This window comes from Arachis ipaensis, chromosome B2 (assembly GCF_059453495.1).
Source record: "Arachis ipaensis isolate K30076 ecotype BB chromosome B2, ASM5945349v1, whole genome shotgun sequence".
Taxonomy (NCBI): Eukaryota; Viridiplantae; Streptophyta; class Magnoliopsida; order Fabales; family Fabaceae; genus Arachis; species Arachis ipaensis.
Window position 1 is genome coordinate 71111615 of NC_142437.1, and position 72089 is coordinate 71183703.

The 72089-nt window shown below is 34.1% G+C and overlaps 4 protein-coding genes across 5 annotated transcripts; 1 reads left to right on the plus strand and 3 right to left on the minus strand.

Moving 5' to 3' along the window:
• Positions 1 to 11316: 11316 nt before the first annotated feature.
• CTF18 (P-loop containing nucleoside triphosphate hydrolases superfamily protein) lies at positions 11317 to 32805 on the minus strand. Its single transcript, XM_016327866.3, has 23 exons — positions 32121 to 32805; positions 30700 to 30761; positions 30412 to 30549; positions 29988 to 30260; positions 29339 to 29425; positions 28739 to 28840; positions 28556 to 28621; positions 27211 to 27288; positions 27048 to 27109; positions 24320 to 24364; positions 20381 to 20454; positions 18627 to 18694; positions 17680 to 17748; positions 17488 to 17579; positions 17317 to 17398; positions 17149 to 17227; positions 16986 to 17073; positions 16745 to 16898; positions 14590 to 14778; positions 14454 to 14513; positions 13896 to 14176; positions 12653 to 12758; positions 11317 to 11572 (listed from the first exon to the last, which is right to left on the minus strand). Exons 1-23 carry the CDS (start codon positions 32638 to 32640, stop codon positions 11519 to 11521), a joined length of 2829 nt encoding a protein of 942 aa, XP_016183352.1. The 5' UTR covers positions 32641 to 32805; the 3' UTR covers positions 11317 to 11518.
• Positions 32806 to 36681: 3876 nt separating this feature from the next.
• On the minus strand, positions 36682 to 37947 carry LOC148574330 (uncharacterized). The gene is made up of 3 exons (XM_088505885.1): positions 37942 to 37947; positions 37072 to 37876; positions 36682 to 36920 (listed from the first exon to the last, which is right to left on the minus strand). Exons 1-3 carry the CDS (start codon positions 37945 to 37947, stop codon positions 36682 to 36684), a joined length of 1050 nt encoding a protein of 349 aa, XP_088362011.1.
• A 7480-nt stretch (positions 37948 to 45427) lies between these two features.
• On the plus strand, positions 45428 to 48812 carry LOC107625266 (uncharacterized). 2 transcript variants are annotated; one of them, XM_088506356.1, is made up of 10 exons: positions 45428 to 45617; positions 45730 to 45758; positions 45855 to 45942; positions 46033 to 46143; positions 46316 to 46556; positions 46693 to 46992; positions 47109 to 47137; positions 47649 to 47732; positions 47855 to 47908; positions 48486 to 48812. In XM_088506356.1, exons 1-5 carry the CDS (start codon positions 45564 to 45566, stop codon positions 46553 to 46555), a joined length of 522 nt encoding a protein of 173 aa, XP_088362482.1. In that variant the 5' UTR covers positions 45428 to 45563; the 3' UTR covers position 46556; positions 46693 to 46992; positions 47109 to 47137; positions 47649 to 47732; positions 47855 to 47908; positions 48486 to 48812. The 2 variants fall into 2 exon arrangements, with proteins under 2 accessions (XP_088362482.1, XP_088362483.1); XM_088506357.1 differs by having other exon boundaries at positions 46063 to 46143.
• Positions 48813 to 62561: 13749 nt separating this feature from the next.
• LOC107625265 (uricase-2 isozyme 2) lies at positions 62562 to 68337 on the minus strand. Its single transcript, XM_016327860.3, has 8 exons — positions 67891 to 68337; positions 67121 to 67213; positions 66398 to 66473; positions 65941 to 66050; positions 64820 to 64911; positions 64322 to 64495; positions 64062 to 64152; positions 62562 to 62859 (listed from the first exon to the last, which is right to left on the minus strand). Exons 1-8 carry the CDS (start codon positions 68092 to 68094, stop codon positions 62776 to 62778), a joined length of 924 nt encoding a protein of 307 aa, XP_016183346.1. The 5' UTR covers positions 68095 to 68337; the 3' UTR covers positions 62562 to 62775.
• Positions 68338 to 72089: the final 3752 nt, after the last annotated feature.

Here is a 72089-nt window from a genome sequence, read left to right on the forward strand (position 1 = left end):
TTTATGCTAGAAAGACCATTAATTATTGAAATTAAAACAAAAGCAAGAACATTAAATCATGGGCTGCCTCCCATGGAGCACTCTTTTATTGTCACTAGCTTGACATTGGCTCCTCGTTAGGGTGGATGATGACTGTGGTGCCTTAGCTTGTCCCCTCTCACTGTGAGCTTTCTTCCTGTGCCTTGATGAACAATCTCTATATACTCCAACGAGAGTATCTTATTGACAGTGTAGAAATCACCAGTTTGTGGATTTGTCTCCAACTGCTGGTAGATCAGTTTCACTTTGTCTCCTTCTGAGAATCCCTCAGTTGGTATTTTCTTGTTTTTTCACCCTTTTGGAACCTTTTTCTTGCTCTTCTTTTCTTTCTTTAGTGACCCTTCCTTCTTTGCAGCAGTTTTTTTGTCTGGAATTTTCTTCTCAATGATTGATTCTATGGTCTTTTGCTTCAAAGGTGGTCTGATGAGTGCCTCCTTGGGCTTTTCCTTCCAATTCAAGTCTTCCTCTTCAACTCTCATGCAGCTTTTCTCTTCAGTAGTATGCTGGATTTCCTTAAAGACATTTAGAGTGATCTTCTCATCATGTGCTCTCAGAGTCATTTCTCCCTTTTCCACATCAATGATGGCTCTTGCTGTGGCTAGGAAAGGTCTTTCCAATATGATGGAATCGCTTTCCTCTTCATCCAGATCTAAGATCACAAAATCTGCTGGAAATATGAATTTATCCACCTTGATTAAGAGGTTCTCAACCACTCCATTAGGGATCACCATTGATCTGTCAGCAAGTTGCAAGGTCATCCTTATAGGTTTTACTTCTTCTATGAACAACTTCCTCATCATAGATAAGGGCATCAGATTGATACTTGATCCTAACTCACACAATGCCTTATCAATTACTATATTTCCAATAGTGCTAGGCAGAAAGAAACTCCCAGGATCTTTGAGTTTTGGTGGGAGGCCTTTTTGAATCACTGCACTACATTCTTGTGTCAAGATCACAGTTTCCTTCTCATTCCAACTTCTTTTTTTGTTGATGAGCTCCTTGAGGAATTTATCATATAGAGGCATTTGCACCAATACTTCAGCAAGATGGATATTGATTTCCAGCTTCTTAAAAACTTCCAGAAATTTGGGAAACTGTTGATCCTTGAGCTCTCTTTGCAATCTTTGAGGGTACGGCAAAGGAGGGATGTAGTGTTTAACTTCCTTTCTCTGTTCTTGTGGAGGCTCTATCATGACTTGTTTTCCCTTCTTTGAAGTTTGTGATTCTTCATCCTTCTTTCTGAGCTCTTTCTGGTCCTTTTCTTTGATTGTCACTTCTTCCTTGTTGTTGGCCTTATCATCCTCTGCTGACTTTTTGTTAGCTTCTTTGTTATTCTCCAATGTCTTTCCACTCCTAAGTTGAATTGCTTTACATTCTTCCTTGGGGTTGGGAATAATGCCACTTGGCAAGGCAGTGGTTGGTCTTTCAGCTACTGTTTGCTTGGACAGCTGTCCAATTTGTCTTTCCAGATTCCTCAGTGAAGCTTCATGGTTCTTGTTGGCCAATTCTTGATGCTTGATCATTTTCTCCATCATCATCTCCAGGGTAGAGATTCTTTGAGATTCTTGGGGTGGTTGTGGCTGAGTGTGGGATGTAGATGCGGGATGAAAGTTATTTTGGTTAGTTGATGGGTTATTGGGTGGATAGAAGTTGGGTTGGGGTTGATTGTTTTGTGGTTTTCTGGGTAGATTTTGGTTAGTGTTTTGATGGTTTTGGTGGTTTGTGTTGCAGAAACTATTTTGGTTGGAGTTCCTTTGCCAAGGTTGCTAGTTCTGGTTCTCTCCCCATTTCAGATTGGGGTGGTTTCTCCAAGATGAGTTGTAAGTGTCTCCATGGAAATCATTTGGTCCAGAACCTTGATTGTGCATTTACTGCACTTGTTCAGGCTGCTATTCTTCATAACTTTCCTCCTGCTGTCCCTACACCCCTGGTGGTTGGTTAGTTGTGCTCACTGCTGCAAGTTATAATCCATCCATCCTCTTTGTCATCATCTCAATTTACTGTTGAAGCTGCTGGTGCATGAGTTTATTCTGAGCTAATATTGTATCAACTCCTTCAAGTTTAAATACACCTTTCTTTGGAGCTGCTTGCCTTTCAGAAGAGTAGAAATACTCATTTTTGGCCACCATGTCTATAAGATCATGTGCCTCTTGAGCAGTCTTCATCATTTGTAAGGATCCTCCTAAAGAATAATCTAAAGCTTTTCTTGAAGGCAAGGACAAGCCTTCATAGAAATTCTATAGCTCCACCCATTCACTGAACATTTCTTCTGGACACCTTCTGATCAAGGCTTTATACCTCTCCCGTGCTTCATACAATGATTCTCCTTCTAACTGTCTGAAGGTTTGCACATCAGTTTTCAGCTTGATGACTCATTGAGGTGGATAGAATTTGGCTAGAAATTTGCTAACCAAATCATCCCAATTGGTGATGCTTTCTTTAGGGAAGGTTTCTAACCAATGTGTGGCTTTATCTCTAAGTGAAAATGGGAATAACAAGAGTTTGTAGATGTCAGGATGGACTCCATTGGTTTTGACAGTGTCACAAATTCTCAAAAACACAGAGAGGTGTTGGTTTAGGTCTTTAGCAGCACTTCCTCCATATTGACAATTATTTTGAACCAGGGTAATCAGTTGAGGCTTGAGTTCGAAGTTATTGGCATGGACATTGGGGGTTAGGATACTGCTCCCACAATTCCTTGGGTTGGGAATAGGGTAAAAGGCTAAAACTCTTCTCTGAGGCTGGCCATTGTTGTTAGCCACATCCTCAGGTGGATTTGGGATGTTACCCTCCATCTCTTGATCCTCTTCTTCTGATTCTTCTTCTCCTATAACTCCCTTTCCTCTTGCTTCTCTTCTCAATCTCAAGAATGTCCTCTCTGGCTCAGAATCAAAAGAGGTGGATGCACCTCTTCTTCCTCCTGGCATACAACACAAACAAAACCAGAAAACTAAAATAAAACACTCTACTGCTAGAGTGTTGTTAAGGTTAGTTGAAACAAAATCTCAAACAGTAAAAATTCTTAACAAAAACAAAGAAAAAGTGCTTAATCTAGATTATCACCTACTTAACCATTGTCAATCTAAATCAATCCCCGGCAACGGCGCCAAAAACTCGATGAGGGAAAAACGATTCGACACAAACTCACCGGTAAGTGTACCGGGTCACATCAAGTAGTAATAACTCACAGGAGTGAGGTCAATCCCACAGGGATTGATGGATTGAGCAACTTTAGTATGGTGATGAATTTAGTTAAGTGAATATTTGATGATTTTGGTGAGATTTGATTTACAGAAACTAAATTGAAAGTAAACTAAAATGCAGAATAAAAATTGGCAGAATCTTAGAGTGCAGAAGAAACAGAAACTTAAAGTGCAAGAAATTAAAAGAGCTGAAACTTAAATTGCAAGAAAAGTAAATAGCTGAAACTTAAAGTGCAAGAAATATAAATTGCTGAATCTAAACTGCTGGAAAACTTAAATTGCATGAATGATAATGGGATTTGGGTGTTGGGAATCAAAACAGAACTGGAAAAGTAAATTGCAACGAATTAGAAAATTCTCAGATGAAGAAATGTAGAAAATAGATCAATTAGGATTTTAGTACCAAAACAGAAATGAAAACAGAAGAATCAAAGCAGAATGAAAACTTATATCTATTCTGAAATCTTAAAAGAGAATGAAAAATTACAGAAGAATAACAAAACAGAAAGAAAACTAAGATCTCAATTGCTCTCTTAATAAAATAGAAAACAAGAAATTGCAAGTGAAATAAAAGTGGAAGGAAAGCTAAGATCAGATCTCCAATTCTTTAAAATACAAAAGGAAAAGTAAAAGATGACTTCAATATGAATAAATGCAGCAGAATTCTTTAATTCAAGTTCTCAGATCCAAAACAGAAAGTAAAACGTTGCAGAAGAGAAAAAACGAAAAAAGAAAGGAAAATTCAGATCTGATCTCAATTCTAAAATTTTTAAAAAAATGAAAATTAAAAGAGAGCTCCCCTATGAAATCAAATTCCTATCTATTTATACACTTTCCAATTCTGGCTTCCCGTGCTTGAAGTGGGCTTTTTGGCCTTGTATGAAGTGGATCAAAATTGCAGCTTCCAGGGGAACGTTGCGTTCTCATAGTGAGCGCAGTGTTCACTTTTCCACGCGTATACGTCCCTGACGCGTGCGCGTCCTTTTGCACTTTTTGCTCATCCACGCGTACGCGTACGCGTCACCATCAATCTCTAGCTCCAAACACGCCCGCACGTCCCTATCTCGCGTACACATCATTGGTAGCGTTCTCTTAATGAGCGCTACGTTGGCTTAGTGAGCGCTGCCCATGCGTGCGCATCCTCTACGCGTGCGCGTGGGTAGCAAAATCTCAATTCAGGCTTCAGCGCCAACCTCGCGTGCGCGTGCTTTGTCCCATGTGACCCTTCGACGCGTGCGCGTCGTTTGGAAAATTTTGCCTCCAAATTTGAACATGCCCGAAAACGCTGGCTTGCTGAACGTAGCGCTCTCTTTTGAAACGAGCGCCAAACACTTCCACGCGTATGCATCATGCACACATACGCGTGGGTCTTCGAAAATTGCCCCTGACGTGTAAGCGTGCCATGCGCGTGCGCGTCGCTTACTGAGCGTGGCGTTCTTTGTTTGAACGCTACGTTATTCTGCAGTGCTTCTCCATTTCTTCATTTTCTCACCTAAAATCAACCAAACAAGCAATCAAAGTCTCACTAAAATCATAAGAATTTGCATCATTCATAATAATCACTTAATTCTTGCATAAATCTCATGATTTTGTATAAAATAAATGATGTTTGATTGAATCAAATAATCATAAAATTCCACTCCAACCACTTACTTATTGTGCAAGAAAGTTCATAAAACCTAATGAAACAAATGAAAAATTCTTGTGAAACTAGCATAAGATGACTTGTCATCAGAGGAATATACCTCAATGTTGCTTTCAATGTTATCGGGAGAAGGCTCTTCTAACTCAAGGGGTTCACTTGTAGGTGTAAATTCATAACTAGGATGGCTTGATTATTGATCATCATCACCAAGGGAACTTACTTCTTGATCTATCCCGTCCAATTCTTCATAAGGAACATGCCTTGGAGGTTGTGCACTAGCCTCCTCAACAATGATTTCAAGCTTCTTGGAGGAATACTCTATAACTCTAGATCCCCATGGAGGTTCAGCATCTCCTAAGTCTTCAACCCCTTCTTCCCCTTCAACAATTACGGCTTCCTCCAATTGTTCCAATTCAAAGTCACATTCCTCACTTTCCACTGGAATTCCTAATTTCTCCTTCATGCTATGTTCCTCATTTGATTCTCCACATGCAGCCATAGGGGTACTTTGAGTGTTGAAGCGCAGTGAAGCTAAATTATCTACTACCTCGGTCAAGGTAGCTATGAACTCCAGTGTCGTCCCTAGCATTTCTCTTTGCCCTTGAAAAATAAGATCAAGAGTGTCATCCATTGGAGGTTGGGGTGGATGGAAGGGTTCATCGGTTGGGAGAAGGGGTTCATAATAGGAGGGTGGTTCATCACGATAAGGATGTGGCGGTTCAACACTCTCCATCTTTTCCACTTGTTGCACAACACACTATAATCCCTTGTTCTCAAGTTGAGATTCCAAGATCTCTTTCATGCTCCGCTCTTTGGTTGACTTTCCACATTCATCCGTGAAAATGCTTTGTTTGTTGCATGAGTCCCATGAGTCGATAGTGGCTCTCGTTTTGGCAATGTTAGCCATGAGAGTTTTATGTGCTTTTTGGCCTTCCTCTCGCTCCATTTGATGAATGGTTGCTTGAAGTCGATCCATTGCTTCCTTATAATGATCCCGTGGCTCTTGTTCTGCTTGGCTAACATAATTAGGATCATATTGCTCTTGGATTGATGGATATGGACATTCCCCTATGGAGGGTTGTGGTGGAAAGAAAAATTCATCTTGTGGTTGAAATTTTGCATACATTAGAGGTGGTGTATATTGAGGTGGTGGTTCTTGGGAGTAATTGTGTTGGAATGTGGGTGGTTCTATGTATGATTCATATGGCTCGTAAGATGGGTTTTATGGTGGATAAGGGTTAGGATCATATGAAGGTGTTTGGCAGTATGGGGCTTGTGAGTATGGTGGTTCAAAGCTATGTTGAAGAGGGGGTTCATAGGCATACAGTGGTGGTTGTTGGTAGTCACAAGGAAGTCCACCATATCCATTGTCTTGGTATGCATCATGGAATGGCCCTTACTCGTAGTACATTGGAGAGGGTTGTTGCCATGGAGGTTGTCCATAAGCTTGAGGCTCCTCCCACCTTTGATTGTCCCAACCTTGATACATGTTCTCATTGTAGCTTCCATTCCCTACAATAAAATTTGAACCAAACTCATAGTCAAAGGGGTGAGAATTCATAATGAAAGGAGAAAATAAAAACAAGAACTAATAAGAAATGAGTAAACAAAGTCTAAAACTAGCACAAACTAACAAAAAAGCAAAAGGCAAACATATTCACAATATTTACAATAACCAATAAAAAGGCACACATTTGCAATTCCCCGGCAATAGCGCCAAAATTTTGACGGAGGAAAATTGTCGGTAAAGATTTTCACAAAGATATCACGTTGCAAGTATAGTTCTAAACCAGCAAATTATCCTCGGTCAATGTTTAAATTGTTTGTCACTTAAGCAAAGCCAATAAAATTAACTGAAGTATTTAAACCTCGGGTCGTCTCTCAAATAATTACAGGGAAGTGTAGTTTATTATCGGTTATGGGAAAGTCTATTTTTGGGGTTTTTGAAATAAGGAACAAGAAAATATAGATTGCGAGAAAAATAAACTAATAACTAAGAAAGCTCCTAGCAAGGATTGAGACTTAGAAGTCCTATCCTCATTATCATCGTCAATTGTGATAGTAAATGTGAATTGCCTTCACTTAGTTAACCTCTAACCAATGGAGGAAGGTCAAGTGCATACAATCAACTTGAGTTCACAAGTCCTAGTCAACTCATAGTGAGAGACTAGCTTTGGTGAAGTTCAAGCTAATCGGCAATCTTCAATTACCATTCAACAAAAGACTTTTGATAACTCAAGAGTCTCTAAATAATCAATCCAAGTCAAGAACATAAAAATCTAAATTAAAATCCACCCAAGCATTTTATCAAACACTTGGAAGGCACAAAATAAAAGCATAGAGAATTAATAAGAGATAATAAAATCTAAGATACCCAATTGCAAGACAACAATAACCAATAATTAAAGAAAGAACAATAATATAAAAATATGAATTGCATTAATCTAAATCAAAGGGAGCAAGAGTGCATCAACAATGAAGTAAACAAACGGAAGCAATAACAAAGAAACTAAAAGAAGTAAGATGCTAGAACAAACAAGAGTAAAGGAAAACTAAATTAAAGCAATGTGAAAATCTAAATCTAAGAAGAAATAAGACTAAAAACCCTAAAACATAGAGAGAGGAGAGATCATCTCTCTCTCTCTAGAAATCTACCTCTAAAACCTAAAGTGTGAATGAATGAATAGTGATTAATTCCCCCTTCCAGCTTCACTCTACAGCCTCCAATCTGTATTTTCGGGCCTGAAACTAGGTCAAAAGTAGCCCAGAAATTGCCCTCAGCGAACACGCTTTACTGAGGCACGTGACGCTCGTCACGCGTACGCGTTGCTGAACGAATTCCTGGTCACGTGTTCGCGTCGCTACCAGCTTCTGAAATTCTCAATTTCTTGTGTTCCTTCCACTTTTGCATGCTTCCTGTCCATCCTTTAAGCCATTCCTGCCCTATAAACCCTGAAAACACTTAACAAACATATTACGACATCGATTGGTAATAAGAGATGATTAAAAATTAGCAATTTTAAAGCCAAAGAAACATGTTTTCAATCATAGCACGAAATTAGGAAGGAAACTTAAACATGCAATTTACATGAATAAGTGTGAGAATAGTTGACAAAATCCAATCAATTCAGTACAAAATAAACTATAAAATAGTGGCTCATCACTCAACTCATTAACAATTGAGCCTATTTCTTAAGTTCAAGCTCGGCTCACCGAAAGCTCACGAGCTGACTCAAATAATAGGAATATAATCTATAATTCTATATCAATAAATTATAACTTATATATTTTAAAAAATATTTAAAAATATCAATTTTATATATTATTTATCTATCAATAAATTATAATTTTTTTATTTTTGTCCTACATTAAATATATATATATATATATAATAGCTCACGAGGTAATGAGCTGAGCTTATCCAAGTTCAACCTCGACTCATTTAATTTATGAGCTTAATTCCAGGCTCAAAATTAGCTCACCAGCTCACAGGTTTAGCTTATCGAGCTATTAACGAGTCGAGTTCGAGCTGACTTGACTTACTTCCGTCCCTATTACGAGGTCATCAATGAAAGTTAACTACCAATGATGACTTGTTTGACTGATATTTATTGATACTTCGCCGTCGGTAAAACTGTCAGTCAGTAAAATGAATTTATCTAGTAGTGTTATATCTCGAAGGCTTCACTAAACAAGTAAAAGATTAATTTTCCTTTCAATAATTGAAGAATCTATCAACCATTTATGGATTGTGTAGATGTTTAGTAGAAACAAAAAAGTAAAATGTATATTACTTGATTGATCAGTTTATTCGTTTGATATTAACTCTTTTAGTTTTTTATAGCTTTTATAGAATAATCGTTTTTATCAATGAACATAATGAAGACAAAGTTAAAAAATAAGATAGAAGACAACTTTCTCATGAATAGTTTAGTTTATTGAAAAAAAAATTTGTTGAAAGGTTTAATTTTGATTTAATTATTAAAAATTTTAAATCACTCAAAATTCGAAAAGTACTATTCTAAAGTATTTTATAATCTTTATCTGTATAAACATTAATTTTATTATCATCTTATTGGCGATTCTTAAAAATAATTATATTTATAAATTTTATTTTAATATAGATACCGTTATGTAACTTTTATGTTAAAATTTATGTGTCCTCCAATAATTTCCCTTCAAGTTCTGCCACTGCATACACTTTTCTATCCTTGGTACATTTGTGAGTTTATAGATGATAAAGTTGATGTTGAAATTAAACCCCATTTAGAATTAAATTATTCTTTTGCAGAATATAAGTTATTTTTTAGAAATCTTGTGTAGTTTCATAAATCAAGAACGGATAGACAAATCACCAAAACCAATTTTGGAAGAGCCATCTATTGCTGCTTCTGTCACCCCGGAGTTGTTACTTGTTGAAATTGGAATTTAGTGATTGTTCAAATCGGAAATGTTAATGTCTCGAAGAGTAAGTCAAATTTCAAAGGGAGAGAAGAAAAGCAAAACATATAAAGGAGCAAAATTTAACTATACCAAAATACTAATTTAGATGTGTACATTCACGCACACAAAGTTGAGTAATAAAGTAATACTTGAAATTGGTCGTTGTGCATTAAAATAATAGGGAACCACATCAAAAATTGACAAAAATGACCAATCACATCAATTATATTTCTGAAATCCACAAAAGTACACCATATTAGTTTATAATAATGTGATAAATCACTTGAAGAAAAAAAGTTAAGAAACTAATAATATGATACATTTTTGCCTATCTCAAGGACAACAGATAAAATTGAGTAGTATAAGCTACCAATACAAAGAACTACTTTAGGACTGGACTTACACACAAAGTTATACGATTGACTAAAACCAAAACCGTGTTAGAATTGTATTGCTTCTTCATGTGCCATTGATAGATCTGCTAAAAAGGTGTGTGCTATAGAGTAAAGCCAGATTACCATGAATGGAATGAAGATTAAATTTCGTCATAATTTGAATGCTTTAATACAATTTCTTTTGTTTCACTTTTTTTCCGATACAAAAATTGTATTGCTTGCATTTATAAATCTTTTTGTTTGCATAACATAATTACATTGCCTTCATAAGTTAATTGAAAGCAATTAAGGACTGATAATAAATAACTAACTGGAAATAGTATTAAATTAAGACATCAAAAAATATAATCAAGAGGGATTTCCAAAATTTTCTTACATCAATTTAAACCGGCAAAATCCTTCCTCAAATTACTATGAAATTTATATATGTTTTGTTAAAGCATCTAAAAAAATAGTTTATTTTAAAAGAAAAATTTAATTCCATAAAGTTTTACATTAGCTTTTTTAATTACTCTATCCAAATTTTCTTGCAAGGGAGTTACGTTTGATAATGCCAATCATGTACCGGAAGAAGTAGACTATTCACTAACTATCGCTTCTCTCTCAAACTTAAAAATACTACTCACTACTCATCTCTCAAACAGGTTCTCACAATTATGTGATTAAGCAGACTCAATCTAGGCTTGTTTAATGTGTGAATGTTGGGCATTGATTTCTTCTTAAAGGCTTAAAATTTGTTGGTAAATTGATTGTTGAAAAAGGAATATATATATATATATATATGGTGAAGGTTAAATATAATGCATTTATTATAGTAATTAAATTCATGTGAATGCATTTATAACTGTTACATTTATAGGCATTGTTTTTAATTTCTATTAAAATATACCCAATAAATAAATTAAAATAATTAGATTTTTTTTATTCAAATAAAAATAAATTTCTTATAGTATATTAACAAATCGAATCATGTTAATTCGATTTACTATTTAGAGAGAATTGAATCTGAATTTGAACATACATGTAATCATTCTTCATTTAAGACAATTATGTAATATTGAACTGCTTTTATTTTATTTGTATTTTACCCCAAAAATTTTATTCTCATAAGATACATTCCATATATATATATTTGGGATCTATTAGAAATAAAGTAGAATTAGTCATTCTTTCCCCTAGACAAGATAAATAATTGCTAATGTGATCTAGTAGTATCAAATTTGATAGCAATTTAAACTAATGTCTCTGGAATTGTGGTGTATTTTAATGTATAGAAGATTTGCAATCGATTGGCACATGCCTACAATCGATCGTTGAGTGCTACAATCAATTGCAGGAGTAATGAAACGATATCTAGAACAAAAAATGAGAATTTTGATTCTGTAAAGCAAGAATTTGATTCCAAGGCTCAGAATTGATTGTTTCAAGATAAACAATCGTTTGTTGGAACATAAACTATGTCAATTGTGACGACTACTTTCTAGAGTCTTATTGTTTTTAAATAGAAGATATATGTTTATGTGCTGTTTGAATATATAATACGAAAAACTATTATTTTCTTTTTATTATTTTAATAATTGGCATTAACTATTCTGTAATTTCTGTTATTATTGCGATCGAATATAAAACCTTCAAAAACCTTTTAAAATGCCTAACTATAGAACAATAAAAAAACAGCTGAATAGAAACGGGGTTAAACCGCTAGTATATTATAGAGATAAATAAGAATAGATATATGACTGGCATTATGAAAATAGAAATAGTGGAAAAAAAAAAAAAAGGAGAGAATATCAACATAGAAATTCACGTATCCGGACAGGTCTTTTCACCGCATTCGTAAAGCCCTGCAAAAGAGTGAAGTATTCATTGTGTATCCAAAAGATTACTAACTTTTTAAAGTATTTCTTTAAATTTACAGCTTTTATCATTTTAGTTTTTTAAATTTAAAATTATTTATACTAGTATCTGAACTATAATTCTGGACACCATATTAGTTTTTGGATCCTTTCTAATACTGAATCAGCAAACTAAATGCTGGGTTAGTTCTGACTTATCACGCTAGACATAGGACTAAATAGCGTCGTTTCCTTTTCACACTTAAACAAGGCACAAAACTAAATAGCATCGTTTCCTTTTCACACTTAAACAAGGCACAATCGAGAAGAGGAAGAAGAGTTTTATGATGTGCAAATCATTGTCTCCAAACAACCTCGTTTTTGTCTTATTTAAGACCTAAAACGAAAAGACGTCAATTATATATCTAGCGTGGAAAGTCAAAACTAGTTTAACATTCTGTTTGTAAAAGTCATAATCTCAGGGACTGTTATGAAAAAAAAAAGGAAAAAAAAGGAATGAAAAAACGGAGCATGTTTGCAAATTTAAACATGCAAATATTTAAATAAAAAAAAAATCTGTGACGATTGTAGTTCAACATGTAGATATTAAAAGAAAAACAAGTTGGAGACAGGAATAAGAAGAATCCTGGACTTCAAACAGTAAACACAAAAACTCATTTTGATTGAGGAGATAGGAACAGAAACAGTTTTTCTGGAGTTCTTAAAATTGGAGACAGAACATATCTGTCGATATCTTTCTCAAACACAAAACCCAAGCATTTAGTAAGTGTTAGAGAGTTGAGAAGTTGTAACTCTTAGTGAAATCAGTGTAATCTTTCCCGAATTATTTTGCACATTGCTATCACTAAAATAATAAATTTCTATCTCTAATTCCAGGTCTATGAATTTCGATTTTATCTTTCTAATAACGTTATACGTAATGTTTATAATATCGTACGAGCAAAAACATACCGATGGCCCTCTGAATTGTCTCAACCCTTAAATTTATGGTAACTATTTAATAGAATTCATGCCTCATTTCATCGTCAAACAAGCATTTGCATTAAATCATAAAATAAAGCAGCATACCTCATTAAACTTGAATAGTAAAGGGAATGGGTCTTTCTTCAAAGTTTCTTCTTTCTGCAGAGAGCCATCATTGCTTTTGAGGCCTTTCTCACCTGGCTTTTTAAACCTGCACTTCAAAAAAGATAGGTAGCCGTAAACAATGAATATAATGATGATTATTCACCAAGGCATACTTCCTATTCATCAATGCTGATATAGATGATGATAATGAGTAAACCCCCTAAATAGTCCTTAATGAATTTGCCTTAGACAAATTTGTCCCTAAATAAATGAAATTGATGAATTAGCTCCTCATCTTTTAAAATACCAAACATATAAGTGGGATCATTACATTAATCAATCTTTACACCTGATCTTGTTATACAGTTTGGTGCTATTTTAAGTCATCAATTTGTAATTTAAAAATAGAGAGAAATCCCTAGTGTCAATGTGGCAGATTTGACATCGCTGCTTTTGAAAAAATCAAACTTTTACCATGTTAGAAGCATAGTACATGGGTAAGTTTTTATTCAAGAGTTTTGTTTTCATTCACAACAAAATGAAATATAGACCACAATGAAAGTATGTCAATTCATGCATGATCCAAGTTAGACATTGGTTCTCTTGTTGACAAGATCAACATCAGGTTATTACAGTATCCAGCAGATAAGTTAGAGAATTGGAAAAGTAAGAAGCAAAATGTAATTACTGGATCAAGGGTGGAGAAGTTTCGAGCTATGACATAAAATATCAAGCTCAATTGAAGTAGTGCCAACAAATCTACAATCAGTATTCCGGCTAATCCAGCTCAGCAGGACCAAACTAAGTATACTTATTCAAGGAAAATTTAGACAGCGGTTAATATCCGCAGCACACAGTTTTTTTCTAGGCTCCGGCTGGCCAATATATTAACTAAAGGCATACCATAAAATGATTTCAAGAAATTGTATGCAAGAACTTAAGATTTCAGAAGAATGAACACGATTATCTGATATATAGGTTCACCAGTTAACAGGGAGTTTAGTACCATTTTTAGGTTCAATTCTATTTAATATGAGAGATTACTACCTGTGATCAGTAGCATTTTTAGGAAACTAGTGCCAGGAAACAATTTCCAGTTATATATTCCAGTTTTAACATACTTTTCAAGTGTTTTTTCAAGTTCTAATACGTGAGCTTCTAAGATAAAATAGTGATCTATTATTGTAAATTGTATTCAAATAGTGGATATATGAAATAAAAAACAACATTCAAGAAGAATCACCTGTCAAAGAAACTTGAAAACCCATTAGATGGCCTTTTCTTGTTTCCCGTGTTTGGCAGTTTTGCGTTGTCTAAAACACATGGAACTTTATTAAGATTCAAGTTTGGTGAATCTGATTTGGGATTTGCATTTAACTGCCTCGCTAAAATGTTAGTATTTGTTTCAGTGGTTTTCTTATCAGCTGCAGCTCCATGGTTGGCTTTGGTTGATTGAGCATTGATAGTTCCACTAGCAAAAACTTCATCTCCCTTTGTAACTTGCAAGATTCTCTGTTTTTCAACCTGAAACCCAATTGTTGGAACAGGAGTGCAAGACTGAGAGCAATGAAGTTACACGAAGGTAATTGTGCCTTTCAATTATAGAATAAAAATCAAAATCAATTCATGTGGCTAATACAAAGTACGACAGTCTAAAGTCTGTTATTGGCACACAAACACTCTCTTCCCTGATTTGTTAGAATTAAAAAGGGAATACAGAGGTTGAAGTTAGAATGCCATCCAGAGCTATTGATGCGATAGGAATCAAACAACAAAAGCATTGTAGTTTAAGAAGCCTTACTTCATGGAGCAAAACCTTCTTCATAGGTAATGAAAGGGTGTGATGATTGGAGGCATATTCCTGCACAAATGTATAGAATAGAGAAATTAAAATCTGACTTAATTTCATATATTTCTGGCAGAGAAGTGATTGAAACCTTAAAGTTTATGAAGTCATTGATTGGGGGAACAAGAGACACAGCCATGTCATTTGCTACTTCATGCCTTAGGTGATTAGGCAGCATTTCTGACTTTGTAGTCTTGTATGTTATAGAGTAAGAGACCATTGTACTAACTAGCTGAGAAAAATCGTTCTTCTCCTTTTCAGCTAGGAGATGTAATGCCACCTAAAAGTAAAGAAAAACCATCAGAAAAAGTGGAAAACCAATAAAGTGCAAGCTGAGCTGAGTGAAGGTAAAGGCAATGAAGGCTCAACTTGGAGATCAGACTAAAGTCACTTCACAAGCAAGCCTCAAAATGAAGCTACATAGGTCTTAATCATGTACCAAACTTTATAGATGACAGAAAATATTTCTCAATTAGCTTGATCAAGAAGATGGTCATTCTAGCTACCTTGTGTTTATCTTTTAGTTTTGTTGTCTTGCTAATTTTTTATACAGATTTTTTAAAATATTAAGCATCCAATTGCAACAACATTAAAGCATAGTAAGATGTATGTCGTAGGGGAGTTTTTGATATAAAGAAGATTGATATTTACTTTGAATTTCATGATTCTCTCCTTATTTAATTAGGATTATAAGTCTACTATTCAAAATAGGGATTAGTATAATGTCTACTTTATTGCATCTATATTATTTTAGTCCTTTATCTTTTTTACCTATCTGAATCCCACATTCTCAACAAAACATTCCAGGTCTGTTACAATGAGTCATTATTGGTAATGTGGGTTTACAGGTTCTAGCAACACTGGAGCAAGATTTTGATCAAATCAGATTTTAGCTTGTCTTCAACAAACAACAAGCCTTGGGAGGTTGGAATTTCTGAAGAAAATGGAGTAGAGTTTAAAAGAGTGGTCCAGGACTCACTATTAGGATTTCTAGGTATCATAGCTAATGAAACGCACCACACTTTTCGGTGGGAAGAGTTCCTCTAGAGTTAACCCTAAGGTTAAAGTAGGAACAGTAGTCCAACACTTGACAAGCTCTACTATTAAAAGCTATGTAAAATATCTAGAAAAGACTTAAATAAGTTATTTGTTCCCTTGAAAATATTATCAATTTTGGTTTTGGTCAACAACAAAACCTTATCCCACTTCCCACTACATGGATCAGATACATGGATGAAATAATGTCATTATGCCCCCTCATCCCTCAAGTATCATGTTTGCTGTAGGCTCATTTAGGCTCAAATCTCTTTTGATCACCCCATTCATAGTCTTTTTGGGTCTCCCTCTGCACTGCCACTAACCTCTGGTTTATCATCAATTTAATATACCCTCTTGACAGGATGATCTACTGGAATTCCCTTCACATGTCCAAGCCATCCAAGCCACTTTGACTTTCTCTCTCATGTCCCCGTTTCTTATTTTGTCATGGCCACTCATCTGTCTAATCATCCTCATTTCGGCCAAACCAAGACTTTATTTGTCTTCATCCTTTAAGGCCAAACACTCTATCCAGATAACATCACTAGTCGAAAGACAGGGCAATAAAATTTACCTTTAAGTTTCTAAAGTTCTTTTTTATCACATATAAAACCCAAAGCACTCCTCCACATTGACCAGCCAACTTGAATCCCATATTTTACACCATCCTCCATTCCTCCATTGTGTTGAATATTCAACCAAGATACTTAAATATCTTGGCCCGTTGGATTATGTTTTCTTCAATTTTCACTTCTAAATTAGAGTTCTCGCTTCCTATGTTATGCTTCATGTACTCCCTCTTAATACAACTTATGCATATATCATGTACTTCACAGATTGTTTCTAAACACCTTTTCCACATAAATCTTTCCAAATTTCAACTGGTATATTGTCCAGACCCACTATCTACCATTCGGTTTAGGACCTCTTTAACTTCAAACTCTCGAATTCTTAGAAGTAATTAAAGTTTTGGTCCTCATTTCTTGTGTGTAGTTTATCCAAGCACAAAAGAGTCTCATGTTTCTCATTGAGAAATTTATTAGAATAGTTCTTCCATCTTTAGTTAATACTCTCTTCTATGACCAAAATCTCATCTTTATACTCAATGCACTTAACTTGGCCCAAATCACTAGTCCTGTATAAGATTTAAGTTATAAATCAAATCAAATCCTAGTTTTAAGTATTTCAAAGTAGAATTAGCACATCACCGGTCTTATCGTTGGTGGAGACAGAATATGCAACAATGGAGAAATTATATCTTCAACAATGCAACTAACTGATAGGTGCCTTGCAATATGTGGTGGGACTTTGTAATGCCAAGTATTCAAAATGTCAATCTTCTCAGACATCATTGTTCGATACCTGGACATTTATAGCATTATGAAAAATATTTTGTAAGAATGCCATATTTAAAGATTTATGCTAAGTCCTACAAGAACAATTTAATACCTTTGATAAGACTTTGGCCACTCAATGCTTGGCTTCTGAACTTGAGCTACTATATGATGTACACCAATTGCTATGGGCGGCAAATATACTAATGGAGACAGAACAGAAATGTGAATGAAATATGTTTTGCAACAATATCTATTGAAATTATTTCTCTTCTTACCATGAAGGGGCATTTGTTGTGTACGCCATATGAATTTATGCAATAGATCAAAAACTCCAAGAATATTGAAGCACTTGACCTTTAATCAAATTTGAAAACAAATGTCAATGTTTCAAATAGAATCAGCAAATTACCCAGCGTAACTCTGTAGTGGTCAATAATGCTTACAGTTTTTTGCATCACGGGATCATGATAATTGAGACGCAAAATATTTTCATGAATTCCATCCGAAATCAAGTCACTATCACCTCTGCAAAATTAAATGGCCAGTTTTACCAAGGACATACAAATATTTCAAAGTAACAGGATAATGTAGAGGAACAATAATGTATGGCCTACCGGTTTGATATCAGGGAGTACAAGGAATCAAATTCAAAAGACTTGCTTTTAGGTGAATTTCTTTCCAACTTCTTTCTTTTCCTATGGAAAATCTAAGAGAAGCAGAGCATCAAATAAAAATATTGTAAAGATACTGCTAATCTTATTTAGTATGAAATAAATAGACAAACTCAAAAGGTTAATTCACATTACCTCCTTCCAGATGTCTATAACATTCTTTGACACGTCCTTCTGGCCAACTACTTGAGAAGCTAAATCAAACTGAAAGCCAACAAGCCATGTGATTATTAAATCCAGCATGTAATAAACAAAAGAGTGGTCTTCACTCAACAAAAAAGTCCACTTAAACTTTTGAATACATAAACCCACAAAAAAATGTAAGTGATATATAATAATTGGACCTCTACGTAATATAAAAACTAAGAAAATTTCCACCATGATAGTAATTCAACAATTCAAGAGTCAAGAAAAGACAAGTCTAGAATATGTCTTCCCTCCAACAAATCTGAAAATGCCAGGGCTCTCTCTCTCCCCTCTAGGTTGCACATACTGAGTTTTCTCTTTAGGTTCTAGATACCTTGCTGAAGGAGAAGAAACTTAGAAAGGAGAGAATTCTTGAACTATTTGTATGATTCTACATTTATTCACTGTAAACACTTACCTATAAACACAACTACTAGGTGGATTAGGAAAGTAAACACAGCAACACATACTTTACTACTTTCAATAAATACAATACTAAAACTGGTAACTACAAACATATCTCAACATTTAGAAAGTATAACACGAAACTTTTTACCACGAACTTTGATATATTATGCAAAATTCGAAAGAACAAGCCAATGGTGGTCACTTGTCTTTACCCTAAGTACAAAAATTACAACCACAAGCAACAAAGAGCATAATAGTGTTGAGTTATCGCAGGAGCTCCCTCGAGAACTTAATCTCTTTCATATATCTTTCTCTTAAGAGGTAAAAGATTCGCAACCATTATGCAGAGATATTAAGAATTAAAAAGTAATATTCAAAAGTAGCAAAGTCATAAGCTCAAAAGAGTAAGAAATGGTAACAACTGAATCAATCTGTAATAAACGAGACAAAAATGTTCTTCTAAATTTCTGGTTCACATTTAGTCTTACCATATTGAGGGTTTCCTTTTTCTTGGAGAGAAATTGCAGAGTATTCAAGCATGAGCGTATATCACATTCTGAAATGTGAGAGGTCAAATAAAACAAATTATCAACAAGTAATCTAAGCTAGAATATGGTGTATTTGCTTAAAGCAAAACTCTTCAAGGAGATGTGTTTCACACATTATTACTTAGGGTATGTTAGAAAAGACCAAAGATTAAGCTTATTTCAATATTTTCTTATTCAAATAATTTGTTTTATTTTATATAATCAATTAATAAGTGGAGAAATAATTACAGGTATGAAATAATCATCTTTTGCATATAAACATAGGTTTCGAAATGTTGTTTATCCATATAAAGAGAAGAATTGAAGGCTACCCTTGAAGAAATAAGTTTTGGAAGAACATAGTTTACAAGTTTCACATAAGAACAAAGATATTGATTGTAAGTTTAGCAAGACATAAATTCTAACCTAGATGTGAAAATTGGAGTCAATAACTCAATAGTTAATACTAAAACACAAGGTACAAGAATCAATTGCAATGTATGATTCAACTTATCTAGGTCACTCCCAGGATTAATATGAGGAAGATTTTCAGCTCCTCATGATTATATAAAGTGGTATCAGGACCTTCCACCCTGTTGCTCTGCTACAATAAAGTGATATAATATAGGTGCTAATAACAACAATGCTATGTTCGTCAAAGACTAGTCAGAGGAATGGTTCCCAGATATAGCCTGTGCGTGCCAAGGCTGCAGAGCATGGTGGGATGTTAAGAATCACTTGAAAACAAGGTATGACTTGAGTCAAAAATCGAAAACCATAGCATTCCGATGCGAGGCTTATAAGTCCTTGAGCTCTTCAATTAGAATAGTTAGATTTTGTGGTGTAGTTCTCCCTAGAATATAATCGAGTAAAAGATGCTATTTCAGGTTCTTAATGGCCAATCCTAGTTCGAGAGGTGATTATCCTTTAATTTCAAAAGTCATGTCCTACCCATTGTAGGAGGATAAATCTTTGCAGGCAATAGATTGGATCAAAAGGCTAATGATAGTACAGCTTTTCATAAAGCAGTGGGATCTGGTTCAACATTAATTTTATTTGTCTGCTAATAGGTCTTTATCTCTCAACCTTGAGGACAAGATGGGTCATTTGTGGGGAAGTAGAGTTAGAAATCTATTAGTTAAGAGATGGTTCTCTTGTATAGAGAATACACATAAGGGGAGAAGGGAATTAATAAGGTGACTGGGCATTTTTTTTTAGCAACTGTTGGAGAGTTTAGTAGCTCTAAATCTTCCTCATATCAATCACATTCCAGGTTATTGACAAATTGTCATCAATCCTATATCAATAAACAATTTCTTTTCAGTTCCTGTGTCCGATTACAAGTTCTAACAATGCTTTTAAGTAGAAGAGGACTTCAGGTGTTTTATAGATAAAAATTACAGCTAAAGCAATTTTGACCATATAGTACAAAGGAGTAAACATCCGACGAAAAAAGTCTGACAAAGAAAACGAATACCCAATAATAGTGTGTAGATTAAAGTAGAGGGTGATCCACCACTAACTAAAGGTAGAGCTACACCTAGAAAAGCCACATTTGAAACTTTTTATTGGTCCCAAGATGAAACCAAGATAGGGCTCCCCCTTCCATGGCTACCATGGCTTTCAACAGTTGATCCTATATAGTGCATACATATATTTGCATAATGAATTGATAAGAAAGTTAAAACTCACTAGAATAAGATTAGAGAACCAACCTGTGTAATTTGCTAGAGCAGTGAGCGCAATAGCGCTAGCTTTCATTCCCTCCTTGTTACATATATATTTAAGCCTAAAAAGTTAATTTAGGTTAAAAATGGAACTGACAAAACTCAATGGACAGAAAAGGCTCTACTATACTAAAGAACAGTGAAATAATAAAATGTAATCTGGTGATAATTGATACTAGCAGAGTTCAAAATTAAAAGTACAAGCTCAATTACCCATATTTTATGTATGTAGCTAGCAACTTAAGCAACTTATTCAACTACTTCACTAAGTTAACTTCCGATATTGTTAGCTGATTATTATGTGCTACTAATTTCACCATTATGAAATGGCACGTGGAGATGGGCTATGTTTAGGACAAATACTGTTTACAACTTGAACTTTGACAGGAAAATATAACAGTTCACTATTCTTGGTAATTCTCTTTATTTTGGGGTTTGAATCATAGGATTAATGTTTGCTTTTTTTTCACAGGTACAATTTACACGTGTCCTCTAACTAATAACTTGTTAGAATACTTTCCTCTCTTGAATTATTAAAAAATACTAGAGTGAGATCCGTGCGATGTGCAGAGTGGTAAATTAATTATAGCATATAGTATATTTTAATAAGTATTATATTATTTAGAAATTAATTAAAATATATATAAACTAATATTAAATTTGATGTGTTTTTGTTTAAAATATTTTGTAATACAAAAGTTTTTGATATTGAAGTTGTACAAAGTTACATCTTCAGTTGTTTTTATTTTCGCATTTATTATAATTGACGGACCTAGTCTCTTTATATGGTGTTTGTCCTCCTTTTCTATTTTTGGTTGTTGTTGGAGTTATTTCTTTCTTCTTCCTGTCACATATTCTTGTGGAGACATGATGTTTCTGAACTGTTGACTTGTATACCTTTTCTGATCTATTGTCCTTTTTTAATTCCATCTCTGTATATATGTTCTTCATCTGAAGATGTGTCTTAGATTCATTTACTTTTTCTTTCTCCTTAATCTCATAATTTATATGTCATCTAGGTCTCAGTAAAGTTGGTTCCTATAATCAATAAAAAATATAAATGAGTAATAAAAATGATGTTTTGAATAAATAAAATTTTTGTTGTATTACTTGTTTTATTTGTTGTAATAAGGGTTAAGTTTCAGTATTTTTTGTCGGAACAAATGTCTTGGTAATAGTATATTGTTGAGAGCATAGTTAAAATTATTTACTTTGACTTCAAATATAAGTGTGAGGTTATATAAATTTTTCAATTGGAATGATGTTTCAATATCATTGCTGTCTTGGAGTATAATTAGATTTAAGATAGTTGTTCCTAATAATTTGTTTTGCTTCTCTATCAAATAGAACAGAAATTGTTGTGGCACTTTGATATAAAATCTTTAATTTAACTTTTAATCTAGAATAATTATTGAGTTAGTAATTTATAATTTGATAGAATTTTTTATGATAAGTATAATTTGATGAAATTTTTTATAACTTGAATCTGTAATAATTTTTTATGTTGTAGCACAAAAACTTCCATTTTTGTATTTTTTGTGGTTTTCCTTTGACATATACTTATTCTTCTTCTCATAGTGCATACAATTTTTTAAAAACATCTATAATAGTAAGAATAAAATTTTTTAGATTATTTATTGTGTGTGTATATATATTGAATAAGTTATTTTTAATAAGAATAATTTAAATAGCATAGAGTAAAAATATTTGTTAATAATTTTTTATGTTGTAGCATAAAAACTTCATTTTTTTTTATTTTTTGTAGATTTTCCTTTGACATTTACTTATTCTTCTTCTAGTGCATATAGTTTTTCAATGACATATATAATAGTAAGAATAAAAATTTTTAAAATATTTATTTCTTTTGTGTATATATATATATATATATATATATATATATTCACCAAGTTATTTTTAATAAAAATAATTTAAATAGCATAAAGTAAAAATATGTTATTTTTTTAACTTTGTCAAACAATATCTCAGGTGGTTCGAACATGTGAGAAGAAGACCAACAGAACACTCAGTCAGTAAGGTGGATGAGATAGAAGATGGACAAAGGGTGAAAGGCAGAAAAAGACCTAAAAAGACCATCCATGAGGTGGTCAAACGAGATCTACATGTAAACGGTCTCTCTATAGACATGATACATGATAGAGCTCAATGGCAGCGCTTAATTCATGTAGCCGACCTCACCTAGTGGGACAAGGCTTTGTTGTTGTTGTGTTGTCAAACAATATCTCAAGTGATCCAAACTCAAAATAGTGTTAAAAATGGTCAAAATTAATTCTTTGATTTAAATAACATATTGAAATAAGTATAATTATAAGGATCTTAAAATATACTTATATGTAAAGTATTACAAAATAATGAAAAAAATATAAATAGTAAAAGTAATAGCAAAGTATAACAGTACAAGTCTTATGTATGATATATAAGTATATCAAATAGTATGGAATTTGAATAGTTTATAACTTAAAATTTGTTATAATAATATTATTATGACACTTTTAATGTAAATATTTATTATATTTAATTAATACTTTAATTTCTATTAAATAATAATATGTAATAAATTAATCAATTGTGAGAGTTATGGTTTTAATTTTTTTTTTTTAAATATTTTACTAAAAGTTGACGGTTAATTTCTAAGTTTTGTCAAGTAATCAAAATTGATGATTGTGACTTAAATCTAATGTATAAAGAGTTGGTATCAATTTTTATATAATAAAAAAACTAATTAATTATATATATCATATTAAAGCAATTATATATTTTATATTAAAGCAATGAAATTTAAATAATGTAAAATATTATTTTTATTCTTCAATAATAATAGTGTATTTATTTTTATAATTTAATTTTGATACATTGACATTGTAAAATATTTTACACAATTATTCTATTACATCTGTTCTTTTGAATAACTATTTATGCAATTAATATATAAGATAATTACTTTTAGTGACGTAGCGTTGTTAATATACTTGTGAGGACATACATTTTAAATTTTAACTTTTGATTTTAATTTATTTTTATAATTTTACATTTTTATTTAATTATAACCAAATCAACCAGATAAATTAGTAATCCACCGATTGAGCCAGTGACCCAATGACCCAGTCATATGACCGAGTCAATTACCAGTATGATTCTAACAACCGGTATTTTACAAAAGAAGTCCCTCATAAGGATTTTGACAACGTGACTCATTAACCCGAATCAAATCAGTTGTTAGAATGCCAATATAAAGGTGCCAGGTGTCTGATGAAAATTCAGCATTGTGTACATCTGCCAAACTGACGTTGGAAAAATGAAGGAAGCCAGAGGTGAATGGTTTAAGATTTCAAGAAGCAGCCCTCTCTGGCTTAATGAATTGGGCTTAATTATAGCTTTGCTATATTTGAGGTGATGAAGTTTGGCGGTAATTTGAGATGGAAATAATGAAAGAGGAAGCAGCAGTGATGTGAGGACAGAAAGAGCATGAAGATGATGAATAATAGCAGAGGAAAAGCATGGAGATCATGAAGATGATGAATGATGGATGACAGGCTCAGCAAAGAAAAAGCCACTGTTTTGGAGCCTGAGTTAAAAATGCAAATGGAGTCTCTGTGACGGAAAACACCCAAGAGATTATCGTGAATCACAAGCTTAAATTTGGTGGATCCAAATTGAGTTCACTGAAAATTCGGCAGACAAATTTAAATCACAAATAAAAATTTAGGAACAATTATGAGCTTTTATATGTCAAATTTGGTTTGGCTGAAGTGACATCTATAGTAAATCTCGGATATAGTGGATTGTACCAAAGCCTTGCCCCCATTATAAGTGGAACTGAATTATGAGGTATCAATGGTTATAACTAAGCTGTAACTTTGTATTCTTTTATATAAAAGCAGAAATAGTTTAAGATAACAAGACCATCACCTGCTTACCACACGACCAACTGTTGGCTGAACAAACATATGAACCCTGCCAATGTAAAGATCTTTTGTCAATAAATCAAATTGTATATAAATTGAAATATACATATAACAGAACAGATGGTAGAATGCAGACATGAAAGGGAAGGAAAACTAGCTTGGAAGAAATAAATAATTAAATATTAAAATATATTGTTGCCATAATATCTTATTTTAATTTGACTCCTAAAAGTTTCTATTTTACCGGCGTTGTGTGTGCAAATACAGTTTGGTTAAAGTCCCTATGGTTTGTGCTCGTATTAACACCATCTATTAGAATTATAACACTAATGTGTGCACAGCAAATTACAAACAGAACACATATATTGGTTCGAAAATTCGTATTATCTTGTCCCTAGGCATAATACCCGTTTTCAACAAAGATCCCAGACATAACAAATAATTTCAATTTGATTCTTCACGGTAACTTTATGTCAAGTTCATGGTTAGTTTAACATCAATATATGGTAGCCACCATGACAAATTAGAAAAACATTTTTTCCCATTAAGGACCATAGTAGGAACTATAACGACCAAAAGTGCATTTAACCTAAAGAGAAAGTTTAGGAAGCCAGCACTTTTATTAAAATCTGGCCAGCACTTAACCAGCAAAAAGAAAAATGAGTAATCTCATATCAATGGATAAAATCTCACACAATTAAAAACATCAATAATGGCTAAATGATGGCTACAAATCACAAAACTTGCTGGCCCCCTAACACTCTTCTTGATTTAATATACTTCATGAATGTTACAATGGTCCAAAGTAATTTGGTGAATCAGTAGTCCATAATACTTTCTTATGGTTTAGACTTTTGAAACTCCCTTTCTATACTTGGTTTACTAAAGTTTTATAGAGAGCATCTCATTTTATATTTAGTAAACAAAATGATCATTTGTTTTTGCTTGCAACTTTTAAAAGTTACCAATATTTTTGAAAGTACCTAAAAAAGTACTTTTCAAAGTTAATTTGTACTTATTAAAATTAGAGTTATTACCAAAATCAGTCCAAAGGGTTTAAAAGCAGACATTTTAGTCCCAAAAAATTAATATACAAAAACATCTCCAAAGTTTTACTCTGACAGACAAATCAGTCTCCAATTCTTTTTCGACAGAGTAATTACCCAAATCAGTCTCCAAAAATTTTAAAAACAGACATAGTAGTCCCTAAAAAAATTAATAGGCATTTTTTGCAAGTTTTTGGGCAAAAGTAATGATAAATTTATTCATTAGATTCTTATGTATGTATTTATAATATAAAAAGAGTTTTTGCATAAAAAGTATATATATATATATATATATATATATATATATATATAGTCACTTAATAATAATAATAATGTTCAATAAAGTTATTAGAGATTATTCCACAAAAAACTCTATTGAAACTATTTGATAGTTTTGTATTTAATATAACTTAGCTTGGTGTGATAGCTAGGAATTAAATATAATCAAAGTTATTCTTCTGTTTTCACTTAAATCTCAATTTGATCATCAAATTATCAATTAACTCAAAAAGCTAACTAAATTTCTACTTCATAATAAATACCATATTAGAAATCAAATAGGTTTAACTTAACCTTAAAAGTTAATTTGATTATATCTACAAATATTCTTTTTTTAATAAATACTTGAAAAATTTAGTGAGTTATGCCCGGAAAATAGACAGAAAACTGTTATGTCTGATGAAAAAAAAACGTTGGAATTGATCTGTGTATTAATTTTTTTTAGAGACTAAAATATCCACCTTTAAAATTCTTAGGGACTGATTTGGATAATTACTCTTAAAATTAAAAGTTTGATATAACTCCATATGTTAATAAATATCTAACTGTTATATTTGTCTATTATAATCTTTTTAAATTTTAAAAATTATTTTATCAAACTCAATTGTTATTGCTTGTGCTTATTAAAAGGCATGTTTAGTTGGATTTACTAAACATAAGTGCTACCCCTTTTAAAAAACCATCTTTCAAAAACCAGCTTCAATAAACTCCTTTCGAAAAATAAAAACTTTACCAAACCAATCCTAAAAACCTTACAAAAATTACGCTGAAATGATCAAATATATGTAATACCATTATGGCTTTCCCCATTTTTTCTCAGGACAAAACAAAGAAATAAAAACAAAAAGAAATATAGCTTACTAAGTTGCAACGAGTAACCTGTGCCACTAACCTACAAAATGCATGCCGAGATTCTAGAAACAAAACAAATGCACTTTTATCTTGCTTGGACACAGTTCCTTTTCCAGAATAACTATTAGAACAACTAGTTTTGGAGATATCCCACTGTCCATTTAAAGAAAATGGAAAGGAAATGGCTAATATAGCTTGTTTTCTTTTTAAATGAAGGGACGACAGAAACTTCCGCCAAAAGTTACGTCATACAAAACTCCCATTGCTGCTTTTAAATCACTCCAAAACACATTTTAGTTACATTTGGCCATTCCGTTTCTTGTCATCCTTAAACCTAATATAGCTATTTTTCGGAACACAGCAGTCCATGCCCACACCAACAATGAACAAAAATTAATAGGACACTGCCTCCCTGTTATGGTTGCCTATTTGTAATCAATGTTTGCCAGAGATTAAATAACAAGAAGAAAATGACAGGTTTGACGCCAAGTTATGACAGCTCAAGAAAGGAGTGAAGACGTTCTAAATCATCGTTTAAAAGACTAAGAAACTTACTTGGCTATCTGACGTAACGGTCTTAAGGCAGGTGCATATAAATCATTACAAATGCAAATCACCTGTATCAACAACCAATACCATCACCGATATAATAGACAGCAACTGATTTATCACTTAACTATTCTAGTAAACACATGACAATAGAAGGATTGAAACTCACAGGTCTTGATAATGTTGCTGTTTTCCACCCCTTCTTTGACGATTTCCTTCCAGCATCAGACTTTGTTTCAGCAGAAACCTGCATTGTTAAAATAAACCAAGTTTCATGAATGTTCTTAATAGCAACTTGATTTTAAATCCCTTATAGTTAATACTAATACTTCTCAAGAAAAACCAATAGTTGCTGATATACTAGCATTATATTAATAAATGGATTCTTGATAAATTGGTGGAAAGGTGAGGCTAATTTTTTTTTTTTTTAATATGGATGGAAATGGTGTGTTATGCATATTATTGGAATGATTGGTGTTTTTCTTTAGTATGGTGTTAATTTTTTTAAAATTATTATTAAAGAAATCGGGACGGTCAGATTTGTTGAAGGACGAAGAGGAGTATGAAATCGGAGAGTCCGATTTCAGTGCATGCAAATTTTTTTCCGAACACCACACAAATCGGTAGGTCCGATTTCAATTTTTAAATTTTCTAAAATAGAAATTAGAGGGTCCAGTTTCAATATTTTAAATTTTTTAATTGTTTAAAAAGTAAAATCAGATGGTCCAATTTCAATATTATAAAGTTTGCAATTTTTTCAGAACAAAATTGGACTCATGCACCGAGTTGTGGAATGGCCATATCACTGAAATACAATTTAAAGTGAACACGTGTGCATTACAAGTTTTCTTTTCCAATAAAAAAATTACTTTGCGGAAAGGTGAGCCATCAAACAAGGTATATGTCTATTCGGAAAATTTATGGAAATAATTACACTTTTATGGGAACAAGATATATGAAAATATTTAAGAAAGTCATGCTGCTCAGCTGAAATATACAACTCTGGCCCCTTAAATCAATTCAGCTTGAATAATACTGTACAAATGTTACACCCAGGGAACATTAAAAGCATAAACCCTGGTCTTCAAAAGACAGAAACGAACTGAAGAACAACATTCAGTTACAATAAGTTCAAGCCCATTCTACCGACATTTTTAGGCATGTGCCCCCTTTTCGAAACTTATCAAATGCCACATTTTTTGTAACTAATTACTCATATGTCATCTTTTTATCATAGTGACAACTGATTTACTATTTCATTTTTAATTATGATTGTTTATAATAATATAGGAAGAGTGGCTTCTAGGAAATTAGTTTCAAAAGAGTGACATTTTGGTAATAAATTTTGAAAACAGTGACACATTTGTGCATTCTCTTCCTAGTAATAGGAGCATGAAATCAAAACAGCTGAACTAAACCAATAAATAAGTGAAATAACAACAATCAAAAGCAGTATACAAACATCTTTGATGAAAATAAGAAATATTACTATGTGGAAAAGAATCCTGACTAACCATCTTCAAAAGAACCTCCACAGCACCCTTGCCTTCACCAAGGGCTCCATCAATTTCATCCACCACCTGGAAAGTGAAGTCAATAGAAAACCATTTTTGTTGTAAGTATTGATGGTAAGAAGCAAATGAAAGATACTGAGAATAAGAATAACAGTAAAAATAAAATAAAATAAAATAAAGTACCAGACACTTTGGCCTTGAATCAGACAAGACAGAGTTCATTTGAACAACATCAAGGATTTTGGATTCAATAGTTGATGTAGAACGATCATCACTAGCATTAACCTACAACATTATTGTCCTGATCAGTATATTATATTAAAGCATCTCTAACAAGAGGCACAGAAACACGAAGAAGCAATAGAGGAGAGAGAAAAACAAAATCAAACAAACTTAGTCAATAAGAGTTGATAACATGAGAAAATATGAAATACAGTTGAACGTCATGAAGCATATACCCTTTGCCATATGTAATAACATGGACAACAACAATAATGTTATTTTATTTTATTTTATTCATTAGATCAAGTTGGCCACATGAATCAAACAACTGATTGAATCTTGGCAAAAAACCTTTCAACCAAAAAGAATACACAAAACGAAGCAAAATTAGGTCCTGTGACAAAAAATTGTAATCGCTAACAAATTCATCCAATCAACTGATATTACATTCATAAATCACTAGCAAGAATATTAAATTTTACCACCTGAACAGTCAAAAAGGAAATGAGTATATATTATAGCTTGAATGCCCTGATTTTGAATAAAGAGTGGAAAATATACCTCCACCACATGATATCCACAGTGCCTGGCAGCTACATGGGCAATTGTTGTTTTTCCAAGACCAGGTGATCCACAGAGCAGAAGAATCTGCAGTACTAATAAAAACAGTTACGAATGGGATTCAACATGACCATCTCACAACTTGATTGAAGGCATCGGTATAAATCAAATGGAAGTAGCATATTATCATGTAAGGTCCAAACAATGACTAAAGTGGAAATGCATGGTGTGAATTGTTTGAGAAGGATATGAAGAAAACATTTTAATGCGATATTTCTTGAAAAAAATCTTCAAATTAAAAGAAAAGAAAATAAGCCCATTATAATCACATAAGATGAGAATGATGACTAGGCTACAAAGCTCTATTGGAAATTCAGACATTGAGTTCCACTCTAACTATTTGGATTCTGAACACTGTATTAGCGTTGAAATTAGGGGTATTTGACTCAATTATCAGACTTTGGTATGAACTGGATTATTTGACCCAAAGGTATATCTAGTGGTCTTTTACAACCCACTCTTAACCCCTTTTGTTTCTTTCGCATATCAAACGTGAGTGTTATATCTTAGCGCACACACACATGTATTTTGAACAAGCTCATTACTGCTAAACACAATGCAGCTCAAGCACGAAAAAAATATTAAATACCTTCTGTTCTGGTGGACCAACATTGGTTGTCCTTGTATTCAGTATATCCTCAATGCCCTGTGAATTACTACTCTCATCCATACTTCTTGAATTTTTATACCTCCCACTACTCCATTTGGCTCCTCTGTTTGTCCTTGAAAACTTTGAATTGAAAGGTCGCTGATTTTGGGCAACAGAAGAATGTCGCTTCAAAGCAAACAAAACATCATCTGATGTACTTCGAATTTCAGATCCAAAAACCACAGAGTCCCATTGTTTCAACCATAAGAGTACCTGTCTTAGACAATAAACAAATCAATTAATGGGTACAAAAGAAAATTTTTAAAAAAATTAAAGAAAAAAGTAGAAAAAAATGTTTATATCTTCCAACTATAGCTCTTGTAAGTAATTATTTCCAGACCTAAATTTCATACTAGAGATGTACCTCGCGATTTGTTTGTTCATCACTAAGAAGCTCAGTAAATGACTTTGGTGCATATTTATCTACCCAAAGTTGCTCATGCACCATTTGTGTTGCAGGAACATCTAGATAGTTTTGGCCCTCCAAACTAGCTTCCATGGTCTTTTAAAAAAGAATAATCATTAGGAAACCTTAAATCTATGATAAACAATTTTGAATTTTCTCCAAGTATACCTATCATAATGTAAAATCCTGAAAATTTTATAAGGTTTAGCCACTTCAATATCAGAAGATGTGAATTTGAGTCCAAACCTTAGCGATAGCCTCTTGCTCCAATCTTTCGAAGAGTGCATTAATAGGTTCTAAAGTTAGATCTGCAAGCAAATAAAATTCCCAGTTACACAAAGCATGACATTTGAAGTTTCCAAATATATTAATAGGCCTAGATTCATCTATCCATAAAGCATGGAACTAAATCAAGCTGCCAGTTATAGATGACTAGTCAATATCAAGTGAAAACCGAACTAGTGACAAACTAATCATATATTCATTATTTAGATAGAGATACCTAAATGAAGTTGGAACCAAAAGAACCAGACTTCTGGAAAACACATCAACCTAATTTGCTAGAATACAAGGATATGTACCACACTTTTACTACAAAATCGCATCAAGATGCACCAAACTGAAAGAACGGTCATTCAATTTGAATTGTTATCTGCATATGAATTTCCAAATCATTTTATAATACAAGTGAACAGAAAACAACTATTGCGGAATTATCTACAAAACCTTATGATGGACATTCAGAAATTGATGGTAAATCAGTCAACTTCAAAATTTTAGAGAACTTTCGAATTAAAATCCCTAATTTGCAAAATTTTCTCTTTAAGTATTAGAACTTACAAAGGTATTTTAGCATGAAATACCCACAATGCTAGCTACTGCAAACCATTCACTTCATCAAATTTCCCTCCTCTAACAACCCTTTATACTCTAAAATCTGCCAAACCATGATGCCTTCCACTGTACTCTCTACAACTAGAATGATAACAACCACAACCCCAACCATGATCCAACAGTTATGCCTGGCTAAACTCCCATAGCCCTGTGTTTTCCCTTTGTTTTCCTAGAAATCAGGGAGCTGTAATGCATGACTCTATATTTCTTAATAAAATAATTATCACACGCAATTCTCTGTTTCTAAGGGTTTTGCCAAATAATGCCTCTACTCTATTATTTTTATCACTATTGTCTTTCAGGTTGAAGTAAGCACTGAATCTAACAAGACACAAAACCATAATCAGATCAGCATATTAACTATAGTTCTTAAATATCATTCACATTCCAAATTCCAGAAAATTTTTAACTAAATTGTACGGAAATACAATATAATGGAAGGTAACGGAAAAATAGGATATTCAAGTTATTTACTATAATTGTATCCCACTCCATCCTTTCCAACCTCGTTTAAATAATGCTGGATTTTTTTTTATGCAAGGTGTTTCGTGAATCTGTATTAACAAACATAGCAAAGTTAATTTAAACCGTAACTTCATGAAACTGATAACCTCAAGTAATTTCCCAATGAGGATTTGACAATTCCTTAAAATCCTATTTGTTTGACAACGTAAAATGGTAGAAAATTAATCACTTTTTTTCTTCTCTATTCCATTGCTAAAGCAATAAAAAAATGAAAGGTTGCACAAAACTACGCCCATATGAAACCTTACCAGCAGAACTGGCTCTCCAGTCCAACTTCCTTGCGAGTTCCATCCCTTCAATGCGGTTCAGTTTTGCGTAAACTCTATCGCCGCTAGGCGCAGTAACCGGCATACACTCCCCGTGGATCTCCCAAGCGTACCTTGACAGCTCCTTCTCCTTCACAAACCTAACTTCTTCTTCCATTCGAACGCCTCTAGGAGGAGGTGAGTATTGAAGCCAGTCCTCATCGTCATTGGAAACTGCATCAACCTCAGAGGCAGCAGAATCGCCAACCCTAACCCGCTTCTCCTCGGAAAGCGACCTGACTGGAGAAGGATCGTCGGAGCGCGACCGCTTGTGGCCATTGGATTGGGGTTCTGGAAGAACCACCAGATCTGGCGATTCTGGTTGCGGGTGCGTTTGCGGTTGCTTTTGCGGTTGCAATTCCTGTTCCTGTTCGGGTTCGGGGATGTCAAAATCTGGGTAGTCCCTTTCGAGCTCGAGAAGTTCAAGCTCTTCAGGAAGGGGTATGTCCATGTCCGTGTTCATCTCCTTTTGGAAGATGATAATCAGAAAGATGTCAAAGATGTTTCTGACTTTCGGTGTTCAGCAATAAGAGGAGGCCGATGATCCGATTGGGACTTTTTACGTCAAAATAGCGGCGCGGGAACGGGATTGTTTTTGGCGGGAAAGCGATGCAAATGTGGATTTTTTTTATTTAAATAAGAGTAAATTACCAATTATGCCCCCAAATTTATAAAACGCTGACATAAATACTCCTAATATTTGTTAACGACAATCATACCCTTGAAAAATTTAAAAATGGAATAAATCTGCCCAACTGTGAGGAGAACCCTTCTCCATTAAACGGAGCTTGGTGATGTGGCAAACGGAAGTCCAACGTAGCATCCGTATTAGGCTCTCAATCCCTTCTCTCCCTTATATAGTGTTAGGTGAGAACGTTTTCCCCAATTTGAGCAGCAAGCAAAACCCTAACCAGAGCCATGCATGGTGGAAGCAGAGTCATGTCAAATTATAATTGAAGGACACAGTGTATGGAAAATTGTAGCTCTGAAGGGCTCGAAGAACATGTGAGCAAGCCATATGATGGGACATGCTTCTGCCGTCTTCAGGTGGTGGTCTTGAAGTCGAAGATGAGGAGAAACCCAGGAAGATGGTTTTTCAGGTGTCCTCTGTGGAAGGTATGTATGATTTTTCTGCTTCATTTGTCCCCCCTCCCCCGGCGGTTGAGAATTGAGCTTGATGAACTGTATCTGTGTTGGGCAGACGAAGAACACTGGGTGCCGTTATTTTCAGTGGATGGATGAAACTATTGAGGAATCTGCTGGGGTGGAAGAATCCTCCAATAATGGCACAGTAGTATGCAATACATGTGGAGTCTTAAAAGGGAGGTTTACCAGTATTGAGACTGAGACGACACACATAAATGGAAAGATGTTGATAGAGCAGATGAAGAGAGTTGAATTGCTTGTGTGTTTCATTTTGGGTGGAGTTGTACTGAGTTTATGTATGAGTTTGATTTGTTTGGTTAGATAGGACAAGGGATGACTGTAGGACAGGGTTTATTAATGAATGTTAATTGTTATTGTTGCTTAGAAGTTATGTTGACATTGTTGTGGCTATTTAGTCACTTGTTGAGCAATTGGATCTGTGTCTTGAATTCGATTGCATCACTAATAGAAGCATGAATTGAGTGAAGTGAATCTAACTAAAAAGGTAACTGAGATATGTTAACTAATTTCAAATAGACCTAAGAAATAAAAATTGGTAAAGGCACAAGATTAAGTAATTGGTATGCATAACATTAAGCATTAGAACTAATTGTTCCATCCAAAATACTAGATACTGGCTAATCAGTCTTAATACCAGATATCAAAATATCAACCATACTAAATATAAACATACAACCCAAAAACTACATAAACCACTGCAACTAAATATCAACTTATAACCCAAAAGATCAACTAATTATGCACTAAAGTTTTCCTCAAGTTGACTGATTTGGTATGAATTTTGAGAACCTAGAAGTGGTTGCTTTAGATGCACCATTCATGGTTTCATTTGACACAAGTGGAGTCCTTGTGGAGTTTGAAACTCCTGAACCAGCAGCAGCATTTGTAGAAGGTGCAACGGGCCTTATCTGTGGGGGCCTAAATGGTGTTGGGCCTTGGAGTGGCTGGTGGACCTGGAGCTATGGGCCTAACATTGGGTTGGGTTGTTGGAGCTGTAGATGTGGGCCTCATACTTGGTTGGGCTAAGGGGTGTCTCCTAATAGGCATCTTTACCCTTGATCTTTCCTTGCTAGTAGATGCAGCAGCAGCCGCAGCAGCATTGGAGGGAGTTTTAGATCTTGGTGCTCTCCTTGCAGGGTTAGATCTAGCAGCTCTCCCTCCTTCACCATGAGTTGTTGCCCTGGATGTGTTCATATTGGCCTACAAGAAATTAAGTCTAATTAGTACATGTGAATTTACTGTAAACAGCAATTATTGAGAAATGAACTACCTCTTCATCAGCTTCAGACTGTAGGTGGCCTTGGGTGAGCTCCTCTTCAACTGCATCCATGGTTTCTTCCCAAAACATCTCCTGCTCTGAGTCTGACATGTCTTGTAAGCCCCTGGGTGGCACAATTCCTCCTGTTGCCGGCTGACCTGCTTGAGGTGCTTGTTGTGCATCTTCATCTTCCTCAGCTGCAACATGAGTCTTCTTATCAGGACATGTCCTGGAATTATGTCCCACCTACGAAGACAACATCATTCAAAGCATCAACAGATGAGAACAGTCAATAGCAAGAGGCATTGAACAAGTGAGTTTTTATTTACCTTCTTGCAAAATTTACAACTTGTTTTTCCATAGCTCCTATTGATTTTGTACTGGCTCCCACTCTATCTCTCTGATTCATGTCGTGCTCTCTTCTTTGTAGGCCTTCCTATTGGCCTCTTATAAGGTGGAGGGAGACACGGCAGCCCTTTTGCATCAGTCAAATATTCTTGACTAGGGACAGTGTTGATGTGAAATTGGTATGTTCTATTGTATGATTCCATAGTCAGCCAATGGTGGGCGTAATCTTCTGGTCGTTGATTTTTTCTTTGAATTGCAGCAACTCCATGACAGCAAGATAGACCTGTCAGTTGCCACTTTCTACAAGTGCAAGTCCTTTCGTGAGTGTTGACCTGAACTGTTCGACCATGCCTTCTAACTTCAAAGACATTGTGTTCATCGTCTCCCACCCATTGAGCTTCCTAGTAATTTCCTTCCTTCTTTTCCTTCTCCAATCTGCTGGTTTGGATAGGCGCCAGTTTACCCGTGTAGGCCATGAGTGCATCTTTGTGCGTAGCCATAGTCTTCATGAGGTAATATCTAATCTCCTCTAGCATGGTTACGATGCTCTTGCCTCTTAGCCCCACCATGGTTGCATTAAGTGACTCCGCATTGTTGTTCGTTATGTTATCCACTTTAGGTCAAGTGGAGAATCTTGATCTTGACCAAGTTTCTTGCTCATACTTAGACAGATATTCCCAAGCAGAAGTATTAATTCTCTTGATGGCATCCATACCTTCATTAAATTCCTGATCAGTCAGTGCCCTTGCACATTGAAATAGCAACTGTTTAAGTTCTAGGTCTTTCCAACGCTTGTTAAAATTCCTCCACATATGCATAGTACAGAACCTGTGTTTAACCCCTGGCATAACTTCTTGTAGAGCAGGTATTAGCCCCTGTAAATAACTAAGTTAGACATAATATACTATAAAATAATTGTACACACAATTTAAGGACTAACCTTCTATTTGTCAGACATGAAGTGCCAGTCGAATTGCCTATGATCCCCGATATCTTCCAACAAATACTCTAGGAATTATTTCCAATTGGTCTTTGTTTTTGCATCAACTACTCCATATGCAACTGGGAATAGATGATTGTTGGCGTCCTGAGCAACGGCTGTAAGCAGCTGCCCCCCAAAATAACCCTTCAAAAATGCTCCATCAATGCATAGGAAAAGCCTACATCCTTGCTTGAATCCCCTTTTGCAGGCATCTAGACAGATGTATAGACTTCTAAACTTAGGCAGCCCCTCTTGTTGTGGGGTTGTGCTCATACGGTAAGTGGATCCTGGATTGGCCTTACGCAGCTCAGTCAAGTAAGTCCTTAACTTCAAATATTGTTCCTTTTCTGTGCCCTCGATGACATCCTTAGCCTTCTCCATTGCCCTAAACATCATCCTCTCTCCGACACAGATATCAAACTCAACTTTGAATATATCTCGAGCCTCTCTATGGGACAAGTTAGGACATACCCTAATCTTGCTAATCAACTCCTCGGCCACCTATTTACAAGTGACTGACCTACTTTTATTACTCCTAGGACATGTATGCTCATCGACCAATGTTTTTATTTGGTAACTAGGTGGCTGGTTTCTCCTTGCACAGTAAACTTCCCATGGACAAGTTTCATTGTAACAGATGACCCTGCACCTATGTGGTTCAACCTTGAGAAAAAATGCTTCTCTGCCCATCTGAATACTATACTTCCTTACTGCATCCTTAAACTGCTGCATCGTGCCAAACTCCATCCCTAACTCCAGTCTAATTTTGCCAAACTTGTATCAGGATTATGCTGAGGGAATACTGGATTTTCATCCTCTGAATCAGAACCTGGTGGGGTGTGTAGTTCTTCAGAATGATACTGATATTGAGTAGGCTCTTCATCATGATCATTTGGGTTAGGAACAACCACCCTTGGGGCCTGATTCTCTTCCCTAGGTGGCAGAATCCTCTGGCCGGATGGACGGGGTCTTCGATGAATCCTCCGACCTTGAACCCCACAAGAGGCATCTTCATCTAATTCAACAACATTACGCATTCATAGTTTAAGGTTATTAATTAGCGGACAGTTTATGGCAAATACATTTACAATCCAAAAAAAAACAACATTACTACTAGGATCTACAATTCATATACTAACCAGCATGTGCATCACTATTGTTTTGTGGTGCAGGTTGATCTCTACCAGATGGTGGGAGCCTCGCATGTTTCTTCCTGCGTTTTCTTCCCCTGCCATCAACTTCTTCAGGATTAGATAGCCTCTCATGGTCTTCAACATGTGTCTGCTGATTGTCTCCTAAATTTGGGGCCTCATTTTCAATTGTTACAGCCTCAGTTTGATTAGAAAGGTTTTCAGTACCAGCCTCCTCTGGTAATGCTTCATCATACCCCCCGTTGTTCAACGTTGGTTCATCCTCTTCTTGTTGTTGCTCCTCATGCTGTGGGGGATCGTCTTGTTCATTTGCTTTATTTAATAAAGGAGCTCCCTCTACTTCTGTATGTTCAGATCCTTTCTCCTCTTCATTTTGTTGGGGTTCCTGGTCATGATTTTGCTGGTCTTCTAAAGGAGGCATGTCAACATCTTCGTTAGCCAAAACCTCAGCCTCATCAACATACTCTGGATCTGCATCAACTGGATGCTCAAAATACAAGTGGACCCTGTTTTCATTCCTCAGTGCAGCATCACACATCTTAACCACATCGGCATCCCTTCTAAGCACCCGTAACCCGTTAGCTAAATCCATCCCTGGCTCCAACCAATAAACTTCATTAAACCTAGTATAACATAAATCTAGAAACAAGCCTTCAACAAGGAATAGATTACAAGTATCAACATGCACCCTCTCGATGATACTCACTAAACCACCATTATACTTCAGCACACCATCTGCATCCTTCTCTAACCAACCCCGATGGTGATAAACAAATGTGATGTGCGTAGCCATCTGACAAAAATCATCAAAAAAGTCATAATCAGCTAACACAACACATGAAAACACCATCATCATACCTCCATTGCAAACCCCAAACGACTGATAATAACAACAATGCAAATATAAAATGCTTACCAAAACCTTGGTTGATCGACAGCGACTTCTTCACTTCGTATCAACGCCAAACGTGATACTGCATGTGACGTTGCCAAATCCAAAAAACGAATATAAAGCGACAACAGACGAAGAGAAACAGAGACGACCACCCACAAACTCTTCAGTTTCGCGCGTCCAACATAGTCTTTGTTAAATATGGTGTTTCACTTAAGGTTAATTTCGTCATTTCATCTGAATTGGGCAATTAGGGTTTGTTGAATTGGGGATACATGGACAAAACGGGATTGAGAGCCTAATACGGATGCCACGTTGGACTTCCGTTTGCCACATCACCAAGCTCCGTTTAACGGAGAAGGGTTCTCCTCACAGTTGGGTAGATTTGTTCCGTTTTTAAATTTCTCAAGGGTATGATTGTCGTTAACAAATATTAGGGGTATTTATGTCAGCGTTTTACAAATTCAGGGGCATAATTGGTAATTTACTCTTTAAATAAATAAAAATTAATAGTAAACAAAAAAAAATCTCAAATAATCAAATTGCTAATAAATGTGTTTTTTAAATTTGTTAACGATAAAAATCTTTTTTAAATATTTCAAATCAAGATATGAATATTCAATTGTTTAATATATCAGTCCAGTTATACATCCAAGTCTTTTTGGTAACAAGTCCAGTTAAGTTGGCTCAAACTCAATAAAAACCACTTTCATTACGCACGCGCTTCACTAACGTTACATATCTTTTTTTGTCTTCGTGTTCCTTCTTCTTCTTCGCGTTATTCATTCTTCTTTTTTGCATTCTTCCTTCTTCATTTTCGCATTCTTTCTTCTTCTTCTTCGCATGTTTTTTCACAATCGCCGTTCTTTTATTGATGCGGTTGTTGCTGCATTTTTTCTTTTCTTCCTTTTAATTGAGGTTCATTTGGATCCAAAAATGAATTCAATGTGTTTTTGTTGATAATTGAATCATTTTGACCGTTTGTTCAAAACTGAACTAATTTCGGTTCATTTGTATGTTAATTGAGGTTCATCTGATGCTGCTCATAAATATTGACCAAATTTGTTATTCGTTAAGTAATTTCGGTTCATTTCTAGGTTTAATTGAGGTTCATTTGGATCCATAAATGATTTGAATATTTTTTTTGTTGATGATTGAGTCTTTTTTACTACTTATTCAAAACTGAACTAATTTCGGTTCATTTGTGTGTTAATTGAGGTTTATTTGATGTTGCTGTAAATATTTGACCAAGTTTTTTACTTTTCTCTCATATCGAGTTGAGAGACATTTTCATTTTGTCTCCTGAGTAACAGAAACAGAAGTGAAGTAGAGAAGAAAGAGTAATACCCAGATGTATCCTGGTTCAGCTACTTAGTGTAATGTAGCCTACATCCAGTCTCCATCACAACAGTGACGGAATTTCACTATCTTTCAACAAGATTACATTCACCAAATTTTTCTAGAATCTACCCAATCCTATTTGGGACAAATATAGATTCTAACCCAGTCTGAATTTGACTAGACCTCAATCTAGCTTTCAACAGCACAGTACTAACCCAACTTGCAAAAGAATTTCCACAGGATCATGAAACAAAACAGAAAGATGTACAAAGAAAACCTGGGACATCTTCTGGCTTTTTCTCCTAGTTTAACTCATTGTCTTTTACCTCTCATTGGTTTTTTCTTACAAACATCACCATGTTTGTCTTTTACAATGAGACTCAGATAGATTAAATTGAGAAAAAGAAAATACTAAATGAACTACATGAAGGAGAAGAACTCTAACAGCTTGGATAGCTATGAGAGTGAATTCTGTGCTTTTTTACTTACTCTCCTTACCTTCAACCCTTGGTCGTTCACCCTTAATATAGAAGAGTGAAGCTTCCAAGGTTGAATCTCGTTCAACCCTAACATTGTCTCCTTCTCCAAAATCAGAGACTAGCAACGGTTTCATTAGAGAAGAGAGAGAAATCTGAATCTATTGCATGCAATTCACTTATTCTCTCTCATCATTTCTCTTCAAACTTCTTCAATCTTGATCGTTGAGCTTGACTTTGGCTCCAAGTTTTGATTTTGAGCGTTGATGAGCTTCTGAACCAAGTTGACTTCACATTCTCCATTGTTGCTTATTCCATACTTGTGACCTTGTGACTTTCTACTTGGTTCCTCGGCGTTGCTCAGATGAGGGAAGAATCTTCTTAATGTGCTTTTGGTCGAGAGAGACTAGCTACTTTGTAGTCTTTTCTTCTTGTTTTGATTTGGAAAAAAAATTTTTTTTGTCTTTTTTCATTATCTGATTTCTGAAGTTTTGATTTTCTTTTTTCTTCTTCTTTGAATGACGTGACCAAGTTGAATGAGAGAGAAGAGAGAAGAAAAAATTTTTGACTTTCGATGGAAGTTTCAAAAAAATTAATTGGAGTTTAAGTGACTTGAAGTAAGGTTTAGGCTACTTCACTGAATAGGCTAGGATCCTTTTCTTTGGGCCTTTTGTTTTCTTTATTCAGCCACTAGTTTTTGGATCATTTTAGTATAAGGCTAAATTTGTTTATTGATCAAAATGGACTTACTTGATTGGGCTAACATGAAACTTAATTTGCTTTCGTGCACACTAAACCATAACACAATCATATAAACATTTAATAATTTTTTAATAATGTTTGTTCATCATTTTAATTGAATATTAGTTTTTCAAACTCAACAATATATCTTCAAAAAAGTTAGATAGACTAGATTTAAAATAAATAAATTTTTTTTTGAAATTTTCTTTAATAATATCCAAAAAAAATTAAAATACAAAAATCTAAAGATCAAATTTTAGTTTATATTATGCATACAACCTGTGTGTATTTGTGCCCTCCTACACAGGAAAAACTTATAAAAAAAGTATTTATATTTTTTAATATTTTAAGAAAAATACACAAAGTAAATTATTATCCTAAAATGTTTACAAGTCACAACCAAAATCATACTTTAACTTGAGCATAACGAGTAATTATCGTTTTACACTTCTTCAAAGTGGAATAATCATTTATTAATATTAGGATTTTATTTTTCTAAAGTCTTCTCTGTAAATAAAATTAATAGTTAAATTTGCAAACATTTCTAATTTATGAGTAAAACTTTCAAATTGTCCTTACTCTTAACTTTTTAAAGTTCTACAAATAGTTTGTCATATATAAAAATTATGGTTTCAAAAATCAAACCAAACTGATTGGTTCAATTGGGTTAATCGAAAACCAATCTTTTAATCGGTTCAATTGAAGCAAAAATTTGGCGCAAACTAGTCAAACCGGCAATTAATTGGTAAACCGATTGAACCGGCTAGTATGTCATGTCTAATGCCAATCGTCAAGTGTTACCATCTAGTTAAACCTAGAGACTCTAGACTATATATTATTTATATTAATATGAGCCTGTAACGTGCATTATAATTGTGAATTAATAAAGTTATATTGTTATTTTCAATAGTAAGCACATAACATATTCATAATAAAAGCGGAAAGCACAAATAGATATATTCACATAGGTATGCCCGAAGGCTGAGTTTCATACAATAAGGTTGTCATAGACTAAATAAGGTACTGATAGATTAAAGAAGGGTCGCTCAGGAAAGACATACATGTGGGTCTGGATATCGCCACATATGATTGTCCTGCCCCATATGAGATCCCAGTAGTAGTTCGACGCAGGAACCTTAAAGAATATGACTTCTGATACCATTTGTAGAGTGGGAGAACAAGGGAGTGAGAACTAATGGTTCCCAGCAAGGCAATAACAAAGAACAGAGAGGTTTTCGTGCTAAGCCTATATTTTCATGGGATTTGAGTGCTAAGTCTACATTTTAGGGTAATCACACATACAAGCAGTAGATCAAATAACAGAACACAGGTAGCATTCACAAGCATATAATTTAATTACAAGAAAATGGCCAATCAAGTATGATACATGTCTCATCCTATCGCAAGCCTTGAACTCATGTGTCAGTTGCCTACCCGCTCCTGACATTACCCGGACACAAATCTCGAATATGGGTTTTTAGCTGTGCGTATTATCACACAGATATACATATGTATTTGATCGCCATGTCAAATATAGGTTTATGATTGCTATGTCAGATACAAAGATCCAATCACCATGTCAGATGTTTTTTCGTTTGGAAAATGGTTCTAAATCTATGGGCGTCCCCACATCACACAGTCACTGACTAGGCGGTCTAGAACTCCGCTCTACCATGTGGCCTTCTCGCACCTTGGGGGATTTTGTTTCTCTTTGGGGCACAATGTAATGACTTACTAAAGGGACTCTCTTGTCCTTGTTCACTCAGTACACTGCTATGGTATCATTTCGTAGCTCAAGAGATTCTCTTACTCTTAGTCTTTCGACCTTTGATACCATGTTACCCTTCCTTTCCTTCAGTTTTATATGTCTTTTATGCTTTTATTTATCCTTAGAAGTGATACTATACTATTTTATCTTTATATTTTTATAAAAGACCATTTTACCTCTAAAGCTTACTAATTAACCATTTTAAACCTTACTTTTTCTTAAAAAGACCATATTAACCCTAGGTGTCATAATTAATTATCCTAGTGTTAATTATTACTCAAGTTACCAAGTTACACTCTTATTTACCATATTACCCCTAAATCTTTTGTTAATGCCGATTTATCCTTTTAACCAAATGTGTTACCTTTCCTTTAGATTTTTTAATTATTATCATAGGTTCATCTTTTTACCCCTAACTTTTACTAAGGTATATGTTTGGACTCAACTATTTTTTTAAATTACAACTTTAACTTATTTATTTTATAAAATTTTACTTTTACCCCTAGGACTTCTATATTCATGTTTCTAGCCTTAAACTTTATTAATTACATAATTAGTTCTCTTAGTTATCTAATTTACCTAAGTGTCATTGTTTGTGTATCTTACATTTTTTCTAGAATCATACACTTTTTCACATATCTTCCATTCTCTTTCTTAATTATCTTCCTAAATCTTCGTATTAGGACTTATTTTGAATATTTGTGTCTTTTATAACATGAAACTCACCCAGGTGCATCACACTTTTCGGCCAACAATAATACATTAGGCATAGGCCTCATGTTCACAAATAGGTTTGCGATAGGATGAGACATTAACCCCAGTTTTGGGAGAAGGCTGGGGTTAATGTCTGTAACACCCTAACTTTTAGCACTTCATCATCGTACTAAAAGTTCAGGCATTACTTATCTCTAAACCTTTTTATCTTTTATTATCCTTAATTAATATCGAGCCTTTGCGAATACAAATCAAAACTTTAATTAAGAAAACAGGAAGAAAACTAGTTATTACAGACGAATATTTTCGACGGATTTTATCCCATGAAAATATAAACAGAATTTCAGAAGGATTTTTTGTTGGAAAATAAAAAAAATGAATTAGCATAAATTACAGACAAAAAAAATCCATCGATAATTCTACCGGAATTTTTTTTTGTAGAAAATAGTTACAGACAAAAAACCTGTCTGTAATTAAATGGACAAAAATGTTGCATTTTATTAAATTATTACAAATAAAAAATTCGTCTGTAATTTAAAATTTTCCGCCAGAAATATTAGAATAAAGAGTTATGGTTCATTTCACTTTTTCACTTTTTCCTTGAATTACTCCCTACCTTTTCTCTCCGTTGAAGATGTGACGTCCTCCGTTGTCCCCGCCGCCGTGGCTCGCGTCGCACGAGCTCCCTCTATAGCCCTCATCGCGTTTGCTCCCTTCGTTGCCATCGTCGTATGAGCTCTCTCCGCCGTGTTCTTGTCTTACGAGCTCCTTCCGCCGCCGCTCTCGTCACTACTTTTTCTCTCCTCACCGGAAGTTTGTCATCATCTCTTCTCATCGCCGTTAGTTTAGGTAGGCCTCCGCCTCTTTCTCATCCATATCCCTAACCCCTTCCATTGTGATTCTATTTGGATTTCATTATCCCTAGCCCTAACCCTATCCCTTCCCTGTTGCTTTTGCAGAGAACCGAGTTTCTAAATTCTAACGTATGAATTTTGTATATTCCTGCAACTTGTATATTCCTGTATGTTCCCTCCCCTCGATCTCCACCTAAGATAGATCCACCAACCACACTGCAAAACCCTCAACCCAAGATTCTCGAACCTTCTCAGATCCAAGTTCGTTAATCCCACTTTCTTTGTCTCACTCACACTTTCCTTCACATTCTTAGTCGCTTCTTTTCCCTAATGAATTGCTGACCTTTCACTTACTCGCAAGCAATACGGTGCCGTATCATAGCTAACAGCGAAATTCAGTCAACAAAACCCTAATTGGTTGTTTCTTCTATTTTGTTTGAGGTTTTAGGGAAGAAGAAAGAGCGAAAAAGAATGGGTGAGGAGAATAAGGTAGTTGGAAAAGGTGAGAAGAAGAAAGAGGAAAGTGTTGGTGCCACTGCTGTTGTTGGTGATGGAGAGGAGGAAAAGAATAAGAAGAAGAAGAAGGGTAAGAAGCAGGGGTTAATTTCTCGAATTTGGAATGGGATATTCAGAAGATGTAGTGGAACGGGATATTCAGAAGATGTAGCGATGATTTCGAGAAGAGGCTGCAGTATATTTCCAAAAAGGAAGCTGCGGTTATGGCCAGGGTCAATTGGAGAAACCGGTCATGGCGGAGAACTTCGCGCCAGATCATCATAATTTCTGTTATATTTGAGGTACATTTTCCATTGCTGGATGAATGGGTTTATCTTTGTGTGTTTTTGTTTGTCATGAATCATTTCTCGCATGAATAGATTTGTGTATTTTAACATGCCATTCTATGCTAGAGTTTCTTTGAACTTGAAGTGCGAAAAACTACAAACTACGACTCATGATAGCTATCTCAAAAATCAAATTAAAGATATAAAACTCTGAGCAATAATCATGATAGCCTTCCAATGTGTTGTCTGCTTTGTTTGAGCAGGTATTGCCCTTAGCAAGCATGGAGAAGCTGCAAAAGTCGTTTCGGAGGAACAATTGAGTGCTGCTGAAATGGGACAAAGAATTAAGCTATTACAAGAAGATAGGTATTTATTTTACAAAAGTGCACTTTGATTCTTTTGCTGGAAAGTGTTATTTATCAGTGATCTTGTTTTATTATGGCGGACTATTTATTTGTGTGCATGGTTCTAGTTTATAATATTTTATTGATGAATTTCCTAATCCTTTTTTCTATTTATACTTATCTGGATAGGTTCCTCTTGAGCTTCCATTTTCAAAGGGAGAAGCCATGGATGACTCAACTTGCCTCTGTCACTTGCATCTCTTTGGCTGCTAAAGTTGAAAAAACTCAAGTGCCTATTCTCTTGGACCTTCAAGTACGTATTTTTTCTCCTTTATATCAGAAAACTCATCATGATGTTTCTAATAATGTGATTATTTGATCATGAATCATCATCAGGTTGAAGATGCAAAATATGTGTTTGAGTCAAAGACTATTCCGAGAATGGAGCTTCTGATTCTGTCCACCTTGAATTGGAAGATGCACCATGTGACCCCACTCTCAGCGATTGAAGACTAGTGTCCATGTTAACTTGGTCTTCCATATAGGACTGAGAATCAAGGTGCTATAGATGCTGCAATTGTTGGTGCTCTGTGCAGGGATTGTAGCAAACAAGTGTACTTGGGTGAGAAAACGCAGCGATGATTGTAGTTGAATTCAAACTTTTTTCTCTTTTTAAATGATGTATATTGCTTTTCTGTTTGTTTATGAATTTATTTATTTATATATTTTAATAGGTGGATTTGACAGCACATGCTGCAGCTAGGTAATTTTGTTATCGGTTCTTTTTTTTTTCTTTTTGGCTAATGAAAAATATTTCATGGATTTGAATTTTAGTGTGTAAGTTTGATTTAATTTTCAGGGCATATGATCGAGCTGCGATCAAGTTCCGTAGCATTGATGCAGATATCAATTTCAACGTCAGCGATTATGATGAAGATATAAAGCAGGTTCTAATACTTAATAGTTTGATTTGATAATAGTTTTGAGCAAGTTTGAGGGTTTTTCTTTGATTGTTTTTTTTTTTTCTTCTGATGCAGATGAGTAACTTTAAAAAAATTGAAATGCAGAGAAAAGCAGCATTGCCGTTGAGGGACACAAAAAGCGGCAATGCGAACAAGATGAAGGCTCTGTGCGGCAAGGAAGCTTTGGTGAAGCTTCTGCGATGGCATTTTGGTTACCCTAATTAATCTTTTGGTTTATTTGCTCTCATTCCCTACGAATTGGATCTCACTCAGTCTGACAAATAACTTGTATGCATGTTTGTTTTTATGCATTCTGTGCATGACCATGATTGAAGTTAGTTCTTTTCTTCTTTGCTAGTTGCTAGGTGCCAGTCTTATTCAGATTCAGATGAAGCTGTGGACACTACCACTGAAGAATCAAATGTCAAATGATATTGGCATCGTTGCTGATAATGTCCAAGATTTTGGTGATGCGACGACCTTCCCTGCTGCTCCTGAAGTTGATACCATATGTGTTTTTTCGAAAAATAGTGCAAGATGTAATAGTAATTCTGCTCATGGGGCTATGGATTCATGGTCAAATACAACACCTATCTAAGGTATTAACAATCTCTCTACTTTTTCAAAAGTAATCCAATATTAAATGGATTGCTAATCCCAGTCACAGTAGCTTCAGAGTTTCCCTTGGTCCTGATTTATCGTTGGACTTTTGTTTGTTTGTTCTTTGCTACATAGGCCAAAAACAACACCACCACCCTTTCCCTTCCATGCTTTCACATGACTTGAACAAAACAAAGTTTGAATCTTTTCATGGTGGAGAAGCATTAGCAACCCTCACCTTCTTCTCTAACCCATTGGGGAACCTGAATCAATCAAATTTAGTTTCTCTTTCTTTAATGGGTGGAATCTTCCTGTGCTAGTGTTAAAGGTCACACTTTTTCAAGAACCCAGTTGCAGATTTGTCCTTGTTTCAGTTGAAGATGGGTATTTGCAACCAGGATGCAATCAAGCAGTTGCAATCCATGATAGAAAATGGTGTGTTCTTCACAACCTTCAAAATAAATAAATAAATCAGTCTCATCTCGTATTCTTGTTTTACTTCCATGATCTCTAATTGATAAAGATTCCTTCTTTTTTTTGTCTCATTCCAGTGAATAAGCAGCAGAAGATTACATTCCAGGTTTGCCTTTTTTTTTCTTTTAGTTAATTTGCTTAGATTCTTATATGTTTGATCTTGTATATTGAGAAAAGATTTAAGGGAAAAAGAAACAATTTAACTTATGATTCATGATCTGCAACTTGATTTGGTAAAGGAGACGAAAGAAAAAAGCTTTTCTTTTTGTTTGTTTGTTTGAAATTTCAAATTAAGAGAATCAAATGATTTGATAAGCATCAGTTTTTTTTTTTGGTTAAATTGACCTGGATCACTTTTGTTGCCTCGCATTTGCTAAGGAGTGTTTTTATTGGTGGTTATAATATACATTTGAAGGGATTAAGAATTCAAGATTTGAATTCAAGTAATGTACTTTTTAATGAATAATTGTTCTTTTCAATGTTTGTTCAACACTCTTCAAGAATCATCATCCTAAATTTTAGTGATATTAAACCAATAAGTGCCTTTTCTTGTTTTTTACTCTTATTTTAATAAATCCCTCTTTTTTTCCCCTAAAATATTTTACTTTATATTTTAGAACATGCATCAGGGATATCCAACTGAAACACTAGCCAAATTTCTCAAAGCAAGGGACTGGAATGTTGCCAAAGCCCATAAAATGGTTAGTTAGATCTTTTTATGCTTAAGGTCTTTAGCTGGTTCGGTTGTTTGGTTGTTCTTAGAATTACTTTGAGTTGTGTTCTTTCAATGTGTATACTTTGCTGACGACTTAAAGTTTTACAGATAATCGATTGTTTACAATGGAGAGTTGAAAATGAGATTGACAATGTTTAATCAGTAAGTTCCTTCACTATGTATGTATTCACATATTTTCTCTTTTCTATTGATAGAATACTAATTCCTGAAACTTCTATGCTGAAATCTTGTATTATACCTTCTCATGTTTCTGATGAATCTAGAGCTGAAAATATATTTAAATTTTGAAATGGTCAAATGTTGGTTGCGATGGTTACTAACCTCGATTATCTACAGAAGAGGGTTTGAGTTCAAATTAGATGTTCATTTGATCATCATGCCTATAATTGTATATGAATGCCGTATACAACAATATCGGATTCCATGTCTCCTGCAGCATTTTTAATGCATGCTCTAGGAAAATTTATAGCCACTTTTTTTTTTTCATTTATAACATTTTCTAGAAGTTACATAAAAAATTAGAAATCAGTGGCTGTGAGTGTTCCTGTAGAACAAATTAAATGTGCTTCAAGAGCATGCAAGCATCTCTCTCTCTCTCTCTCTCTCTTGCAGTTCTGTTTTAAAGTTGTATTTTTGTTATCCTCCTTCACTTTTTCTTAATCCTATAAAACATTGTTAGGCTTCTGAAATCTGTCCATGTTCTATTTTTTGACACCAGGGAACTGCATATGCTCAGTCCAATGTAAACAAATCAAAGAAGTAGATGGACAAATACTTTCAAGTTTCAGCCACACAAGAGTCTACCATGGAGTGAAGAATCATGTAACTCAGATTAGATTGGAGGGTTTAAACTTTAAAGAGAGCATGAGGAAATAGTTTTAAAATTTAGGCTGAAAGTCCTTCCCTTTTCTGTTGTAGTTTATAAGAAATTTTGGGGTATCTTTTTATTGAGACAATGGTGTTGAAAAATAACATCCAATTTTATAGGTATCATGTAATGAATATTATGTTTTATCTATGTCATTTTTGGCTTTCTTTTTTTCAATTTATAGTGTTTGATGGAGTAAATTTAGAAAACAAATCTAAAGCATTTATTTTGTAATAAAAAATTTAAAAAAAAATTCTATTTTTCCTTACTGATAGATTTACAGACGGATTTTTTGTCTGTATTCAGAATATGAGATGATTTTCCAAGGTTCAAATTACAGACGAAAAATTCGTCGAAAAATCTGTCTGTAATTACTGACAGAAAATTTGTCAAAAAATCTGTTTATAATTTATAGACGGAAAATTCATCAAAAAATTTGTCTGTAATTACCGACAGAAAATCTGTCAGAAAATCTGTCTGTAATTACCGACGAAAAATCCGTCGGTAACTGGTAGAAATCCGTAGGTAATTTTCCGACGAAAAAATCTGTCGGTAAATAATTTCCGACGAGGCTTTTACAGAGGGATAAAATTCGTCGGTAATTTCGTCGATAACCAAAAATCCGTCTGTAATAAAGACTAAATCTGTCTGTATTAATCCATTTTTTAGTTGTGATATATATATATATATAGTCACAGCTTTATACATAGACATATTCAAAGAATTTCAATTACAAGTCCTACCCCTCTAAAAACTAAAATAATAAAGACGGGGAGAAAATAAATGCTAACAACTCAACTCGTGAAAATAATCTTTTATGTTTCTGTAGCTCCGCACTAAACTTTCACATCTGAAGTTGAAAGAAGTGAAAATAAGGGGTAAGAATTGGGGAGTTCTTAGTAGGGTCAGGGTTAGAAGTTAAGTTCATTTTATTTTATTCCTTAGTCAATAGCAACACACCACAGAACACAGACAAATTTTAACAAAGCATGACAAGTAATTCACTCTAAAATCGATTAACCAAAAAACACACAGACACATTCTCGGTTTCACAATATAGAGATATGCACAAACAAGTATGATGCATGTTTAGTCATATACAGGCCATGTGATGTGCTCATGTGTCGGTTTGTTGCCCAATTTCCAACACTAGTTCTGAGATAAATGTTTCGTATCGCCGTCCCTATCTTAACCAACATCGCCTCCATGAGCGTTATGCATCCCCGTCCTCATGGGAGAACTTTCCTTTCGGTCTCCAGTGAGCGTTACGCATCGTTGTCCCTATTAGACACTTGGCACTAAGGCCCAAATAGCACTCAATTTCTCTTTAATCTTTGCTCTCTACTTTACTGCGGCAGAGATCCCTTTAATTAATACCTTCTTTTCTATCTACTCTACTATACAGACGTTCATTATAATCTTTTCAATCACTGCTCTTTACTCTTCTGTGGCAGAGATCCTTTTTACTTAATACATCCTTCGCTTTTTGTTCCTTTTTCTTTTCTTTTCTTTCTCATCTTTCTCTTTTATTTTCTTACTTCTTTTCTTTCTCTCTTCTTTTCTTTCCTATCATTTCATAATATAAATTATCTTTGCATTATTCACTTGCCTTTCCCCAAGTGTCTTATGAAAAACAATTGTAAAGTACTTTGATTAAGTCTATTGATGAGCGGATAATTTATACGCTTTTTGGCATTGTTTTTAATATGTTTTTAGTAGAATCTAGTTACTTTTAGGGATGTTTTCATTAGTTTTTATGTTAAATTTACATTTCTGGACTTTACTATGAGTTTGTGTGTTTTTCTGTGATTTCAGGTATTTTCTGGCTGAAATTGAGGGACTTGAGCAAAAATCAGATTCAGAGGTTGAAGAAGGACTGCTGATGCTGTTGGATTCTGACCTCCCTGCACTCAAAATGGATTTTTTGGAGCTACAGAACTAAAAATGGCGCGCTTCTAATTGCGTTGGAAAGTAGACATCCAGGGCTTTCCAGCAATATATAATAGTCCATACTTTGCCCAAGTTTAGACGACGTAAATTGGCGTTCAACGCCAGCTCTCTGCCCAATTCTGGCGTCCAGCGCCAGAAACAAGTTGCAAAGTGGAGTTCAACGCCCAAAATGGCACAAAAGTTGGCGTTCAACTCCAAGAATGACCTCTCCACGTGTAGACTTCAAGCTCAGCCCAAGCACACACCAAGTGGGCCCCGGAAGTGGATTTATGCATCAATTACTTACTTCTGTAAACCCTAGTAGCTAGTTTATTATAAATAGGACTTTTTACTATTGTATTTGATATCCTGGATTGTATTCTGATCCTGTGATCACGTTTTAGGGGGCTGGTCATTCGGCCATGCCTGGACCTTTCACTTATGTATTTTTAACGGTAGAGTTTCTACACTCCATAGATTAAGGTGTGGAGCTCTGCTGTTCCTCAAAGATTAATGCAACGTACTACTGTTTTTCTATTCAACTCAACTTATTCCGCTTCTAAGATATTCATTCGCACTTCAACCTGAATGTGATGAACGTGACAATCATCATCATTCCCTATGAATGCGTGCCTGACAACCACTTCCGTTCTACCTTCGATTGAATGATTATCTCTTGGATCTCTTAATCAGAATCTTCGTGGTATAAGCTAGATTGATGGCGGCATTCATGAGAGTCCGGAAAGTCTAAACCTTGTCTGTGGTATTCCGAGTAGGACTCTGGGATTGAATGACTGTGACGAGCTTCAAACTCGCGAGTGCTGGGCGTAGTGACAGACGCAAAAGGAGGGTGAATCCTATTCCAGCATGATTGAGAACCTCAGATGATTAGCCGTGCTGTGACAGAGCATTTGGACCATTTTCACAAGAGGATGGGATGTAGCCATTGACAACGGTGATGCCCTTACATAAAGCCAGCCATGAAAAGGAGTAGGACTGATTGGATGAAGACAGCAGGAAAGCAGAGGTTCAGAGGAACGAAAGCATCTCTATGCGCTTATCTGAAATTCTCACCAATGAATTACATAAGTGTTTCCATCCTTATTTTCTATCTATTCGAAAACTCCATAACTATTTTATATCCGCCTGACTGAGATTTACAAGGTGACCATAGCTTGCTTCATACCAACAATCTCCGTAGGATCGACCCTTACTCACGTAAGGTTTATTACTTGGACGACCCAGTGCACTTGCTGGTTAGTTGTATCGAAGTTGTGACAAATTATGAATTGAGATTAGAGCACCAAGTTTTTGGAGCCATTACCAGAGATCACAATTTCGTGCACCATCTATGTTCTTTAAAACTTTTAAGATCACTCAATTTGCCCTTCTCTAACTTATAATAATATTAATAATATCTTTACTAGATAATATTCTTAATAAAATAATAATAACAATAATATAAATAAGATATTTGAAATGGTAAATAAATAATATTTATATCTGTTCTTAAAAACTTAGCTTCGTAAATCTTTTTATTCTTAAACTCTTGTTATCTATGTTTTAAACTTCAAATTTTTAGATATTTTATTTTTAACTCAATATTTTTACAAAATTATATTTGAAACTTCACTTATCTTAGTATTTATAAAAGTAACCCGAACTTTTATAAAATACCTATTTTTACCTTCATATTTTATTTATTATCCAAAATACCCAAAACTTATATAATTACAAATTGTACCTCAATCTTTATTTATAAATACAATGTTACCCTTCAAAAATAAAGTTTAAATACTAATCTTTCTCTTATACCAAAACCAAAATCCTTAGCCTTTTTCTTTCAAAATATTACTTGTGTTTTAATCTATTTTCGAGTTTTTCGATTACCGATTTTTCATAACTTTTAATTTAATCTTTCAACCACCAAATTTCATCAATTTTCTCAATATTCAAACTTAACAACAGCCCTCAAATATATCAAAAATAGTTCAATTCTTGTCAATGTAGGTTAAACTACTAGGACATCTTCACTATAATTGTATATATGTTTGACTGGGTTGAGTGAACTATATTCGCATGACCCCAATCAACTTGTAGATCATTTTACTTTGTAAATTTAATTAAAGAGTTCTAATAGTTGCTACCAGCATACCATGATTGACTTATTGGGGACAATTCACTTTACGCTTAGGTAAAGAAACAATGGAGATGATCCTAGGGAGTATACCTAAGTCAAGCCTAGTTAATTTCCTTTACTTTGTTGTCTAATTGTCATAGTTGTGCATCTTTAATTTCATTGCCAAATTTACTTAATAAAAAAGGACAAAAATTTTTTTAATTTTTTATTTAAAAAGATATAAGTCTTTGACTAATTGAAAAGAGGAGTGCTACAGATACAAGTCATTTGGTTTATAAGTCATACAAGTTGGGAGAAACTTAACAAAAAGCACGTTGACCCATATACGATTTCCATGGCGTGCTTCGCGTTCCTCCTTCTCCTCCTCCTCTTCCTTCTTCTTCTCCTTCTTCTTCTCCTACTCTTCTTCTTCTTCCTCCATGAAAACGAGTTTCTTGCCAAATTTGATCTCCTTTGTGCGTTCTCTCTTTGCCTTTTCATTCGTTGTTTTATCTGCGTTTATCACACTGGTATTCTTGCTTCGTTTTTTTTTTAATTTTCATGGTTTCTGAAATCAAGCTTTGAAATCGTTTTGAAGATAACGAAACTTTAGAAATACACCCAAACGATTATAGAAATACACCCAAACGGTTACAGAAATACACCCAAACAGTTACAGGAATTCACCCAAACGATTATAGAAATACACCCAAAGGATTACAGAAATACACCCAAAGGATTACAAAAATACACCCAAAGAATTTAAAAAATACACCCAAAATTCGTTGAAGTACACCTTATGCATAATTCAGAACTCTTCCTCTTTCTCTTCCTCATCTTCTGCTGCTTCTTCTTCTTCTTCATTTTTTTATTTCATATTCTCATAATTCTTTTTGGGAGGAAAAAATCAAATAAAGAAGAAAAAAATATATAATGTTGCAAAATCAAAAGAAGAACGAGGAGAAACACGACGATGAAGATGAAACACTTCAAAAACGAAGAGGAAGAGGCACGGAAAAAGAAGAAGAAGGAGAAGAAAAAGAGGAGGCATGGAGAAAGAAAAAGAAGAAGAAATAAATGACTTGTATGACTTGTATGGAAAAATGCTTGTATGTGGAGAATTTCTCAATTAAAAATATAAAGTTGTTCTTTACCTTTTAAAATACGAGACATTTAAATTCTTTTGTCTAAAATATATAAAGACAAATCGATTCTCAAAAAGGATTTAAATGTCTCACATTTTAAAAAATAAGAGACATTTTTATATATTTCATTAGTCAGAGACTTATTTATTTTAGAAATAAAAAGTCAGTGATTTATTTGTTATTTATTCTTAATTTGTGCATTCACTCTCAAAAATCTTTAATTTTCATAATTAATCTATGCGATCCTTCCTTTAGAGACGACTCAGATTTGTAAAACTCCTGGTTTATACCTTTTTAGAAGGTTTTAAAGAATCTTCGTTCCTTCTATATTTGATTGTGAGAACATAACCAGAGAGAAGGGGGAGAGAGACAAAAAGAGAGGCGCATGAGTTAGTGCTTAGCGGCATTAGACAAAACATATACATATATACTAGTGTGAATCCTGCTCGTTGCGCGGATTGTGTACGTAATCTATTTTATTGTATTTATATATTTTTTGTTTATAAAAAAATTAATACATATTTATGAGGAGTTAATTTATTTAGTATATAAATAGATTGATTAATTCATTTTTTTTATAATATTGATGTTTAATCTCATTAAAAAAATAAACATATAAAATTTGATCCTATAGCATTCCTAAAACTAAGTGTACACTTACAGATATTTCTCAAACTTGACCCATAATTAAAAACATATTAAATCGACACTCTAATTTTAAAACAGATACAAAATCACTAAACAGCAAAACCACATATATATATATATAGACCTAGTTCTGTATTATCACTATTACTTTCAAATAATGGTATAACAAATATACGTAGTCAACCATAGCACACAAAAAATAACCATTTTTTTATTTGATTAAAAGTCCTATTTCTTGCTTATCAATCAAACAAAACCAACAAAAGTAAACTCACAAAGACAAAAGTATTTTTATTTTAAACTTTGACATATATTTAAACCAAAGGCACCCTTAACCCTTGATTCAAAGATCATTGGCAATTGAACATGAACCTCATGTCTCAATATCTAACCCATTCTTATTTCATTCTTTCAATTCCTTTATCATTTGCTCCAAATGTCACAATCTTTCTAAACAACAAATAGAACCATATGTTAAAAAGACATGAAAATATTTTTTTTTTGTCACATGCCTTAGCTCCAAATTGAATGTGAGTACTTATACCTTGAATATTATTATCTAAACACATTAAGCATTGATAATAGTTAAAAAGACAAATCTCAACAATAAATGAAACTTTCCAAGTCCTTGCCCCTTGCTGCAGCCGCAATCAATCTTGCATCAATCTGCGAGCGCAGCCCGTTCCTCCTGTCATCTAACATAAAATGCATGGAGTACAAACACAAATAAAAATGCAGCCATTTTAACTTAGAAAGCCAAAGGAATCAAGTAGTGATACACTCTACTTGCACCAACCCTTCTCATTAATAGTTTGATCAAGCTGTTGTACCATAAACTTGTCAATTTGAGCCTGTTGGGTCATATAAACTCAAACAAATAAAAAAAAACACAATTGATGTAGTAGAATAGCATTTAAAATAGCATGTTATAACCAAATTTATTGATTGCTAAATATCTTGCCAAGCATTGTAAATGCTATTATTTTATTCACATTTTTTCCATAATAAGCAAGAAAAATTAAAAAAAAAAATTACCACCTGCCCCGTATTTTGTTTTTCAAGAGTGATAAAATAAAATAATTTAGAAATTGATATATATTAAATAAATAAAATTAGGAATCCAAAAAAATTTAAACATATACAGCACAAATTTCTTAAGGGTAAAAATAACACTAAAAACAACAAATGAAAAGAGACAAATTAATAAGGCATAAGATTTGATAACTCACCATGCTAAGCTTCTACAGATTTGCTGTTCTCATATGATAAGGTGTGAATTAATAAAATCACTAACCATCTAAATTTAAAAAAAATAAGAACTACATAATATATACAGGTTCCAATAAACTTAATAATAATGTTTACTTACTTTGCCGGTTTGCCATCAGCATCAATTTATGAAACATCTATTGAAGAATGCATCTACAATGGCCAGAGAAAGAACAAAATTAGTTAGACAATAATACATATAAACTTAGTTAAATATTAATGTTTGCCATCCAACAAAGGAACCCTTCAAAGTCCACTTAAATTAGAATGACTTACCTTAAGAAGAAGAGAATTACACATTTTATATGAGACAATGTACAAATCGTTACTGTATGCACTGCTATGGTTCACAAATTTCAGAAGCATTCCAATAGTTTGGCCAATATTCATTTAAATGAAACCCTTTTATGCACGCCTGTTGAAAATTTATAACAACAATAAGTACCCTGTTTAGGTATCTTAAAAAATACAAACATAGCTGTCGAAATATTTTTTAACAAAATATACTATTGAAGAATTTAGGAAATAAATATGGCTCATAACCTCATAGGAGGATATGAAAAGAGATCATAATCAGATAAACCAAACCTTGAAGAGAACATGAAAGAAGCATGTCTTCGGATTGGCACAGTGTTCAGTTGCAAGCTGCACATGCAGCAGAATTTAATGATTAATTACTCAAAATTTCAGTTCCATTTAGTAGAAGAAAACAAAACCCTCCATGAATTCATTCTGTCAGATAAATAAAAGAGTATGCAGCAACATTGAGTCACCAAATCAAAGCAAATTAAAACCATTCAACATTTACATCTACTCTGCTGGATTCCAATTTTCCTTATTAGCTCTCCTTAGACCATCTTCAGTAGAGAACTCATCCCAATTTTTATTTATGGCCCACCTGTCATAAAAAATAATTCTACGTCAGTTTTTGCGTTATAAACAGTAAATAGGAACTCAAAACACCTCTTTTCTCCAATAGGAGGAACTAACTTTAGTCCCTATTGTGGTCTCACTTAATTAATTAATTAAAATAATTAAAATTAATAAATAATTAAAATTAATGTAGCTATTATTTTTTTCAATAATATATTATTTAAATTTATAAATTCAAAAATAATTTACTATTAAAAATATTATTATTAAAAAATTATATATAACAATAATGCACAATATATAATTTGAGATTACATTAATTTGTAAAATTACTTAATACAAAAAAAACATAACTAAGCTTTATAGTTGACGACAAACATTGTGAAATTGTCATATGTGTTCAGTCAAATTCTCTTTTAACTGTCTATACTGCTGTCTAATTAATTATTATAATTATTAATTAATTAAACTAATTTATAAAATTATTTAATATAAAAAAATATAATTAAACTAATTTACAAAATTAATTAACATACATATAATATGTATGTAATGTATATTTTAATTTATTTATATGTAAGTATGTAACGTATCTTTTAATTCATTTATATATAATATGCCACAGTTATATAATATATATGTATACAACGGGCAAAAGTGCCATTATGTCAGAGAAGGAACTCAGGAGGATTACCATTGGAGTTGCTCTTAGCTTCTATCATTAGAAAGAGCGCATCAATTAAAAAAAAATTAAAAGACATTATACAAAGCTAACGATAGTAAAAGTCAGATCTGTGAAATCACATCGGGTTAAGAAAATATAAAATAAATTTCTATTTAAAAAAATTACCTCCGCAACACCGTCGATGGTAGGATCTCAGAGCTCTTATTCTCTTCACCGTGTCATCAACTTGCTTCTAGCTACTCCTTCTTCACTGTTGGCAGGAACACCACTCGCCGTTACCGCTGTTCTTTTTCCTCGTGGCTGCATCAACAACCATCATCACTTCTGGATTGTTATTCTTCATCTCTGCTGCTCGACGGTGATGAGCCCAATCGCTGATTGTTTCCCCGGTGACGGCCATAAGCCACGACAACCATCTTTGCTAAGTAATTAGGGGTGTCCATGGATCGGATCGTATCCGCAGATCCGCGGTAAATATCCGCATCCGATCCAAAAATTGCGGATACGATCCGATCCGCAAATTGATCGGATCGAATCGCGGATATCTGCTCTACATCCGCGTATCCGATCCGCGGATCTGCAAATCCGCACTATAATAATTAAAAAGTAAATAAATATATATGTTTGGTATTATATTTACTTGTTTGTATGTTTTAGTTAGTAATTATTATTCATATATTGTATTATTTTATTTTTGTCATTTAGAGAGAGTTTGATTAAAAATATTTTAGGAATAAATAAGTTTAAAAGTATGAAAAAAATATTTTTATCGAATTTTTTTACATAGAAATATGATTAAAAAAAAAGGTTTAATTATGCGGATATATCCGAAATCCGATCCGATCCGATCCGCAAAATGTGCGGATCGGATCCGGCACTAAAAAGTGCAGATATCATATCCGATCCGATCTGATGGAAATTGTGCGGATCGGATCGAATTTTCGGCCATATCCGATCCGATCCACGAACACCCCTATAAGTAACTGCGAAGGGATCGAGCCTCGGTTTTCGAAAACAGATGAAAAGTCTCTAACGGTGGTTCCTCTGTTTGCATTGCGAGCAAAGTTTTTGCGTTTATTCCGGTGACGGTGCTGAGCTTTCGTACCGGCAGGCAAAGAGAACGATGGAGAGAGATATGAGTTTTTGAATTTTGAAATGCAGTAACTTATGAAAAAAGTTGACGCTAAATATCCAAATTTTGTCATTCTAGATATATATTTACTTTGATACCCTTACTCTTTAGTGTGCCATGTGTCGTTCAGACAGGTTAAACACTTGTCGAGTAAAGAACTATCTACTGCTCTCCTTTTATATATAAAGAAGATTACTTACACATTCCTCTAAGTTAGACACCAACCAATCCTACCCTTAGAAGGAATTCCTAATCGAATCGATTCTAACAAAAGACAAACAGATACAAACCCTAATTCCTCTCTATTGAATTACCGAATGAAAATGTAGCCAAATAGTCATGTGCTGGGAGAACCGCTCTAATTACTAGATCCAACAGGGATAGTCCTAACGATCTTCGCTCAGTGTCTGTTTGGGAAAATGGAACCATGCATCACAGATGATACTACTACATTTGGACTTGCCACTGCTGAAGTCTAGATGTTTGTCACGCCCATTCGAAAGTAAGCGAACGTAACCACCGTTTCTGTATGTAGAAGTTTGGAGGTAGGGAAATAGGTAGAAAACGAGTTGTGGTGACTGGTGAGACAGTTTTAGCAAGGGGAAAAGGATGAATGCGAAAGGGCGCGTTTAGGGGTTTTAATTAAGTTTAGGGATAAGTACTTTTTTCGTCCCCAAGGTCTGGGGTCAAAATCGATTTCGTCCCTAGCCTTTTTTTTTAATTAAAATCATCCTGAATGTTACAAAACGGTTTAAAATCGTCCTTTTCTATTTTTTTGGACCAAATTACCTTTAACTATTAATAAAAATTAAAAATAATATTAAAAAAAAAACCCCACCCCCTTCCCCAACACCCATTTCTTCGTCTCTCTCCCTCTCCCCCCCCCCACACCCATTTCTTCGTCCCCCTCCCCTCCCCTCCCCTCCCCCCCCCCCCCAAATTTCCTTCCTCCTACACCCACCCTCACTCCATCACTCCATCACCCCCAACCCGCCGCAGCCCCGCGTCCAGCCCGCCGCCGCCGCCCCTGCGTCCAGCCCGCCGTCACCCCGCGTCCAGCCCCCCGCGCCCCTGCGTCCAGCCCCCCGCCGCCTCGCGTCCAGGCCCCTGCCTCCCCTGCGTCCAGTTCGCCGCCGCCCCTGCGTCCAACCCGCCGCCGTCCCTGCTTTTCTGCTTCTTCTTATTCTTTTTCTTCTTCTTCTGTAAACTAGATTTTTGATGAAATTTGTTATTGTTGATGAAATTTGTTATGGCTGAAATTTGAATTTCTGAATTTTTGATGAAATTTGTTGTTGTTGATGAAATCTGTTGATGATGATGATGATGATGATGATGATGATGATGACCGAGTGGGGTGAGGGGTGAGGGGGTGAGGGGTGGGAGGGGGGTTACGGTGAGGGAGTGGGGTGAGGGGTGGGAGGGGGGAGTTTCGGTGAGGGGAGTGAGGGGGTACGGTGAGGGTGGGGGGTGAGGTGAGGGGGTGAGGGGGAGGCAGTGAGGGGTGGGGGATGAGGTGAGGGGGGGATGGGGTGAGGGGGAGGCAGTGAGGGGTGGGGGGTGAGGTGAGGCGGTGAGGGGAGGCGCTGAGGAGTGGAGGGTGAGGGGTGAGGGGGTGGGGGTTACCGGAAGGGTGAGGGAGTGGTGTTTGTGTTTGTGTTTGTGGTGGTGGTGGTGGTGGTGAAGGTGAAGAGGAGAATGATGATGATGAGGGTAATTTGGTCCAAAAAAATAGAAAAGGACGATTTTAAAGCGTTTTGTAACGTTCAGGATGATTTTAATAAAAAAAAAGGCTAGAGACGAAATCGATTTTGACCCCAGACCTTGGGGACGAAAAAAGTACTTATCCCTTAAGTTTATTATTGAATATCTTACTTATCAATTACGAAGTTGTAAAGTTTTTTCCTCAGTTTCACGAGCTAAGTCCTAGTTTAGTCTTTGAGATTAGCGAGTTACATTGATTTGGTCCTTAACTTTTTAATTACTACACTTTGGTCCTCACCGAAGCTCAACATGGCTCAAGCCTGGTCACGTTGGACATATTAAAATGACGTCGTACGCATTTTGGCGCTAAAGAAAGCACTAAACAATTTCGTTTGTGGGTTTGAACAATACTAAAACGTTATACCTCTTCCTTTTAGTATTGTTTAAATTCTCAAACGACATCATTTAATGCTTTTTTAGCATCAAAATGCGCACGACATCGTTTTAATATGTCCAGCATATCTTGAGCCATGTCACTAACGGCGTTAAACTCCTGCGACAAAAAATACACGGAGAAACTACATTAGTGCACTTTTTTGAATCCGAAGGACCAAATTATAACAATTGAAAAGTTAGGGACCAAATCAGTGCAACTCGCCAATCTCAGAGTTCAGGGCTCATATTTTATTAAATCCTAGCCCTAACAGGTTGAGTTTACCTGGAGTTCCCATCAACTTAATTGAATCTCTGTGCACTCTCCCATTTTGAAACCCCAAAGTAAGTAGCAATCACGGATCAAGATTTCTAGATTCATTTGCACACTTGAGCAAACACATCCATAACTAGCAATCATATGCTAATGCAATGCAATGCAAGACTCTTATCCGAATTTCGTCACGAAGACGCCATCTCAAAAATTCGGGTTGGTACAAGCATAGCAACCAAGGTCGGGTCAAGTTATCTGACCCTTCAAGAACAAAAGCAGAGCTCTCTTGTCCTAGAATTTACCATCAATATTATAATCATAATCATAGGAACGGGAACAAAGCTCCCATGTCCTTCAATCACAATTCTCAAATCATTTATCATAACTATACCTTCTTTGGGTCCAATCACACTCAGCACGAATCGTCAAATAGTTCAATATCCTCAACCAAATCAAACCTTAGGTTAGTCATTAAACCATTAACTACCCAAACTAGACTCAAGCTTAATTAAAATTTCACCCCTTTTCATGAGCTTAAATAATTTCTTAGAACCAAATATAGAATATTTTCTTATATTGAGTTGAGCATCGAAATGCTCTTTGCAGGTATCTACACTCTGTGTTCTTGTTGATCTAGAGTATATCTCATTACTCGAAGGAAGAACAAGCTCAACTTTAGTTGGACGAATTATACCACACACAAGAACAATACCAATCATTATAAACCAAACATATATCAATAATTTCATAATTAATTAGACTAATTATGTCATAATAAAATTATGATTATCAATCGTGTCAAACATCCTTTCGTAGATTCATTAAGTCCCAAACACTCTAGGTTTACTATAGTGGAGATCGTAAGCTAAAATGCTCTATATTGTAACGTAGGCAAACGACATTGAAATTACAAACTCTATCCAAAAATGATCTTAAAGAAACAAACCTTCTAACTGAATCAGTTCCGATATTTTATGGGCAACCTAGCTCAAAATACAGGGCAAAACTAAAACTTCCCTATCTCACAGATCAACTTCCTATTAGTTTATTCAAATATGAATATAACTCCTTAGAAACCTCTAACAGAGTTGATTTTAGACAAGGATATACTAGAAACATCAAGTTTCCTAATAGTTTTGTGCACTTAAGAAGTCTTAGGCAACAAACTTCCAAAATCCTTAATTAATTAGGGTAAGAATATACTAGAGACAATAAGCTTTCTAATGATTTTGCTCTCATGTGAATCCAAGCTTGATGGAATTAATTGTGTTCTTTTAGATGCTTGTTCACTCTCGCTTGTTATTATGAACTCGTTATAATTGTTACTTCTGCTACTAGTTTGCTTCTATCTTAGTTCGAACTAAGAACACCTGAAGAGTTCTCAACCTGGATTAGACTCCCATTTCTGCAAGCTAGAAAAAAATAGTTGCGTTAACGTGAAATTCAGCGACGATGGATCCAGACTCATGGTGACAAAATCCAACTCGTGATTAGCATATATGATTTGCATGAGTGGCAAAGTGATTCATTCATTCGAAGTGCCAAACGTGGCTTTTGATATCTTGCCCCCTTTGGAACCAACTTGCAAATGTTTCAAAAACTTACGGCACCGCAAGACAATATCACGTTGGGGAATCCCAAAAGAACCTGACAAAAACTTGGTATATACATGCACGAATGATGAAAACAAGAGAATGTCTGACCAGGGTTACTTTTCCATTTTGTAGAGGATAATAATATCAGCCATTACTAATTAACATTATCAGTTTTGACTTTTGTCATGCTCATAGAACAACCCAAGCAGTTCATGCCTATACATTTTATTCTGAAGAAAGGGCATGTAAAGAAACAGCTGGAAAAGCATAACCAACATTATTTATATATAACATGTTATTTTGATCAGAAAGGATGATCTGTGGTGTTTCAGCAGTTCCTACATCTTTGACCAAAAGCGGCTCAATGTAGCTTGAATCGACCCATGTGGCTCATCCGTGGGTAAGTATACATCATCGTTAAACTGCACAAACACCATCATTTAACAGCTTTAAGATATTAAATTAGGGTTTAAACTATGCATTGGAAGCAAATTCCAATACATTGCATTCAAAATTTTATTTATGCTATTCATCATATCAAAAGTTTTCATAAAAAAAGGGGGATTATACACTACTCTTCTGTATCTTTTTATCTGTCACTTTGCTTAAACGCACAATTATTAAAAACTATAAATCAAGAGTGCCTAAACAACAACAATATAATTCAAGCTAATGAGGAGAGTTGAGGAGAGTTGAGGCAAGCTAATGTGGTTTTAATAAACTTGGACCATAAACTCGAAAAGTGAAAGGCAACATTGTAAAAATAATTCAATATAGGACTTATTATTATAGTATATTTTAATCAATGCAAATATTACTTTTGTTGCTTGACAATTTAATAGTATATATATGAAATTAGCTTAATAATTGAATAAATATTGCATGACATAACCAGATACTTAAGTAACCAACAACAATAACCGAACTTGTACATTTGAGGACAAAACCAATCGAAGTATAAACACATAAGATTGCTAATAGGATCAAGAGTATATCAGTTTTTTCAAAGTTTATGCAAGTTAACTTGTTTTTGGATGGTAAGCTTGTAAGACTATAAAACCACGAGAGTGTAAAACTGAACTTATCAATTCCGTGGTTCTTTACCATTCACTCAACATTCATACTACCCCAGTCAATTCACAAGTATGGTTGTTTACCATTCTTTGCTATTTATGATTGGAATGATGAAAGTGATGGAATGGTGGGGAATGAAATGAAGGCTTCAACTTATGTTGCACATAGTGGAGGTGGACCTTTATGGTCCGAGGACTTGCATGACTTCATGAAAGAGTATTCAGTTTCACTGTCGGATACTTAATAATAGAATAGAATAGAACAAAATGGCATTGGATTGAATCCATTCTAATCTATTCAATATTCTTATTTTCCGGTCTCTCCAAATTTGGGTAAAAGGAGATGAAAGTGCAAGTTACTAAAATTCTTATTCTTCATCTTCTATTATTCTATTTACAGAAAAAAAGAGATGAAATTTCTTCCATTTCATGCTTTGATATCTTAAAAATGGGAAAATGTACAATTATTCCATTTCAGTCTATATGAATCCATTTCATTCTATTCATTGGTTCTATTAATGCAGTGAACTCTTAGGGAAAAGAGGGAATACCTTTACAATTTGACCACCTGTATTTGAGATATTGACTGGTAGGAAATGAATATTTGGCATCTTTAGTTGAACACAATCTATGTCAGGAAATCTGAAGCATAAAGTTAATTGTCAAACCCTACTTGATTGAACTAAAGAATAAATTTCAAGCACCTAGGAAACAAACACAAACTGATTCCGGGTTCTACAGTGTGAGGTGCAGAGTGGATAAAGAAGCATGGATTGCCTCCCTAAACAGGGAGAGTATTGAAGAGAGATACCTGTTCAATGTGGTCCTTGCCATTTGATAGAGAGTGCTTTGAACAGATGGGCTGTACACCCCCACATTCGGTGGACCGAAAAAGGTTTCAAGCAGAACTCTTTTAACATCGTCGTACCTCTCCATAAAGTAAAGCGGCTTCTGTGGGACGCTGCTTAGTGATTCATAAGAGTACCTACAATTTACATTAGAAGCATGACTCTATTTCCACATTTAACTATTGGTGACAATCGTTATTGCGATATTATAACTTCTCTCCATGATGGTGCTAAATAATCCTAATGATGCTCAATAAAAATCTTTTTATTAATAAACGATAACTGAAGTGTAATAAAGTTGCTTAAAAGTCAGAATTAAGCCTGCAAGATATCTATGTGATTTAGGTGATTGATTTAAATCATATAACTCTTTCCGACACCAGAAACTATTTCTGTTTTTACCTCTTCATTAAAATTTACTAATAGGGAAAAAAATGTCTAAGGAAACAATGAAGTCTTACCTCCAGAGACCAGTTACTTCTGTTGCCAGCATCCTTTCACGTGTTTCAGGAAGAGCTGTGTACTTGTCTCGTATAAACCCTTCAAAACCAGACTGCTCACAACAGATCCAAACTAAACTTAGAACAAAAATAAGGGATTGTATATCACAATCTTGCTTTTAACTCTGTAAATCAAAGGGAGACCAATAGCAGCTACTATTTCATAAAAGAGGGATCAGTGGAGAGTAAAAGAAAATTGACAGAATATTTGTCAAAAAAACTCAGCATCATAGTATGGATGCCAGAAACCAGATCTCCAAGAAATGCTAGGTAGTATCCATATGCTCATACCAATTCTGAAAGGTTTGAGTATTATAGTACTAAAAGCAGTTTGAGTATGTTACATAAAAAAAAAAAGAACTTCCCCAACTTTTCAAAATTTTAGTAGTCAAATTTAGAACTTAATCCTTTTTAATAGCTCAAAAGAGGTTTTCTTTCTCTTCCTCTAAATCTCATTGAAGGGGAGCCTTAGAGCAATAATTGAGTTGTCTCTGTACCTCAAGGTCACAGGTTCAAGCCATGGAGACAGCCACTGATAACATTATCAGGTTAGGCTGCTTAGATTACATCCTTTAGATGCGGTCCTTCCTAGGACCCTGCATTAACACAGGATGCTTGTACACTGGGCTGCCCCTTTCCTCTAAACATTATTGGGCATTTAATAAACTCTAGAACATTTTTATAAATAAAAATTCTTCAGGTTCTTTAAAAAATTTTCTTTTTAGAAAAAATCTATGCTGATGATCCTTCTTATAGATATAGATCTATTATATATAACTGCAAATATAATTCTTTGTGTTTCTTTTGTCAATACCTACTTTATACATTTGATATTCTTTCCGGCATTAGGGGGATAGAAGAAGGGGATCATGAGCAGGCAAAGGAATTTCCTTTCAACTCAAAACCATATCATGTCATGCTTCTCCTATAATTGTGAAACCATAATATCAAAGTAATCGCCAAATATAATATTTTACAAGAATTTGGACCCAAAACAAAATACTGTTTTCGAAATTATGTATTACATACACAGGAAATATTATATCAAAATCAAAGTACAGGTTTCTATATAGCATACTTACCTTAGTAGTTTTCAGCACAGATAATCCTTCAACACCAGAAGTCAACTGTAGAGCACCAGACTTTTTTACTATTGCCTCAACTGTATGCCTCTCAGATCCAAGTTTGAAACCTTATAAAAATGAAATCAAAGGACTTGAGGGCTGAAAAGAAACAAACTGGAGTTTATTACTGAATCACGGAATCTAAAATTAGCTACACCAGTATTCAACACAATATGATGAAAGTGGGATTTTTCCATTTGGACAATCTAATGAAATGTTTCACTCAAATTGCTAGTTCCACTAAAAGTGCCATAAAGCAAGAAGTGAAATGCAAATTTGAAATATGTTAGGCAACCAAAATTGTTTGCCAAATATTACAATTGTATAACCAAAAGCAATTAGAAAAGGGTACAATCTATGAACTATACCATATTGAAACAAATAATATCGTAGAATGTAACATAGTCTAACAAACCATGCATATGAGGTTGACCATCCATGATGATGCGTTCCCATGGCTTTTCCACAATGTTTACAACAGCTGTAGTAACCTGTGAAAAGCCATAAAGCAACAAAAAACTATGGGGAGGAAGACAATATAACAAGAACAATAATAACAAAGCCTTATCCCACTAGATGAGTAGACTACATAGATTAAACGACACCATTGTACCCTATCATATATCATGTTTACAGTGAAACTATTTATACGTAGAACTCCTTTGACTAAACCTAGTAAAAGGTCTTTTTAGATCTTCCTCGTATCTATCTTCCTGATCCACCCTCTTAACTGGATATTCCGTCGATCTTCTCCTCACATGTTTAACGCATCTAACACGAGATTCTACCATCTTTTCAACAATAAGCACTACTCCAGCTTTCTCTCTTATATCCCCATTCCTTGAATTGTCTATGAGTGTTTGGTCAATCATTCATCTAAGCATCGTCATCTCTACCACGCTAAACTTATCCTCATTGAAAAATTAGGTTAACCAACCAACGGCTTTCCTCTTATAAACCTTTCCAAACTTTAATTGGAAAACCATAATGTGATATAAATAATTTGGTGAAAGAAAAATTGTTAGCAAGAAAATTTTAAAAGAAAGAGCATAGTGCAAGAGGATTTATAAGGAAAAAAGAAAACAAATGTAGATTTATTTGAATAATGATATTATACTGTATTTTACCATTCACCAACCTGCCTATAGAATGATATAAAGTGCTTGGCAAGCTCAATAGCAAAGTTCTCAACAGAAAGTATTTCAGAGCACTCCTTGGCTTTTGCATATACCTAGCAATATTTTCATAAAAAAATCAAAATTGAACAGATGTGATGATGGAGGATGAAAGACAAATAGCATATGCAAGCAAATTCCTTGTTCTTTAAGTTTGTAGACAGTAATATATACCCAACCTATAGCATGAAATCAGGGTTGTAAATATTTTATGTGATCTGAGTTTAAATACTGGTATTATATTATAAGCATCTAAGACAGAAATACTTGCAGTTCTTGTATTTCCTAGAAGTGTAAGCAGAAAAAATCGGTCTCTAATCAATATCTCTTTGTATTTCTGTCTATTTCTTTCTAGAGACAGGATCAAATCAAAACAAACCTAACATCATATCTATTTAGCCACTTCTTGAAAAAATACAATTGAAACCAACAGAAGGTACAAAGCAGCATATGAGATTCAGACATAATTGTTTTGTTAAAATGAGTAGATCAGACGACAACAACAGTTTATAACATTTACAATAGATCTTTTAATAAACTAAAATATTGAACTAGCAAAGTTCAGAAAATCAAATAATTGATTTTAAATCCCATCAGAAAGCAAACAGATTCGCACTCCAAATATCAACATACAAACAGATAGATATCAGAGCTTAAAATGTTAACTTTGGATAGTGGTACAAATCACGCAGAAAATTACTAACACAGAAGAAGAGAGGAAGAAGAAGGTTACAGTGTTCTTCATGGTGTCAGTGGCAACGATATCGGAGTTATCATCACGGAGATAAGAGTTGACACAATCAGAGAGGAGGCTGATGCTGACTCGCCACTCCACAACGTAGTGTTTTCCTTCCTTCGTCTTCCACACGCGAGCCACCCTTACCCTCTTTTTCCCATGCCTTTGCTCGAAGTTGAATCCCTCTACTCTTTCTGCCATGGGAAATTTCTCCCCTTTTCTTTTTTACTTTTTATTACAAGTTTAGAGTGTTCAGTGTTTAACCTGAGTGTCGATTCCGTTCCAATTTATATTGGAGATAAGACAACAGAGATTTGCTGGTTTTGCTTTTCTCTCGGTTGGAGTCTGTGTGCGGATTACATCATCATCCTCATCCAAATTCCAAACACAAAGTTAGCCGCTTCCTAGTACGTTTTGAATAACTGATTTGATTTAGAAATGATTAACTATCTAACAGGTAGCTAAAATATTATAAATAATAAATAAAAATATATAATTAATAATATTTAGTTTAAGGTATCGTTTTTGTCTCAACGTTTGGGTAAGTCCCAAAATTGTCCTAACGTTTGAATCGTTCTATTTAAGTTCCTAACGTTTTAAAATTGACTCAATATTGTCCTGCTCGGTTGAGAGACAGAAATTGAAACAAGAATAAAACTCTAATTTAATTTGCACAAAAGATAAAATTGGAATTAATTAATTGAAATGAGGGTATTTTAGGTATAAAATGTTATTAAAATTTCAGTCTCCGTCTCTAAAAATTTCAGTCCCCTGTGTCCCTACTTTTTGGAGGTACTGAAATACTGAAATTTTAGGGACAGAGACAGAAATTTTAGTATCAGTCTCTGAACCAACAAACATGATACTGTGTCTCAGTCTCTCAGTCTCAGTCTCAATACCTCAAAACAAACGCTACCTTAGGGACTTAAATAGGACCAAAACGTTGGGGACAAAAACGATACATAAAAATAAATTTTAATTTAATTTTATCTTTCAATAATATCAATTTTTTACTGTACATAGTATTCAATTATTTTTTAATTACATCTAAGTAAATTACACTTAATTACGTTAATTTCATTTTAAATAAATGTATTTTTTTATAATTTTAAAGAATTTTGATACACTAGAGAGACAAAAGGTATAATTTATATTTTATTGTATATATATATTTTTTTCTTTTCTGCAAGTTTATATACTAGTCATTCTACAAATATTTCATGATAACTAAAAATCTTTAAGTGTAAAATTATAAAAAAAATTAATTTATTTAAAATGAAAGTAATATGATTAAGTGTAATTTACTTAGATGTGATTAAAAAATAATTGAATACTATAGTAAAAAATTGATATTATTGAAGGATAAAATTAAAATTTATTTCTATGTATCGTTTTTGTCCCCAACATTTTCGTCATATTTAAGTCCCTAACGTTTCAAAATCATCTCAATTTTGTCCCACCATCAATTCTGTTAACGGATCCGACAAGACAACATTGAGTCAATTTTGAAACGTTAGAGACTTAAATAGGACAATTGAACGTTAGGGACAACTTTGGGACTTACCCCAAACGTTGGGGACAAAACGATACTTTACTCTAATATTTATATTTATAAAAGAATGTGAATCATTTTTTAAATTTAATTAATATAATTAATTTTTTATAATTATTTTTTTTGTTTAATTACACTAAAAATTATTACATTCATAATTTTATAAATTTTTTTAAATAAAAATTTTAAATTTTGATATTTTAAATTTAAAAATATTTCAAATTATTTCAATATATTTTATAAAAACAAAAACATCTTATATTTGATTAGTCTTTATTTATTAAAAACATCTAAAATTATAAGTTTTTAATCTACAAAATAAAATAATAAATAATAAATTAACACTAATTCAGTAATTATAAATATTATATATTTAAAATTATAGATGTTATATATATAAAATTATATATGTTAAATTAAAAAATTTTAACAACTTCTACTATATAATTTATATTTTACATATAGATTATTAGAAAATAAAAAATAAAAAATAAAATATAACCAAAAATTAAGAAATAAGTTTTTAAAAGTAACTACTAACTTATTATATTAAAATCAATAAATAAGTATACATATGAATATTAAATAAAATAAAAATATTAAAATAATTAAAATTATGACTCATTAGTGCATATATGAGATAATAATTTAAAAAATATAATAAGAGAAGATGAAGATTTGGTATTTTGTTGATGGTTGAATGATGATGTGTTTGGCATGAAATTGAGAGTGAGCAAAATATATATATGAATGAAATTGTTGTTTGATTTGCCTATTAAAGCTTTGATATGAAAATTGGGACGGAGATCCTGATAGGGTAAGGTATCTCATATTTGATAAGTCATGGTAAGTGGTGTAATTGGCATGTGTGATTTGTTGTTAAAATAACGAGTTCTTGAATGGATTGTTGTTGTGTTGTGGTTGTTGTTATGAATGAAAAAATGGAATGAAATTATGCTATATGAGTTGAAAATTGATGGATTAGGACTTGGATGGTTAAAAAAGATTGATAATTGTTTAATGAGTGTTGAGGATGCCTAGAGTGGGGATAGGTTACTTTGAAAGTGGTTAATTTGAGAATTTGGTAAAATTGAACCCTTATGTGAATTTGGTGTTCGGAGCTTAAAATTAACTAAACTTCAACTTAAATTAAAGCTAGTAAAAAGATCTTTAAAACTGTCTTATACAAAAAGTTATGAACGTTTGAAAATAGGTACAAAAATTTGAAAACTTAGATTATGCAGAAAACCAAGATTTTGGCCTGGTGTGCGTGCACACAAGGTGGTGCGTACGCACCACTTAGAACGAGTATTGCAGCTCGTGCGTATACACGAAGGGTGATGCGTACGTACAAGAGGGAATGTGCAGGTTGTTCGTACATACGAGGGGTGATCCGTACGCACGAGTGGGAAATGCTTTATGATCGGTGCGTATGATACGGAATTTACAAACAATATCTGTAGAAATATCGGCAAGTGCACCGGGTCGTATCAAGTAATAAACTCACGGTGAATGTGGTCGATCCCACGAGGATTAACGGATTAAGCAAACAATAGCTAATTGATTATTCTAGTTAGACAATCATAATTGAGTGATGAGCAAATAAGAAATGTAAATAACTTAAAGAAAAAGTAAATGGAAGCTATAAGATGACAAGAAAGTAAATGACAGAAAAGTAAAGTGCAAGAAAGTAAATAACAAGAATGAAAAATGAAAAGAATATCGGGATCAAGAGATGTTGCATTCTCAGGATCAATAGTTCTCATCTCCACTTCAATCATACAATCATTGATCTCTTGGCAAATCATAAGTGATTGAATTCCAATTCCTTAATTCAATCTCTCGTAACTTGAGCAATTGCCAATTCCTTGATCTAATTATTCATGAGAAGAGATGAAGATTGGTCTCTGATTAAGAGTCACACAATTTCATGAATCAAGTTTTGGGATGATTATACGTCACGTATCAATCCCAAACCCAATTTCATAACCACTGTGAGAAAGAACTTCAAGCATAATTCTATTATTCATTTTCCAAGGCTCACATAGATTTAATTAGATTCAATTCCTCTTCTGATAGAATTTGAATCATTAAAATGAAGATCGAAGATCTTTCTAAAGAAACAATAAAAGAAGAATTGAAGATGGAGAATGAAAACAAATTAATCCATTAAATTGCAACAGAGCTCTCTTTTCCAATTGAAGAGAGTTAGACATTCATAACTAAAAAAGAAACTACAAAATGTATAAGAAAGAAGGTGAAAGAGGGGAAGAGAGAATGAGAGTGGAAGGAGAGTCTGAAGAATCCTGATGAGCGGATAATTTATATGCTTTTTGGCATTGTTTTTAGGTAGTTTTTAATATGTTTTAGTTACTTTTTATTATATTTTTATTAGTTTTTATACAAAAATCACATTTCTAGACTTTACTATGAGTTTGTGTATTTTTCTATAATTTCAGATATTTTCTGACTGAAATTGAGGGACCTGAGTAAAAGTCTGATTCAGAGGCTGAGAAAGGACTGCAGATGCTGTTGGATTCTGACCCTCCTGCACTTGAAGTAGATTTTCTGGAGCTACAGAAGCCTAATTGGCGCGCTCTCAGTTGCGTTGGAAAGTAGACATCTTGGGCTTTTCAGAAATATA

Coding starts and splice junctions, on each gene's coding strand:
- LOC148574330 (XM_088505885.1), bottom strand. Junction 36,921..37,071: donor CAATAGTGATGCACATGCTG/GTTAGTATATGA, acceptor GTGGGGTTCAAG/GTCGGAGGATTCATCGAAGA.
- LOC107625265 (XM_016327860.3), bottom strand. CDS start 68,094: ATGGCAGAAAGAGTAGAGGGATTCAACTTCGAGCAAAGGCATGGGAAA. Junction 67,214..67,890: donor CTGACACCATGAAGAACACT/GTAACCTTCTTC, acceptor AAATATTGCTAG/GTATATGCAAAAGCCAAGGA. Junction 66,474..67,120: donor TTATATCATTCTATAGGCAG/GTTGGTGAATGG, acceptor GGCTTTTCACAG/GTTACTACAGCTGTTGTAAA.
- LOC107625266 (XM_088506356.1), top strand. CDS start 45,564: ATGCTGCAATTGTTGGTGCTCTGTGCAGGGATTGTAGCAAACAAGTGT. Junction 45,618..45,729: donor TAGCAAACAAGTGTACTTGG/GTGAGAAAACGC, acceptor ATATTTTAATAG/GTGGATTTGACAGCACATGC. Junction 45,943..46,032: donor ATGATGAAGATATAAAGCAG/GTTCTAATACTT, acceptor CTTCTGATGCAG/ATGAGTAACTTTAAAAAAAT.
- CTF18 (XM_016327866.3), bottom strand. CDS start 32,640: ATGAACACGGACATGGACATACCCCTTCCTGAAGAGCTTGAACTTCTC. Junction 28,841..29,338: donor GTGGATATCATGTGGTGGAG/GTATATTTTCCA, acceptor ATAATGTTGTAG/GTTAATGCTAGTGATGATCG. Junction 12,759..13,895: donor TTTTCAAGTTTCTTTGACAG/GTGATTCTTCTT, acceptor TTTGAAGTGCAG/GTTTAAAAAGCCAGGTGAGA.